General features: G+C 31.6%; 1 protein-coding gene across 4 annotated transcripts; it reads left to right on the plus strand.

Moving 5' to 3' along the window:
- Positions 1-2484: 2484 nt before the first annotated feature.
- Positions 2485-54361, plus strand: LOC124369517 (max-binding protein MNT). 4 transcript variants are annotated; one of them, XR_006923071.1, is made up of 9 exons: positions 2487-3059; positions 14653-14764; positions 24340-24496; positions 25039-25213; positions 31784-31920; positions 33793-33919; positions 36606-36677; positions 38213-38336; positions 49611-49749. XR_006923071.1 is itself a non-coding variant. In XM_046827536.1 (9 exons), the coding sequence occupies exons 1-9, from the start codon at positions 2933-2935 to the stop codon at positions 49710-49712; spliced, it is 1110 nt and encodes a 369-aa protein (XP_046683492.1). In that variant the 5' UTR covers positions 2487-2932; the 3' UTR covers positions 49713-49910. The 4 variants fall into 4 exon arrangements, 3 of the variants coding, with proteins under 3 accessions (XP_046683491.1, XP_046683490.1, XP_046683492.1); XM_046827536.1 differs by having other exon boundaries at positions 38236-38336; positions 49611-49910; XM_046827535.1 differs by lacking the exon at positions 38213-38336 and having other exon boundaries at positions 2485-3059; positions 33796-33919; positions 49611-54361.
- The last annotated feature ends 8884 nt before the right edge of the window (positions 54362-63245 follow it).

The following is a 63245-nucleotide window of genomic DNA, read 5'->3' on the forward strand; positions in this document are numbered from 1 at the left end:
CTACCCGTGTGTAACTAAAACAAAGACTTACCATAATTACTGAACTATGTATAAATTCCTTGGTGTTCTACATCAATCGAATTTAATATTCTTGAATTATAATAAAAGAAACGTTACTAGTTCCTTTTTACCTTGATTACAGTCATCAAAATCTCAGTAATAAATGAAGAAAGTAGCAAGAATTATCAAAAATACTGGGTGTCCCATAAAGAGGTTTAAACGTTTGATTTTATATTACTTGCCCATTTATGCAATGAACATTTACAGACTCTACACAATTCATTAAATAGGGTTTTAACATATTCTGTGAAAAATTTCAGCTCTCTAGCAATTGTTGAAACGCATTTTGAAAATCTATAATTTAAAAACAGTAAAAAACAGGTTTTTGGTTTTGTAAAATTATTTACTGTCATATTCTAGAGAAATAAAGCATTTCAATCAGAAAATAGAACATAGCCTATTTAAAAAAACCTACAATTACAGTCCACAATTATTCGAACTGTAATCCATCCACAGCGACACACTGATAACAGCGCTTAACAAATGAATCGTAAACTCTTACAAAGAAATTCTGCGGTATCTGGAGAAGTTTCTCTTCAATTGATCGTTTTAATTCCTCATCATGATTGAAGCTACGATTATAAACTTGTTCCTTTAAGTAACCCCATAGAAAGAAATAACACACAGATAAATCTGGGGATCGGGGTGGCCAATCTAAAAAATCACTTCCACGACCAATCCAACAGCTATGAAGGTTGTCATTTAGTAATCACTTGACAGGATTTGCGAAATGAGGAGAAGCACCATCTTGTTGGAAAATTGCTTGATCCATTTCTGGAACCGTGAAATGAGGCAAGACTTGTTCATTTAAAACCTGTTCATACCTATTCCCAGTCATCGTACCGCCTGAAGTGTCGTAAGATAGCGCCCCATTACAACTGACAGCTGCCCAAATACAGTAGTAATTCCTTTTGTTTTGTCTAGAGTCTGTTTAAGAATGTGTGGATTATCGGTGCTGTAATAATTAAAATTATGCTTATTACACCACCATTGCGGTAGAATATAAAGTAGACTCGTCTGACAAAAATGTAGTGTACAAATTAGGATATAGCTCATGAAACTCAATGATACGAGAAGAAAATTCAACTCTCCTGTCCGGATCATCTTCAAGAAGATTATAGACTAGGTGACTTTTGTAAAATTTATTTTATTTTTCTTAATTATTAACTGTACTGAAGATTCTGGAACATCAGTTTCAAGTTCAACCTTCCTTAGCGATTTCGGTTTACCTCTAGAGCGGAGCATTGATGCGCATACTAGTACTTCTCTTTCTTCATGTGATCCTCTAGAGTAGGCCTGCTTTTTTACGACACCCAGCTTCTGACAAAAGATTTTTCCACTTGGTTATTTTTAGATTGCTAGGTGGTTCAACTCCTGGGTATGCAACTTGAAATTGCCTAATTGGTTCTGTAGGCCTAATGTTGTCAAAAGCAAATAGCCCACGCACAACACTTCACTTTTTGTTCAACATTAAAGGCATTTTCGAACTTAAATATCAGTAAAACTGTAATGGAGGAGGTTAGATTATGTTTTTATAGCACAAGCAATATGTTTCAATCGAACAATGAGCGTTATAAACAGCTGGTCTTTAAAACTGCAACGCAGTAATCAAATCAGGTAATTCAAGAAATGAATTTTTATAGGAAACAATATGGTAAAATTTTCAATATGTAACCATTTTGTTTCTACAATTGTTAGGAAGCTGTAATTTTCACAGAATATTTTTAAAAGCTACTTTATTAATTGTGCAGAGTTTGAAAATGCTTGGTGCATAAATGGGCAAATAATGTAAAATCAAACGTTTCAACCTTTTCGTGGGACACTCTGTATATAAAGGAGAATACTATATCGCATATAACGGTGTCTGACACGTACGGGAGTCTGACATGTTTTATTGTCATCTTACGCCGGTGAAGAACTAGTGAATTAGTTACTTTTCTAGCCCTTTGAGATGCAAATAAACATAATCTAAGACTAAATTGATTTGTGACATATTTACATTTTTGATCTTATGGCGAAGCTTTGATTTTCGACCTTCTGATCATTTGTATACTTCTTGCTTGGCAATCTCTGTATCAACATTGTTATCAGTAGACTATATTTACGGTGTGAAAAACGATTTATCCTATTGATGGTTAAACTCCTATATTTAGTTTAATTTTTAAACTAAATTAGGGCAGGAGTAGAACCCCTCAAAACCCTCCTTCAACGCATTTGTTTCCAACAATGATCAATTAAGAAAGATAACCAGCTGACTGAAATTGTCAGATATCACGTCATCTGGTGAATAACATGATTCTTGTGATGGGGAGTATGTGCAGTGGAGAGAACGGCTATTCCAAAATGGTTCACGCCCTCTAGGCATCACATGGTGCAGTGCGATTGGCGGAGCCCCTTACTCCGAGCCACGTGACATCGCCAACAACATGCATCGACTGTACTGGGCTGGGGGCTGGGTTGCTGTGCTCCGAGTGCTGATGTGATGTCGACCTAGCCTAGTATGGAGTACACCGCCTGACATGAGTACAATTAGTACTCTACGAACGTGTAACCCGACAATTAGTTAACGTGTTACTATGTTTTAAAAGTTATCCGATTTCAAATTAAAGTGATTTTTAAATATGACGATTGTCTTCCTAGTTCCAAGGCAACTGGTGTAGACGTAAGAAATCGTCATGTCGCGTATAGTTATATGCGATTATATTTGTTTATAAATGTATCGATGACGTGCGAATTATATTTTTAAAAGTTAATAATGCCGTTCAGTTCCTATTAAGAATGGCAAATTTAATTAAAATATGTCAAAGTTAGTGGCTGTGAATGAAACTGTATAATTTTAGTACAGGCAAATCAATTCGTGCACACACGAAGGATGAGTAGTAGTGGCAGTATACTAGCCAATGGAGGAGGTTTGGAAGCGTTATTAAAAGCAGCAAAATTCGTTGAGGAGCAGGAAAAACAAAAATTAAGAAGACAATCTACTGTAATCAGGCCTAATGGTAAGTCTTGCAAATATAACCTAGACTATGCCATCTGAAAAACAGATAGATTACGATATTAAGTTTTTATGGGAAATAAATGACCTTCACATAATTATTTTTCCTTACAATTTATTTTCTATACTTAAATACGTAATAGGACACATGCTTAAAGGACAATCCATAAATTTTAAAGGATCCCTAATGTTAGTCTAGTCAGACAGCCAAGTTTTGTTAGGTTAGACAGGTTTGCTAAATCTGAGTAACAAAGTTCATGATTTATTTAGCACTATTGTGTCACATAATTTATTTTAAGGTTAACTGATTAGATAATCTATAATCATATCTAGGGATTCAAAAGTGAGCTGACCTTGAAACGTTAAACTAGGGTTAGTAAAAGTCTTAATAAAATTAGGGTTAGAAGAGCAATGATGTAATTTACAAGTCAGGTGAGTTTGCTACAAGCGCTTAATCTAACTAGGTTTTCTCACAACCACTTTTTAAAGTATAAGTATTCATCTAACAAAGCATCCTAAAAATCGAATACTTAACAACTTAAACCAGTTCTTAGCTTATCAATGTTATGATGCTGTGAGGTTATATAATATAATCAAGCTTAAGCCAAATTTCTATTGGCTTAAACCTTCAGAAAAATATAGTAACTAGGTGTTATAAAATTGTATTGTCCAAATGAAACAATTTCAATAGGTTTCTTTTTGTCTCATAAGACACAACAATTGAACTTACCAAGAAGGACTGAAGAGAAAAGTGCCTTGTATTAATGTGCCAATAGATACTGTTATCAGCCATCTTAGGATGGATTAATTTATATTGGATGGTGTGGAATAATCCCCTTCTTCTCAGATGAATGAAGGAGTGCTTGGAAACCTTTCCCAGACAATTGTAACGTTTTGAAAAAATAAATAACTTAAATGAGTGCTGAGATTTATTGAAATTTGGCTTGCAATCTCGGATAATTATTCATGATCTTTAACCAATCTTTAAGCTTAGACAAAAGTTTATTCATTTTTGAAGCTTAGAGATAATTGTGAATTCTGCCTAAATTGAATACAATAATTGGCCTAACAGAAATTAGTGAAAGATTATTGATATGTAACACACTGTGTACATTTGATTTATTTATTAATTTCAAAGGCAACCCATTTACAAATTAAGCTTTAAATAAAATATTAATATGAAGTAGTTTAATGTATTTAAAAATGATATATAGCCTAAAATCATTGTTGAGGATATGTTTGACATGAATAGTGAACAAGCTTGTATGTGATTTTTTAAATAAAAATATCAAACCCTGAATTATTTTAGAACTATTACAGAAATCATAAACTTAGTGATATGTTGTTCAATCCGTAAATGCTTAAAATGTGAACAGATTAAACTTCATACATGGTGTTCATAAAACCAGCCAAGAATTTTGGATTTTATTATTCTTGTAAACAGAGAATGGCTTTTTAGTAGGCATGTCCTTAAAACTCTGTTTTTCGTAAATATCTATTTTATATTAGTTGGAAACAGAGATTCATGTTGGTGTTGTCTAGACATTGATTGTATTGGATTCAATGTTTGTGACCATACTTTTCAAAATCAAACCCCTTTAATTATATCAACCTCAAGTCTAGTAATTGCATCATTAATTATATAATAAAAGCTTTAGCTTAACGCTTGAGAGCTAGCTGCCTGAAGCAGTTACTTGCTAAGAAACTTTTGTTGAGAAACTAACTGTACATATTTGTTTATAGAAGTATATGTCTAATTTTTTGTTTTGATTTGTAGTAAATTAAATGCTACCTTAATGGAATTTAACCAAGTACAAAAATAAGTAGTTAACTTATAAGGCTTGTGAATTTGTTATTTTGGAACATCCTACTAGCACTTTTGGCACATAGTTTTAGACAATAAATCCTGGAGGTTAATATAATTGACTTTTAACATTTGTTTCGTCTAGGCTTGTCAAAGTTATCAATTGTCTTTATTTACATAAACTTCAAGTTTTCATGGTGTCAGTAATCAAAATACCTTGATAGTACTTAGGTCTTTATTCGCATCTTTTGGTGTCGGTTTGGGTTTGTGATTAGTAAAACCAAATCATCTTAATCTACACTAACTTTAGTAATGGTCAGTAATTGTAATATTGTAAAACAACTTTAAATTCAGATCTTTGTCTTACTTATTGATAGTGTTTGTTTCATCTGTGCTTATCAAAGCTAAATTTTCTTTATGTAAACTTAAATTTTAATTTCATGATACCAGTACGTACAAAATAAAGAGCTTTGGAATTAGATGTTTAGTGGCTGTCGTAGTGTTGGGTTTGTATCACAATTTGACCTAAAATCTACATAAATTAAAATCTAATATAGGCTTGCTGGGTTTGTTCATCTGGGCTTGTAAACACCAACTCATCTGAATATCTAGTTTAGTAATGATGTCAGCAATTACAAACACTGGCCTAATGTGAATGTTTTTGATTTTTTTCAACTAGTTTAATCAATTTAGAACATTTCTATAGCTACATTATCATTAAGTTTTGTTACAGTGACAGTAATTACGATAAAACTAGGTGATTTTTTTAGTTATCTTGATGTTGGTTTATTTCATCTAGACTGTCATCTTTAACTAGGTATGTAAACTATAAGTTCAGTAATGGTGCAAGAAATTAATAATGTGAAAGGTTTTCAAACTACGTCATAAATCTGATTGTGTTGATGTTGTTTGGTTTGCTTCATATAGTAGTTTATCAAATTGAAATAATCTTTATCTAAATAAACTTGTTAAGTATTGATACAGGAAATTACCCTACATAATAAAAGGCTTTAAAGCAAGATTAATATAGTTTTGTATAGTTTCATCAGTCAAATAATTTTTTTGTAGATAACCCTCAAATAATGTCACCATTAATTTTGTAATACAAATTCTAATATTAGTTATTCATATGATGGGTTTTTAGGTGGAATTAGATCTTCATTCTAATAAATTCTTTTAGCAAATACAATAATTTGATCTGTAACAATTTGTTAGAATTTGTCTGTCCAAAGTGGTCCATCCTAAACAGTCTTAGCATACTAAAAATCAAATTTTTCATATATTACATTATTCAGACAGTTGTGGACAATCAACAACAGAAAGCTGACCATTACTGTTCAATTTATTGTAATCAATCATTGATTTTGTTTCATCTGGACTTTTCAGTCTGAAGCTTCGATGGGTCCACCACCCCATAATTAAACCCATCATGTATAAACCTCAGGCTATAAATTGATGTATCTTGAAAGAGAATTTGAAATTGTGCAAATCATGTACTCCTTTTATTTTATGTAATGGTGTTCTTTTAGAGTGTGTATGATAAATATTATAATTATTATGTATTACTTTTCTCCAGTGTTATGAATGTATATTTTCACAGTTATAGGGAAACCAAACTTAATTGTACTGTCTCCAGACCTGGTACAAATACATCCCCTCTCCCCATTCCCTTCAATAGCAGCATCTCAAGCAGATTGATTACTTCCGTTTTAAGAAATTTTAGTAAAGTCAAGTTTTCAGTAATACCAGTTTTTACAGTATGTGTGAAAAATAGCAATATCCAGATAGTTTTTTAGATATATACCATTAATTTAGCTACTGTACTGTGCAGTACTACTATATTTTGTTTTACTTGATATTTCACACCTTGTAACACACACATTTTCAGAGAATATGTTTGTTTCTATAATCTGATAACCTTCATATAATACAGTACACCTTTACAGTCCCTTTTATATAATGTTTATGGTTCTTCATTTTAAAAGCGAATAGGTTTATAATATATATGTAAGCTAATTTTATTTTAAAATATATCATCCAATATTGTTTATATAGCATATTTAAACATTTAGTGAACAAATACAAATTAAAACAGTACATGGTAAGACACTTGTTATTTACCACTAATTAACCCTAATCTGTGACGATGCATTAAACATAATCTACTAATTACGTTATAACTTTAATAATTCTCGTTTGAATCGCATTACATCTTATGGGCTTTCTAAAGTGAAACTGATGTTGTATTTATGTAAACAATGTTGTGGTATATGTGATGAGTGCATTTTGTCAGTAAAATACATAAACTTAATGGTTACAAATAAAAAATATTTTTTCCACCTCATGAAAACTGTGTTAATTTAACACATATGTTGCAAGCATCACTGACCCAGAAAAATATGACTGTAGTTAAAATGTAATTTTTTGGTTATATTGCAATATTTTTACAAAACCATAAGCCTTTAACTATATTATTTCCTTGTCTTAGAGGAACACGTCAATAACAAACATAACATGGAGGTTTTATATTATTTAAATAATTATAAAGTTCACTTTTCCCAACACACCTCACAGTGTCCCATGCTTAACAACAAATATCTAATTTTCTATCTACTGACTTAAAAAACAACATTATTACTATTATTATACTTTCTGTACATTTAAGTACTTTGTTAAGGTTCATAAAAAAATATAACTGTATTTTAATTTTTAATATGTGTTGTTTAGGAAGGCTTTTAAAATCTCTCCTGTGCCTCACGTTTATCATGGGAAATAAGTAAAAAGGTTAATAGTGCAGTTATACTCGTATAATGTTTGTGATGTATGTTATCATATATTTATTTATCAAATTACAGTGTACATATAATACATCAGGTTAAACATAAATAAATTCGAAGTAATTCTTAAATAAAAATTAAAAACAACGGTATTTATTTACAATAGCGTGACCATGGAAAATGGACTTTTTTCATGGGTTGGGCATTTATAGCCAAGTATTATTATCACAGGTGCATATAAACTGGGGGGAAAGTATATTATTGTATTATATTGATGCCTTTCGGGCATTATTGCGTTAAGGAGCAGGGGCATTACGTGATCTGGGATTCGACTTTTGCAAGCTCGAGTTAATTTTGTTTCTAAAAGAGCAAGCAGTGCGCAGCACTGCGCATCGGGCAGGCATCGTTGACAGGATTAACGTACTAGTCAGCATCATTTCAGTAACTTATCACTTACCTTAATGAACATCCAACACAAAGGTGTGCCATTACCACTACTTAACTAGGGGGTTAAGAATAGACACGGAGGAACAAAATAGTTCAAAATGGCGTCCCTTCTTTATTTGAGAGAGCCGTGGAGTAATACCAAACTGTCAAATATGGATAGTGTTGCCAGAGGTACTGTCAAAAACAGAGTTTTCAGAGGATTTCAAAAAATTCGTAACTCCTTTGATTTTCGTTGCCGACGAATTTTTTCTTCACTATTGTTTTCAGGAAAAAAAATGAACATACCTTTCCATGGTCACGTTATTGTAAATTGATACCAAAACAACCTCTTTTTGTGAGAAATGTTCTGTATATTATCTAGTTTTGCATGGACACTTTTCAAATACCTAAAAAATGTTATTGAAGCAACACAAAACATTACATGTGACTAAGAAAAATAAACTTAGCATGTTATAAACAATTTTGTTATCTTATAATCTAAAACATCTTATGAATCATAGTGCAATATAATATTCATGTTCATGCTTTTTCAAAAATGTCTATTGGACCAGAAAATTCACAACAAATTCTCCTTTGAATCGGACTTCTAGTGTAAAAAATATTTTTAAGATTTGATTGAAGTCTTCCAATAAAGTAGTGAAAGTGTGTGTGTTTTTTTTACTTCTTTACAATTATAAACCTCATTAACGTCTTCATCACTTGAATATATCAAGTTGTAGACTGGTTTCCTTGTTGAAACATTTGTTTTATATTTAAGCTCCATTTCTTCATCAAGAGTATTATTAAAGTATTTTACTTCTCCTTAACTATATGTATGCTCTGTATTCCTGGGATTTTATATTCATCTTTCCAAACTGCATCATCTATGGGAATATCCTTTTCATGAATCAATATTACATCTGTTGATGTCATGAGTCCTGTGAACTGGATAGTATTTTGCACTGTGGGGACATAGACTTCTGGCTCATTAATGTGGTTCTTTCAATAGACTTTACCCTTCCTCCTATGCCATCTACAATGCTCTTGGAGGTAACAAAGAACTTTGATACAAAAGTTTTCGTAAATACAAAGCTCCACTCCTTAATAAGTAGATATAAGGAGTTGATAAAATAATTTTGAAATTACAAAACAAAATCCTTTGGATAATGAAAAAAAATACACTTAATTCCATTATTTATAATAGATATATAAAACTGTGATATTCAACATTATTTATTTTTTCAATGTATTAATGAAAACCTTTAAGCACCATTTGATATGATATATTCAATGTATATACTAAATCTTAGGTAACTAAGTACTGTCTATTAATTGTAAGAAATGTCAAATAAAGTAATCGTAAACTTTTGTACCATGTGTCAGGTCCGGTGCATCACAATGCATTAGACTTTCCTAATATGTTTTAAAATATCAAAATATACGCTTTAAAAACAGTAAAATATGTTTTTCAATAGAAAGCATTTAAAATAATAATATAAAACATTAAAATCAATTAGTAACCACATAAATAATAGAATTCACCTTAGGGATTTTGGAAATTCAACACTTGCATCACAACCATGTTTTGGTAAGAAATGATAAATATTGCACTCAAATTATTATTTTCTTCATATGAATAGAATCTGCAGAGTAAAAAACATTTCAACGCATGAAGAAAAAAATATTACTCAATAATCTGTAATATTAAAAATTGTATAAATTATCAGAATCTCCCGTGTGTCAGGTAGAGAATCACTCTTATATCATTGTTAGATCCCACATATTCAGCTATTATATTTACTTTTATCTCTGATTTGATTAGTTACACATGAGATTTATCATTCATACAATCTAGGTGTGCTGTGGTCGTGGGGATTATTTAAGTTATTGGGGTCTGATACTAGGGCTGTGCCACATAACTGTGAAGTTTACCATGCAATATTTACAGCCTGAGCCTCCCACTCCACAGAGGGCAGTACAAGCACTCATTTTTCCCGTGTCATAATTTATAGCATTAGATGAGTTATCTCTTGTGTAACTAATATAATCAAAGCTTTGATATAAACTTATCCATATTTTTTTCTTTTGCTGGCTGCTAGAGAGTTGAATATTCGTATGCCACTTAAGCCCGGCAGCTGTTACTGTTCAAGACAACCGTTTTGTTGTTTAATTTAAAAAAAGGAAAAAGTTTCAGTGTAGTGTAATAAATAGCTAATAGAGAAACATTTATCTAGTGGAGACTAATATAAACCCACATCTCAAACAAGCAGGTCCAGCCATTTTTTAAGAAAAAGTAAATAGAAAAAATCATTATTGTCTTCTGCTGTAGTTGAAAATGGATCTTGAATTTCCATCAAGTAAAATCCATGAATTCACTTTAGAAGGTATTATTATTATTATTATTAATATCAAAAGATGAAAAGATTAGAGAAAGGACACATGCTAAAGATGACTTGAAGTAGACATTATTTGCATTTTACTGACTCGTCTATAGTCTTGTTATTTGTGAAATTTGTATTAATTTATTTGTATACTTGTGCAAAGTACAGTTTATATTTTATTTTTAAACTCAAAAATTTGAATATTTTTGATTTTGAAATCAAAGAATGTCGGTGTTTACTTGAATATAAAAATATATAGCTATATATTTTTTTAATAAAGGTTTGACTTCTTATCTACCATTAGTTATAAACATATTATAAAAATCTACCATTATTATATTAAATCAAATTTCAATTGTATTTATATTACAGGGCTTATTCTTTGAGTAAATTGGTGTATAATATCTTATTTTTTGCTCCATAACTAATTTTGCAGGATAAATATTTAGAATTGTGCAAAGTGTCAAAATGGTGTGCCAGTCAAGGTTTAAATGTGCGGCAACAAGAGGGTTAAAAATTAATGTCTAATTAAACAAGGTAATAGTATTATTTTGTTTTCCATGTACATTCTGTTTCTTGGTTTATTACTAAATTTAAATTCTTTATACATGGTTGATTTTTATATGAATGTAAACATGTTATGTAACTCCAAATACAAATGCAATAGCTTTTTACTGTTCCCTTTAACCAACAAAGTTTTTATAGCCTTGGTCTTATGTTTTATCAGAGAACTTTGTCATGTTCAGATCAAGTGTAATCCATTAGTTGCCAAGTAGCAATCAATAAAATTGGCCTACATGGCGCTACTGTTAAATCTAACATATACAAGGTGTCCAAATATTAATTACTCTCTCAAATGGTTAGGATCATGTGATTGCTCAGGTCCAAATAAGTAATAAAAGTCATGTAAAGAACATTCTACCTTACTTAGTTTACAATCTGTCTGTGTTTTACCTCTTTTATAAGAATGATAAAATATGGGCTACTTTTAGGTAAATATTTTAATACCAAATTTATTTCTCTGCAAAAGACAGTAATTTTGAGTTCATATTGTAACTTTTTTTACTTAATACAGAATTTACATAACATACTGTTCTAGGCTGACATGCAAGATTCATGTTCCTTGCAAACTGATTACTTTCACTGAGTTGATAACTATCTAGTACCTAATCTAACATTGCCATTGGAAAACCCCACACGGAGTGGATAATAACAAGTTAACCATTTCATAAGGTCTCTATCTTGAGTACAATGTGAAAAAGAAGTAAAAGTTAAAAGATGATAAAATCATCAAGAATGAGCTAATAATTTCATCTGTTAAATGTGATATTCAGCAGGTATAGAAGTGAATAGTGTATTTTAAGTGTGATTTGGCACTCAGTAAAGCCTTTGTTTCTCCGTTATTATTTTTGTAGTGAAATAAACTTTTCCAATGTCAGATCAAGTTGGATGATCTGGCCCGTGATCTATGGTCCGGACAGTACGATCGAAAATACCCCTAGCCAGTATGGGCTTTAGTGGCGTCTTTGGCGCCACACACATTTCAGGTGAAAAAAGAAAAACATCCCTCAAGATACTACCTAAATTCAAGCTCAGATCATTTGAACTCTTGTTAACTTTCAATACTTTTCTTGTACTATTTTCACATTGTCCACATTTAAGTGTGTCAGAGAAAATATTAATCTTTCTTTTTAATTATTGCTCATTGCTAGAGAATTAATTTTGAACAATCAACATGTTATTGCCTTGCATTACTGCTTATCTATTATGTAAATAAGATTTGAACAAATTTAATCCATTTCTCATCACACCATAAAAATGATAACTTTTAAAATTAACCAATGGTTCATTGTATAAAATGCTTTACTTAGGTCAAATTTTAATTTTTACACAGTACTGAAGATTTTTCCAAAGATTTGTACCAACAATATGGGGCAAATGTTGAGGGACAAAAGCTATCACCTTTTTCAAAAACTGGGATATTTTGAGTAATTCAGAACCTTAGGAAAAGTGCCTTTTTCAAGTATCATGTTGAATAAAGTGTTAATGGATAACATCCATTGTCCATTTAGTTACTTTGTTGGAAAACCCATAAAAATGTTCTTTAAGAAAATTTATTTCAAGAAATTTCTTGCGTTTTAAACCCTGATAATAAATGTAATCCTTAGTTTCAGTACAATTTAATTAATAATTTTGGTAATGTAATGCTCAAGGATATTGCTAATAATTAAAAACTATTTTGAACTGCTGCTAGAAGTAACTAAAGAGTAATCATTCTCTCCCAATATTATTGTCAATATATTATTGTGTATATTATTGCACCTCATTTTTACTGACAATATACCTCTATCAACTAATTCACAATATTGATTGTTGGATTGTCACTATACAAAATGTTCATCAACCCAACAATGTTATATAGTGCTATTTTTTTAAATTTTACAATATTTGTATATTGACATTAATGTTTTAAGTATAGCCTTGTATTTTATTTACCATTCAACAAAGAGCAGCTGGAACTCTTGTTATGTTCGGGCCTCAACTGTTTAATGATTTCAGGATACTTGCTACTGATATTTAAGTAAGTCTGATAAATAAAACTTATTGCTGCGTGAAAAAGTTTAAATTTAAAAATAATTTGTACTCACTCTTTTTAAAATTATACAATATTCAACTGTTTAAAATTTTAAAGTTTTTAAGCACAATTACCTAAGTCTAGGCAAATTTGATACATTTGGCTAATGTCTTCATATGCATTGACATAAGTATAGTTAATATTAAAAATGTCTTTTTAACTGTATACCTGAAATTTAAAGAAACATCGCATACAGTATTTGATTAGATACAAAATGTAACATACACAGGATGATTCAGAAGTTCTGTTTGGTATTTTAGGATATTCCTTGAATTTCAAGCAACCCAATAACCTGATTCAATCAACATATGATATGATTGATAAGGTATGACCAGCATTTCATTGAAAGTAGTTAACTGGAAATAATTAATTTTTTTGTTAAATTACGACCAGGTATTCAGAAAATGAATCTTGTTTTGAACAATTGAGCTGTAATTTTTTGATTGCTTTTACTTTGTTGCACTGAGTTACAATACAAGGATAAATTTATTGATCATTTGATACTGTATAACAGAATGTGTTGATATTTAAATTCACTGTAAGATAAGTAATTCACACATATAATCAATAAATAAAAAAAAGTGGTTATCTATTTTTTAAACTGTAACAAGATGGTAATAAAATTGTGTGTTAGAGAACCTTTCGTAATATAAATAACAGTATAAAATAGTATATTAACTTTGATCAACATAAAATAATAACAGTAACAATAGAATGACAAATGAGAAGAAAGAATAATAACTAGAATATTCCAACTATGGAACAAGTGTTTTAGCAGCCAGAAATAGTAAAAGTATGCCTTTTGATTTAATTAAATACTAATTTTGTTTATGAAAATATTCCTGTATAGAAAGGATTATGTACTAAATACCAATAAATTTTTCATAAACACCTGCAGATGTCTATTATTAATATTAAGAAGTTTATTTTATACTGGATCCAAAAATAGATTGAAAAATGTAAAATATGCAGATTTTATATAATTATGAGGCACTGAAAAATTACATGTTTTAACAGATAAATTACTATTGAGGTTTTTTTAAAAGAAAGTCAACTTGTAAACCCTAATTTAAATTATCATCGACATTGACATCCAAAAGAGTTCTGAAACACCTAAACTTAATAAACATATTAATGTAAGTAAAATGTTTTAAAATGAACTTTTATATCTCAAGAGCAAAGTGTAACTGAGTTACTTTTTAAACCATTTCAAAATGATATTGCCACTGCTTACACTAACGATGTGGGTCTGCAGTATAAATGTTAATATTTAACTTAGGTTCTCAAAATTTTAAAATTATTTTATAGGAAGAACAAACCTTTCTTTATTATGCAGTTGATACTTTTGTTTGAATTTAGCTATAAAACATTCCAACTGGATAGTATTACAAATTATTGATTGTTATTAAACAAGAAACTGCATGGATTTACAAACTCAACAGTTTTTATGATTTTAGACAGAAACAAAACCAAAACTAGGTACAATGTGTGTAAAATGATCAGTAAGATGAGGATCTAGCCCTACAGTGTTTTTAGTTAGCCCATAGTTACAACTATTATTGGTTCTGTTACAGAAGATGTGGTGGAAGGGCCGAGATGTGAAGCATTAATAGCTGTTTGTCACAATGGAGTCCACCCCCTCAACACCTCAAGCCGTGTTCCCACTCCTCCTCTACCTAGGCACGGGTGAGCATCCCTATTGTACGCTTGATGTCGGAAATAGTACATGTCACTTCATTACTGCCATGAGCTGAGATGGTCACAATGAAACAATACTTTCATTGTATGACCTCATACCTCATTAGGGTCTTTCGATTAATTGCATGTGCTCTATGTGGTGGAGGGGCAGGGGGCTGAAGGGAAGAGTACACCAATCTTGAAACCTTTACATTTTTGTAACATTATTGTAGCCTATAATGAATTTTGCAATTACTAACAAGCAACTGAAGTACAAAATATTATGTTACAGAACAGAGTATAGTAAGGTCAGTATCAGATATCTTTTGCAATTAATAGGTCGGAATTGTTTGTTATAAAACCGAATTATCCATATACTTGTTTCTATTGGTACCATGTAATTACTATAAATCCAGTGTCTGGTATCTTATATAGTACTTTAAATTGGTATTATTTAATTTTGTACGTTTTGTCAATTTTGCATTAGGAAATGAACACATTTAACTAGGCAGATATTGAAGCTTAAAGGTACTCCGACTTTGAATAAGCGATGACAATGTATCACTAATGAAACAAATATAGTAAATTTCAATTTATATCATTGTACATGTAAGTTATGATGGACGTTTTTAATCTGAAAATCTTTGACTGATAAAGTTTTAATTGTTTTAATTGAAAGATTTTAAAAATTATTACTTCAAACAAATTTTAATTAATATAAATATTAATATTAATATTAAATATTAATATTATATTAATTATTAATTATAATTAATATAATAATAATATAAAATAATAAATAAAATAATATAAATAATAGTATAATTATTTATTATTAATTATTATTTATTATTATTATTATTTATTATATTATTTATTTATATTATTATTATTTTTAATTAATATTTATATTTTAATTTTAATATTAATTATTATTGGCCAAAGTTGTTTTAATAAGGTATTCACATATTTTAAGTTTTATACTGCTCTCTGTTCTGGGTAGTAGTAATTAGTGTATTTTCAGAAGCCGTGTTAACTCTCTTACCCAGCAAAACACTAGCAACAAATGTTTTGAAAGTGTTATCCCGTTGGCAAAACACCTATGTGAGTGATTTGAACAGGGAGTTTTTCCTAATAAACGTAGTTATTTACATTGTGGCATACTTTATTATGAATCAATATACACAGTAACTAATTCAGAATTGTTTATATTATAACTAATTTAATTTTGAAAATCATTATGACTAAATAATAAACTAATAAAATTCATAGTCTGTCAGTCGCTGTGTAAATGATGAAATACTGATTTAAAATTGTTTTGCATTGAACATTATTTTTATTAAGTAACAAAAAAGGCCCTGCGAGTGGACACTTTCCTAACTGCTTATATATGTAATTAGTAAGGTGTTAGTTGTAATATTAATTATGAATTCTTCGTAGGATTTATTAACAATGCTCTAAAACTTCTTGCCTAAGGATTTGAAAGCTACTGAATAAAATCAACTGAGATACAGAATAAATTTGTTGAAAGCTCTTCCTTAAAGGGAAAATTAGTTTTTGTACTAAATAGGTACATATGTTAGGTTACAATAAAAATGGTTAGCACCTGTTAGCACATTCCATAGTTAAAAACACTGGAATATGTGTTACAATATCATATAAAAGCATAGTCAGTGGGTCCACAGCTAATACCAGAAATTACTATGAACAACATTTGAAAACTAAAAATATTAACACAATCCCATACATGGATTACATTTTTTATTTGTGTGCTGCATTCAGTGAGTTGAAGAGAGTTAATAATAGCTTACCAATTTTACAACTTAAACCTTTTCTTATTGGTATGTATTAGATTCTAACTATAAAATTTAAATTTATTCTTGAGTATTGATTGCAAAAGAGAAGTTTTACAGAACAAATGTAACCAAAGCTAACAAGAGTTATTATAGTGGTCATGGGAAAATGAATGCTGGGAACGTGCAGTCTTGCATGAATGAGTTTCTCATAATTGTTGGTCCCATTTCCCATTCATTATAAATTACATGTTGTGTCTCCAAGTCGCGCATGATATGGTTTTTAGAAACGTAATACAACCTTATCTGAAACAGCAGTGTAAATAGTAAACATATGGATGTATGTAATCTTCATACCAGAAGAAGTAGGCTAGACTATATAATTTTGTAATGATTCGCTTCCATTTAAAAAAAGTTTTATTCTTATTCATGGTAAAAAACTAAAGTATAACTAATTAGTGAGTTGAGATTTTCTATTCATAGCCTATTTTAAAATGTTAGTATTTATAACTAATTTGTACAATTCTTGATTGTAGAGAAAAAAAATTTAAGAATAGTAATTTGACTGATACACTATATAAAGAAATAAACTGTTGATAACATCCTGAAGAGTCTGTTATGCATTTTATTTTCACTCATAAAGGAGAGAATATATGTGTTGGAACATTAAATTTTACTTTTTGGTAGAAATATGAAATTTGAGGTTGACACTGATGAGTTCAGAAATAACTCGATGCTGTGAAAATCCTCTGATTTTGTATGTTTTGTCAATTTTGCATTAGGAAAAGAACACGTTTAACTAGGCAGATATTGAATCTTAAAGGTACTCCCACTCTGATGAAGCGATGGCAACGTTTCACCAATAAAACAAATATAGTAAATTTCTATTTATATCATTGTACATGTAATTTATGATGGACGTTTTTAATCTGAAAATCTTTGACTGATAAAGTTGTAACTGTTAGAAAGATTTTAAAAATTATTACTTCAAACAAATTTTAATTTATGCTTTTATTAAATATTATTGACCAAACTTTTTTTAATAGAGTATTTACATATTGTTTTTAGTTTTATACTGCTTTCTGTTCTGGGTAGTAGTAATTAGTGTATTTTCAGAAGCCGTGTTAACTCTCTTACCCAGCAAAACACTAGCAACAAATGTTTTGAAAGTGTTATCCCGTTGGCAAAACACCTATGTGAGTGATTTGAACAGGAGTTTTTCCTAATGAATGTAGTTATTTACATTATGGCATACTTTACCTCTTTGGATCCACTATATATATATATATAATTTCAATAAACATTGAATCACAAAAAGTACTTGCTCCGCCGGGAGTCGAACCCGGATCTCTCACTTGCTGGGTGAATGTGCTACCTTTATACCACAGAGCGCTTACTTTTTCTGATTCAATTATTTTGTATTTGGCCTTATCTGTCACATATGCGTTTAAATAAGCAAACTAACATATGATCGGAAGACCAAATACCTGTCAAACGACTTTTATTAACGTTAAAGTGTATAAATGGCAATAGCCTTATTTAATTTCAATAAACATTGAATCACAAGAAGTACTTGCTCCGCCGGGAGTCGAACCCGGATCTCTCACTTGCCGGGTGAATGTGCTACCATTACACCACAGAGCGCTTACTTTTTCTGATTCAATTATTTTGTATTTGGCCGTATCTGTCACATATGTGTTTAAATAAGCAAACTAACATATGATCGGAAGACCAAATACCTGTCAAACGACTTTTATTTACGTTAAAGTGTATAAATGGCAATAGCCTTATTTAATTTCAATAAACATTGAATCACAAGAAGTACTTGCTCCGCCGGGAGTCGAACCCGGATCTCTCACTTGCCGGGTGAATGTGCTACCATTACACCACAGAGCGCTTACTTTTTCTGATTCAATTATTTTGTATTTGGCCGTATCTGTCACATATGAGTTTAAATAAGCAAACTAACATATGTCTCACCTTTTGAGACAGTAGGTGAGAGATGAGTGTGATGTTGAGGCCACAAGCACATTATTTTTATTTCCCTAACATGCAAGAAGGTCAGTCAAACCCTTTCTCTAAAAGCTCAGAAAAATGTAACATTAAGACCATAAATTTTAGGAAATATAAGAGGCTAACAAATAATATTTTATTTCTATGTTGAGCACTCATAATGAATACTACCAGCAGCATTAATTTTAGTCATGAGAACTAACTTAAATTTCTTCCTATGGCTTTTCAAAAATGGCCGAAAGCACGTCAATGCCAGTTTTCATGGGACTGATTGTAAACAAGTGAAAACTTTATAAAATGTTCTGTATACTAATAAGAATATCAAAGGAAAAATTTATGAATGAGTTGTAACTATGTTTTGAGTTAAAGAGCTGTGAATTTAAATAAACAAGCTACCTTTTTGATACACTGGTGCAATGCTAAATTAGCATCTGTAGGTTTAAAATTATCTTAATTGACAAAGTTAAACGATGTTTACATCACTAAATTAACAATACACTTCATCACTTCTTCTTTTTGATAAGAATGGATCAGTAATAATAGTACCGCAGGTAAAATTCTTGAATTTAACTTAACCATATGTTTAATGTACTACATTAGGTAAAGTATACACACACTAATTTTTTTCTCTATATTTTTGTGTTAAACTTGTAACTACTTACCAGCTGTAATTTTGATTAAAGAGATAAACAAACATGATATTTAGCTACGTTGATATTGATACATTGCACAGTTTATCAGTATGTTGTGTGTTCCTTCCAAACACTGTTGTGAGTTCCAATGGAGTCACTTTACATACTATTTTCTTAGCAGGTACCCAAGCAGTGTAATTGTTTGACAGTTAAAAAGGCAGTTTTAGGTCCAGAAGGATGAAAGAAATTCACCAGAACATCAATGATATCTTCACTTTTGTCTTCAACTTTTTCAAGCCACATACATGCAACAAAAGTCATTATTTGAGAAAGATAACACATTTGTAAATAACTTTGAAGTCTGATGGTCATCAAAGCTCGAGCCTTTGGAAGTAACAAAACACCTTTTTGATTGTTACTTAAGGCAATATGTCTGTGATAGCCTCTGTGTACCTTTCCCTGGTAAATAATTTTCAAATCTCTCAGTCAGTGTTGTTTCCATTCACTCAATTTCAGCTGAGAGAACATATATATATATATATATATATATATGATTCCAGTTTGTTGTCCAGACAGTATTTAGACATGTATATTGTGGAGTCAGGATCTGTATGAGGCCTTTGAAGAGATGTTACTTTTCACTTTGTTGTTCCGCCAATCCCGCCGCAAGAATTCTTTCCATGCAATGAGGCAGAGAAATTCGACTTGAGCACGATAATCGTTTCTATGTTGGGAGGCATTACCTAAATTTTTCTTATTTTTTATTGGTTGTTTGCTCCATCGCTGAAGTACACACCCATTTCAATATTTGGCGTTATATTCTTAATTTCCTTCTTGAGGTGTTGTTGAAATGTGTAAACAGTTGTTGTATTATGATCTAGGTGCTCAGCAATAACACATATAGATTTGCAACACACTTTCCTTGTTTTTTGTAGTATATTACAAACGGATGTAGAGTTGCTTGTTTACTAGTCCAATGAAAATTTTGTAGTTTATCCAGCACTGTGAATGTGAAGTTTTCTATAAAATCGCCGATCACAATAGTGATTATCTTCCAAGTGTCCTAAAATGTTGATCTTAAGCTTTTGATATAAGATTATGATATTTTAAAAGCTTATCAACATATTTTTTCTGAGTTTTAAGAGAAAAGTTGACTTGAATTTCTTGCATGATAGGAAAGTTTAAATTATGTCATTGTGAAGGTGCTGAACACACGAGATTTTAATTATTCCGATTTCTTTAAAAATGACTTCACAATTATATTTTCTGTAAACTTTGTTTTTTTTCTTCATTAAATTTGCCAATCACCATTTTAAAAATGGCTACCAAATAAAATAATATTGCTTGTACATTTTTTCAATTGGAGTTTTCTACATAATATAGAGAATCTATGATAAAAGAGTCATGAAAATAAAAAACACTGAGAAACACTGTAATTATTAGTGGATTGGTCCTAGATCCAGATCTCATCTTACTCATTTACCAAGGTTTTTTAACAGAGAAATTGGTCAATCTCGTTAAATGCAATTTTACTCCTAAATAAGATTTTGTTAATTGATAAATATACAAATCAAAACGTCAAATATACATCAGACTTGTACATTTCCTTACCTAAGTCTCACAAACAGGCTGGTTGAGTGGGGAATTCAAGGTCATGTAATAGAAGATTAGGACCAGCTCAGTGGCTTGATTCTGTCAGTATTTTCATTAGTGAAAACGTGAGTCAGAAATATGTTACATTGTTTTCGATGTATCATATTTCTTACTCATGAATGTTGGTAAACAATGTATTATTATAAAGTTTTTTTAACAAATGAAAAATCTTTTAAAATGTTAACTCTGTGAAAGGGAGTATTAGATGGGTTCAGTTATATTATGACGATAAAGTGTGTAAGATGTAAGTTATTATCAACGTCCAAGGTCATGTTTCATGTAAAAAAAATCCGAGCAGTTTGTGATGTTATCAAGGTGACCATTGTGTCACCGTAGATGAAATCACTTCAGAGCTGAGTGTAGCCATGGGAATGTTTATGACATCATTAAAATGCTTCCTACAAAATGTGTAGCCATCAGAGATGTCACCCTTCTCCAAGACAACACCATACCTTAAACAGCAGTTTCGGCAGTTTTTGATCAACTGGAGTAATTCCATTGGGAAACCCTTGAACACCATTCCTACATTTGTCCCCACATGACTTATTTTTTTATTAGTCCACTCATGGTTTATTCCACAACCATATAAAATCCATATACTGTATAACCCACAATTAGCCTATATAATGTTTGAGAGTTAAACCATTTAAAAATTTAATACGAAAATAGGAAGAAGTTATAGCTGAAAATTAAAAAGTTAAATATGAATCAATGATCATAAGTTTTGGTTGGATTATTACAATAATATATACTGGTTGATTCCCTTTCTCATTTTCTATGTTATCTTTGTTGTTGGCATCAAATTTAAATTTTAGCTGTTAACTATCTTTTGAGGAGGATTCTTGGTTTCATACCTGTTTTATCACTGATCAGTCAAGGGTCTTCCTCATTTCCCTATGTTCTCAAAATATGTTTGCTTTGTCCAGCATTTCAATATTATTTTTGCAGGTGCATTTTTATTTGTTTGCTATTATTCAGGTACTCCTCTTAATAATTAGGCATGGCATTTAAATGTTCACTTTAATAAAGGTTATACACAACTTAAGTTTTGTTACTTTTAGAATTATTTTATGACTATCTTACCTAGCCTACTTACTGCATTACAAACTAAATAAATAAACACATTCCGCAAAAATAAAAAATTAGTAGATAGAGTTGTATTTTACAAAATATAGTTGAAGAAAGAAATGAGTGTCTGTAAATTCTTCAAGGTCACCTATGGCAAGAGGGCTGAACTATACGATCAGTGTAATAAGGAATAAAGCTTGCCAAATTGGAACGTTGACAAAATTAACAAGTACATTTGCCTGATGAAAGACTTTTTTATACTAGTTCAGTACCATTCTTTGGTAAATTCTTTACAGTTGGTTTTTCAGTTTTTTTCAAATCTTTAACAGTTTACAGTTGATTCATATTTTTTGTTCAAAAATAATGTCACTCTTACAAATTATGTATTAGCATTTTTTTGTAAAGTTTATTTGCAAGGTAACTAGTACAATTCAATCAAATGTTTAATCTAGTTTTTTGGCTGTTATAAAAATAAAATCTGCCTATTTATTATAATTAGTAATATTTCGTTTTAAAAAATGGGAGATTATTTACTTATTCAGCCTTATTCTATCTATTCCACTTAACCTAACTCTTTATCCAACAAAACAAACCTGAATATAGGTAAGAATTGTTACAGTACAGTCTTTACATTATCGTGCTGTAGAAATGATCATGTATTATATACAGTTAGTACTTGCTTCTCTATAAGTAAAGACATTTTTCATTTCATTTTATTTTACATGTCTCATGGATTTTCATTTTTAAAGTTAACAATAGAATATAATAAATTAATAGTATGGTATATAAAACATTGCACATTAATTACATACAACACCTTAATACTGAACGGAAAACCTTAATACATGTTATTCAGCAGTATTATATTTTAATTATACTTAATACACAAACATTACTTCCTGTGATGGTACTTCATTGCTCTTCAAACTGAAATCGTTACTTAAAAATATTATTTTTATCAATTTTAATCGTAATCTCAAAATTATATACCTTAAATATGAGAAAAAATAAATATCAATGTTTAATTTGTACACTTTTGCATTTTTTCCTGACAAAGTATTATTAATATTAAATGGATCCTACGTTCCTATTTTATCTTATTACCACCATCATGGAAAAGATTGGTTCATGAAACTTATAGTTTAGACTTGTACTATCGGTGTTCCTTTCATATTAGTTTTTCACAATAGTTAAAAACAGATTTTATAAAATATCATTTAAAAACAGTGCCTTGATGATAATTATAATTCTATGGTCCTGAAAAAACGTAACACATGAAAACATAAATACAAGGATAACTTTAGGACAAGCTAAAAATTTTGACATTACACAATAACACGTATAAAGCAACATACAGCAATACATATAAAAGCTTAGTTGTTAATAAAAGTTTTCAAGAAGTAGTTAAAAAATGGCTACTCGTTTTGATAAATTTAAAAAAGGCAACATATGACGTGTAATAAATAAAAATTACAGGTTTCAAATGAAGATTTGAATAGTGTAATAACACTTATGTTTATGTGGTGTGCAAATAAAACCTATTATTAATAGCAGACTATTGTTAACAATAAATAAAATACATTTCAAAGAATCAACAAGGAAAGTATTGAGTTTAATAATGAAACAGTGCGCTGATTAAATAAACTGTCATCACATCAGAGTTCATGTTTATTAGCGTGAATAAACACTACAAAATGGAATTCAACAGTTAAATTTACATTTGTTTAAACTGGAATTAAACATTTAATGCTATTATTTAAGCAGCTGTTTTCCAGATCATCATAATTCCAGATAAATCATAATTTATTGTGGATTTATAGATCAGACAGCTATAAGCACATTTAAAATACTACCAGAGTGATCATAAATACCATTTCATAATTATAAAGTTAACATATGACAATCAAACAATATTTATTTTGGTTTCAAAACAAAACATTGTGAGAAAATGTTAATGTTCAACAAGTATTTTACAGAACAAAACCTTAAGAATTTAAGGATAAGCATCAATTCATCATTCAATATGCATCACTATTGCAAAGTATTTGCTATAATTAACAATCAAAGCCAGATAAAAAGACAAAATACACATAAAATCTTATGAACTACTCATTTCCAAAAATTATACTATGATTTTATTCAATTTCTACTTCAACAAGAATTTTTAATTTGTATTTTTACAATATTAACACAATACTGCCAACCTTAAGACAAGAAGACATATACAGGGGTAGAAACAACTTTCTGTATACTTTTAACTTAACAATAACAAGATTCAATAACAGTTTATCTGCAATCAGTGTAAAAAAGGCTGAAAATAGCAGAAAATATATTCACTTTTTATAATTACTTTTCTGCCTTGAACTTTTTTATTTGTATTTAATTACTGATAAAATATTATTGTACATGTAATGGGTATGTGCAGGTCCATCATCCGAGAGGTTCACAACAAGCTGGAGAAAAATCGCCGAGCCCATCTCAAGGAGTGTTTTGAAACCCTCAAAAAGCAGTTGCCTTCATCACCAGATGAGAAGAAGACTTCAAATCTCAGTATTCTCCACAACGCTATACGATACATAGCTGTAAGTAGTATTGTTAGTACTAATGTAAAATTTGATTTAATAAGCTTTTAAAATTTAAAAGTAACCATGGCTTGTGGTGTCATTAACCCTTTTGAGGACCAGTTATGGGTGATCTATTACCTGTAGTAATACACAAAATACACATTTTAGGACTGGTCTCATAATACCATCATGCTTATCACTGTAAAACATTGTCACACCTTAAAATTTGCGTAATATTTGTTTGCCCTAGATCTGACACTACGTTTTTGTCTCAATTAGAATGTTCAGTTCATCAAAGTTTTAGCTGAACGTTTAGGCCTCTCCTGCCAGTTGTATATAATACATTTGATATAGTATGCTTAGATCAGTGATTATGTATACTGCCTAATTGATGTCAGATAACCATAACGGAACTACTTTTAAAATTTAATACTATATAATAAGTGACTTTTTGATATACATTTTTGTATTAAGAAATTATTGTTCCAACAAAAAAACTGGATATATTAATTTGTTGTGTTTGACTTTATTCCAACTAATTAACCTGTAGTACATTTCAGGTGTTAAAGCGGAAAGAAAGAGAATATGAACATGAGATGGAAAAGCTTGCACGGGAGAAGATTGCACATCAACAAAAATTGGTGACTCTCAAGAAAGAGCTGAGTGCACAGTGGGAACACATTGACTTCAACACTCTACTCCCTGAGGTGGTGGAACCTGAGCCTAGGAGGATTAGTGAGTACAACTGAAGCAATATTTATCCTGAGTACTGAGCACCTAGCCTTCTCTGTACAAACTTAATTCTGTACTTCACTTTTAGTAAATTTTTACCCTAGAACTGGTCAGAGATCCATAGTTAATTTTTTAGATGTTTAAAACACAACACGACTGCGTTTGCTGGCCTAGGATTTTTCTGAATAATTATTCATATCCTAATACACTTCATGTATATAAAATAAACAAAGTAAATCTTGTCACTCACCAGGTTTTGGTAATATCTTCTACATATGCTCGACAGAAACAGAATAACATGCTTACATTATCTAGTGGCAGCAAAGCAGATAACTATTTATTAATGTTTAATTTACTGTTTTGTCACTAAGTAAACCATCACTTGTCAAACAACGCAGTAGATATCTCGTCAGCAACCTTTTTTTGGTACATATCCAGTGTTGAGATAACTCATGAAGAGCCATTAAAAACAGTTTTACAAAATTTCATTTCTACAATTTTTCTATAGTTGCACTAAAATGCTGTATAAAAAATATGTTTATTTTGTACAGTTAAATATATATATATATATATATATATATATATATATATATATATATACATATATATATATATTGCATATTAGGTATTGTAGAATCATAATTTAAATGTCAATTTAAAGGCAAGATATTTTTATGCTCGGAAAAAATATATAAATTATAATTTAATTATAGTTTTATTAAATTTTTAAGTAATTTATAAAACTGTTTATTATTTTGATTTTTCTATTTTATACAGGGTGTAACAAGAAGGTTGGGCTGGCTATGCATTTTCAGATTTTATGTGTGATTCTAAGCTAAAAATGAAGGATAACTTTTTTCCAATTTCCATTTCGTTTAGCTGCTAGCCGCCATTTTGTATTTTATATTAACAAATTATTATCTCCAAAACTAGTAAAACTAAAGAAACCAAATTTGGCACATAGGTTTAAATGGGTAAGAGGAAAATAAAAAAAATAATTGTGTTATTTTCTTTTATATAAACTAAATGGCATTTGTTGAAAATTTGTAAAGTCAAATAACAAAAACACCAGTATAGTTATAAAAAATGTACTAGACACCAACTATTTGGAGAATTTTTTTGCAATTCCAATGGTACTAATTTCAACAAAATCCACCAAGGCATAAGCGTAACACTTCAAAGTTACGCTTGTACAAGCCACAAGCAGCAAATATTTTGTCCTCTGATAGGCACCAGCTCTAAAACGAAGTGGAAATTGGAATAAAAGTTATTCTTCATTTTTAGCTTAGAATCATACAGAGAATTTGAAAATACATAGCCAGCCCAACCTTTTTGTTACACTCTGTACTGTATATTTAAAAAAAAAAACAAAAAACTCTCATGGGAAACTTTATAATTTTTTAAATTATGTATTATTAACCTATGTTAGAAATTTTAATGAAATCTAATGTAAATTGAATAAAATTTATAAGATTTGTTGAAAAAGTGCCGTAAGTATAAACATAAAAAACATATTTAAATAATGGATTATAGTAGTAAATATATGTTTATGAATAAAATAAGAACTTACATTTGAATGTGGTACATTGTTTTTGATCAGTCTTTGAAATAATAAAAATATTAATACTGCAGTAAAACCCTCGTTAATTAAACTTCTGTTAACCGAAACGGTTCCATGAATGATAATGTGTATATTAATAACCGAGCAATATAATTTATATGTGTGCGTGACTCATTGCTATAGTGACATGCTAGGTAAATAGAGTGTCCTTGAGATGATTCACCCTCCTCTTTCAACAACCACTGTTGCGCAGCACCATAGTGCGTTACTGTTCGCCACTGCTATTAGTCATCTCCCCTGCTCCTGCTACCATTCCTAAAGCATAACTTACAGAAATTGTTTTTACTTAATTCATTTCTCCTATGCAACCATTCTAATAGTATTTTAAATGTAATTGGGTTAATTGAAAATTTGGTTATCTGAAATGGCTACCTCCTCCCCTTTTATTTAGGTTAACAGGGGATTTGCTGTATTCACATGGCTTATTTACAAATAGTATGGAGTTATTTGAAAATGTGCTTTGTCAGGCAAGTGCAATGACAACCCTCATTGCAACTAGCTCACACAAATTTTGATCTTTTTATGAAGACTTAAAATTTTTTGCTTAGAGTGCGTACTGACTGGTTTTTCTAATTTCCTGTAAGGGCAATAATGTCTACTAAATGGTTTGCTAACTTCTTTTTCGCATTTTCCTAGCCACTCTTCTGTAACACGTTCAACTAAGCTAACTATAAATGTATGGCTGGCCATTTTAGGGTTTTATGTTCTTTGTGCAGTTTTCTTAATAAATTACATAGGAATTTCAAATCATCCTTGCAAAAAGATTAAAGGCTAATTTTCTCCAATACTTCATTGAACAACTCTCATCTAAGTAGCTATATAACATCATATCAGAGTTAACTCCACCCATGTACTAACCGTAATGTTTTTGCAGTTCATTGTTTGATATCACTAATAACCCTATAATAAATGGTTGCTTTTCAGATGTTTTTTTGCGATAGGCTAATATAACAACAGATCTAACTTTGAGTATACAGTACATTTTCTGGCCTACATCTTGTTTCTCTTTTTTTCTTTAAGATGTACGAGGGCTGTTTTTTAAGTAAGAGCCGTTCTCCCGTACACGGTAGTAGTTCGCGTTCCTGCCGTAACGAGCGTGCGCCCCGCCTCCCGGCATTCTTAGTGAACAACTTCATGCCAGTTGCAGCTCTGTAGCTAACCTGTATGCATTACTGTGGATCTTTAAAATGTTTAAGATTATCGAATCACCTGCCGCGTGTGAGATTCGGTCAGTGATACGATTTTTGACTGCAAGAAACATGTCGGCTGCTGACATTCACCGTCAGCTTTGTGAGGTGTATGGTGCCAAGGCAATGAGTGAAGGTAAAGTGCGGAAATGGGTCCGAGAATTTAAAGATGGCCGCGAAAATATCCACGATGAAGATCGCTCAGGCCGGCCATCTGTGATCACGGGAGATTTGATTACTGCAGTTGACGCAAAAATTCATGAGGACCGACGGTTCACAATAACCACTCTCTCTATGGAATTTCCTCAAGTGTCCAGGTCAGTACTGTACAAAATTGTGTCAGAAAACCTAAACTTTAAAAAATTGTGCTCAAGATGGGTACCCAAACTCCTCACTGAGGATCACAAAAAAAAGAGATTAAGCAGTTCTTTGACTTTCTTGACCCGCTACGACGAGGAAGGAGACGACATGTTGAGTCGAATTGTCACAGGAGATGAAACATGGGTATCCCATATCACTCCTGAATCAAAGCAACAGTCCATGGAATGGCGGCACACAACATCTCCAGTCAAAGTCAAAGCCAAGCAAACGCTGTCGCGGCGCAAAGTTATGGCAACTGTGTTCTGGGACAGGCGCGGTGTTTTGCTAGTGGACTTTATGCCGCGAGGAATGACGATTAACTCAGAAGCCTACTGAGCAACCCTGGCCAGTCTCCGACGCGCCATTCAGAACAAAAGACGCGGCATGCTGACAAAGGGAATTCTGCTCCTCCACGACAATGCAAGGCCTCACACCGCTGCTCGGACACAGGAAATGATCGACTCTTTTGGCTGGGAAGTTTTGAATCATCTGCCGTACAGCCCCGACCTTGCTCCGAGCGATTTCCACCTTTTTCGTTACTTGAAAAATCATCTTGGCGGGAAGCGCTACAATGACGACGAAGAAGTCAAGACGGCCGTGAACTCCTGGTTGTCAGAGCAGGCGGCAGATTTCTTTGAAGAGGGATTTCAAAACTTAGTTTTAAGATATGATAAGTGCCTTAACAAACAAGGCAACTATGTAGAAAAATAAAGAAAAGTATGCAGATTCTGAAAATAAATGTATTTTGAAAAAAATAATTGTTGTTTATTTACAAAAAAAAAACGGCCCTTATTTAAAAAACAGCCCTCGTATCCTGTTTTATCCGATTCCTCCTGTCAAAAGTGTTTGTTTATTGTTCAAATGTTCTATAAGGGTAAGGCTGGTATATGTTAGTAAATACCTGAAATCCTTGTTCCATATAGTTACAGTAAGATTCTTTTCCGTTCAGATTGACTAAAGGAACTTGACCAATATGATTTGATAGTAAAGGCACTTATTTCCTTTACTTTGATTGGGAGCTATGACATAATTCTACTTCTAGGAGATATGTCTGTTCCTACTTCACCTAGTGTCTGAGTTGCATACCTGCTTGGTTCTAAGACACAAATATTCAGCAGTGCCTGTGTAAAAAATGTTAAATATATTCTATGGGTTTGGCACCAGAGAGTGGACATTGTTTTGGTCCCAAAGTTTCTGCATACTTGAAATTGTGTTCAAAAGTTTAGTCATTATTTTCTTAGATATTTTTCTACTTATATTCAGGCTGATCTCTAACTTCTTCATCACTACTCTCACTTTCACTTGAACTCAAGACTGGTCTCCCTAACCCTCTTGTTATATTAGGTAACCAGCTCTATGACTAACACTAGGCCTACCTCCTACTGAATAAACATTGTTTCTTTGATGTAGACTCACATAATTTTCAGGAGAATAATTTGGGTCTTCATCAGTGTTATTAAATATTTGAAATATATAATTAAATCATTGTCACTATTGTATCATATTGTATCCTATCTTCACCCGTTTTTACCACTCCACCTTCTTCTGACAACTCATTATTTAGTTCTCTGTCTAACTCAGTCATGGCTATCATCATATAGACACAGTTATTTAGTTCTTTATTTTGTGTGTGTAAATTATATCGTTAAAATTTGTAAATAATTGTTGTATCCTATTGCCAGTCATGCATTACTAGCCACTCTGAAAAATATTGCTAATTAATGTTTCCGATTACAGATTGATGTTTAACCCTTTTACTGCCGGCCATTTTTTTATCGTACCAGTCAAAATTGCCAAGGGGGAAAATCGCTGTTGTGCATTCATTTACAAAAAATGCTGTATCTTTTTTATTTTTCATTAGATTTGCATGAATTTTTACTTTATTTACTCGTATTTAAATGCTGTTTTTTAAATAATAAAAAGAAATTTTAATTTGAAACAAACTCATTATTTAATTTTAAAAATTATGTAAATAAAAAATAAATAAAAAAATAAAAATTGTGTTTGGCATCTGATAATTTATTTTTAAAATTATACTAAAATTTTGAGCATGATATCATTATAAACTAGAGCAATTGCTTAGAACATATACCAAATTTGAAGGTGCTACCTTGAAACATAGCTGCACTATGAGGATTTTCCCAAAACTGGTAGGCCTCCTCTAGGCCTACCAGTGGAAGTTGAAGGTAAACTTATCTGTGCCACATCCCCCTCACTATCTAATAACTCCTCATTATCTGATGGTAAGATAGTCAGGATCGTCATCAGTGTCATCCACATCACTTTGATTGTCATCAATAGCCCTAACACTAATATCGGCATATGAATCTGACAAATTCTGAAGGAAATCGTCACTCAGTTCGTCTTGCTCTTGTACACCACCATCGATTAGACTGTTAATTATTGTTCCCTCACTCACAGGAGAGTTAGATGTAACTCTTTTACTCATTTTATCCTTGATCAACAAAAGTAACACTTCAAAAAACTTTCGATAACATTGTAAACAACAACAATGAACGAAGATTTCAGTAATCTAACCCGATCATCTGGTTTTGACAGCTGTCTAGGTAGTTCGTCAATTCTAGTCAAAGACGACGAAAATAGAAATCCAAAGTTCTTCAAATGGCTTCTTTCATTATCCTTTCCTCCTAAACAACCAAAATACCGAATATTTCGGCATTTGAACATAACAGTAGCCAGTAACAATAAAAAAAACAGATGTCCGACATATCGGACGTTGGCGTTTTCGGCAAAAATGCCGACGTCCGATATGTCGGACGTCGGCAGTAAAAGGGTTAAGAATATAACAAAATGATGATGTGATATTTCGATCAAAAATAATACAAAATAGCACATTCACTAACCTATTAATCAATTCTTGGAATAAAAAGTAAAATCTAATTCTTATTAATTCTATTTTAAAAGCTTGAAAAGATGTAAAAATGTGATCATTTAGGAATATGTTTGCAATTTTTTAATACCTAATCATTTCAGTTGATCACAGTGAAATTAATTATACACATAACAACTTAATGAACAAAAATTATGCACACAAAATTGAGAAAACAAACTTGTCATTCATGATGTGTTTGTAACCCAACACATCTTATATGAATGCTTGAAGAGTGCAATATGAGCTTCGACTAAATCTGTTGAATGTCTAATAGATAAACTGACTTGATTTTGATAACTGTAATAGGGATTTGCATAACAATAATTTTCTTTGTTTGAGTTTATTTTTGACAATGGAAGGCTTGTGAAGGTAACAACAGTTTTCAAACATTTGTTATCATTCAGTGATACACAAATTTATTAACACTTTCATAATCAGTTGAATGTAAATATTGTACGTATTTGTGTGTATTTTTGTATTGCATAAATGATAAGTTGTGTTTGGTTGTACAGGTGACTTGATGAATGGACGGGCAGCGGAGACAGGCAGTGATGAGGACTTGGTCCGTACCAGCACACTGTACAGTAGCACTTCAAGTCTTTCCAGCGCCTCACCCCTCCACTCCGACTCTGTTACTCACCTTACTCAAGTGAGTTTTTGAATGAATATGTTGATTTATTTGACATATTTTATTTTCAGTACTATTATTGTCACTTACTGACAGTTCTCTATGAAGACAATTTCTGTTGAGTAATTTTTGTAGAATTAGTTAAATCGTAATATTAATGAAACGCATTAAATGCATAATATTGTTTTTTATTGATACCTTAAATATACAAAATATTTTAAAGAAATTTGGAGGTTATGAGGAGATTTGTTTTGTTGGTTGGTTTCAGGAGTTAAAAACTGTAATACTTAAAAAGCGTACTGCTGTCTTTCCACTAGGATTGGGAAGTGGAAAATTAGTAGGACAATCGAATTGGGTCATGTACTCTAAAAATGTTTTGTAACCTATTTCAGGTGATTTATTCCTAAAGGCTGTGATTCTGTATCAGGAAGAAAGTAATAGTACCAAGATAAAACATATTTTAAGTGGAATGTCTAGATGTTATGAGCATAATCTGGCATTGCAATCAGTGTTGTTGTGACATGAAAAGAGATTTGATATGAATAAAAGACCCATTTGGATCACATATATGCAAGAAACGGTAAAAACTTGTTTGCAATGCAAGGCAACTGATGCCTTCACAGGTGCTAGGTACCACTAATAAAACTAAATGATTTATATAAATGAGGAATCCTGTCATTCAATAAATTCGTGTCAGTGACCTGACTATGTTTTAGTGGTTTGAACAAAAATCTTTTGTTTCCATCTCTCAAAAGTTGTCTGAGAACCTGAAGTGAAAATTATGGTTCTCAATCATTTTTAGTAAAATGTTTCTATTATAAACACACAGTATGTGACAAAACCTAGTTACATTGATAACTAAAAATAAAATGTTACAACATTAAATTTTTACTAAATTTGTTTATATTAGTTGAAAATTGATATATTAGCATTTTATTAATAAAATTTTTGTTACAGGCTCATAATGCATGTTCATAATCCATTTTATAATTGGCTCTATATAAGAGTTAAAAAATTCTTGGAAATATCAATTTCAGCACACCTGTTTCTTCTGTTCACTGTATCAATCACAGTGATTGGCTAAAGATGACATATTGTGGGATATTCTTTATCTTAATAAGCATAAGTTTTGAACTAAATTGATGGAACATGTTTTTCATTTTATTTCCAAATATTGCATTTAGGGGCATAAAATAAATCAAAATATGTACCAGTTTAGGACTTCCTGAATCCAATTAGATCAAATCAATATGATATCCAGAATGTAAATATATGTTTAATCGCTTGAAAACCTGTGTACTCCTAAGTGCATTATGTTTTCTAAGAGCACATGATTTGCACCTGCTATATTTCTTGGATAAAACATTTTCTAACTTTGGTGCATCTTGTCAAGTACCATGTTTGAACCATCCTACTAATTTGTTCTCTACTAAAAATTGGATAGTAAAAAAAGTCGTTGTTAATACTTTTATAGATATTTTATCTTGTTTGTAGTTTACTCCTCTGTGTAGTTGTCTGGCGTTTGGAGAGAAGTACAAACTGTGTTTTTTGTCATTAATCACAGAGTTGCAGTTGATGAAATGTATTTTTGTTCATTAGTAAATATTTTAGCAATTGTTTATACATGAATTGACAAAACACAGGTAGTACGCTAACACACGGTTCATTGATAACAACAAACTAACAAGGTCCGACACAGTTTTATTCCTTAAAATGCTTGCAAATACAATTACTTTGGTTTAGTGAAAACATAAAAAATTGTTTCACAATATGTAACAAAGTGGTTAATTCTGTATAAGAAATTAAAGGGTGATCACATGTTGTTATTTCTTTACAACTAGAAGGTAGGTTGTAACTGACTCACCACTTTAGTGACATCTTCATGGTAATCAGCAGGTGGTGAACAGTCCTGGACCTCCAAGCCTATTGATGAGTCCGATTCCACAGTTGCTGCCATCTACAACCATCCGAATGTTGCCCGCTGATACACACTTTGTACATTCTCACATACCCACCACAGGTATGTACATTGGTAGAGTAGAGTGAATATAGTCCCCCTCCCCAGCACAATATTTACATTATTACAATCTTGAAATAGTATTCTTTAGAAACAATTTGAAGATTACTCAAATCAATTCTTGGAAAATAAGCCTGCATGGGCTATGTCTGTGCGCAGTCTCAAGTTACTACTGCTGAGTTAACGGACTGAATATTACAAATTTGTGACATTAAAAATATAATAAGAGAAGTAAAAATTGCTCCATGATAAAATTGAGCACTCTCATCTTTGCACCATATTTAATTCATATTGACTCATGTTCTGTTTTGGACTTAAAAATTTGTATCGACCAGTTTTATGGTAAGTACAATATTGCATTGCTGTATTTTTGGATTCATTTCTAATGATGATGTATTGAAATACCCAAATAACTAATTAGGAAAGCAACAACACAGGTTTGGAATATTTTATGGCTGAAAATTGTAACGTGTCCCATTGTGTGATATTGTAATATTGAAATCCCTATTTTATTAATGTAGTATATGGAATAGAATTTAGTGAGAGTTATTAGTATGATGATATATCATTTTGGCTTGCTTAACGCTTTAACGGAGACTTTTGCAAGTGTACTGACTGCCCCTGCAGGAGTTATTCAGCTTTCTGCCATTGTCACATCACTCATTTTATCTGGCTGTTGCCATTTACCATTTTGATCAGCTTACTTTTTAAAAAGAAGTAAAAAAGAAGTATTAAAAATAATAGGAACACGAACCTCAACTAAAATTTAGTCTTGACTTGAGTGTTCTCTACCTTCACATGGAAAACATTTGTAGCTGTGTGCATCGAGTTATCAATGGTTTTATTACATTCATGTGGAAATTTAGAACACACACAGGAAATACTTTCTAGCACACGTCTCACATGACAAAACATTTTGCACTAAAAAATAAATACAAGAAGTATCAGTTTTTCAAGCACAAATAGCTTTATAGTAAAAAATTTAGAATTATGCTTTATCTTTCTTTGTTAGGTTGGGTAAATACCTTAAATCCCAATTAGTTACCTGATTGTTAATCGAGAAATGAGACAAAAGGTCAGACTTTGAAAGACCTTCAACTTATTGTAAGATCAAAGTATTTATTTTGACTATAAATAATTATTTTAAGGACGGAGGGACTTGGTTACATATGAGTGTGGTTGTGTTGGCGGTGTTTATGGTTTTCATGTGTTATCTGTGATCAATCAAATGACATTATTAACTTGAAACTTCCTTTCAGTTGAAATTTGACATTGAAGGAAAATCTTACAGGTATGAATCGTGGACTGGGTATCAACCATTATTCAGTGTACAGCTGTACTTGTGGAGTATATTTCATAGTAACTGTTGATCAAGTTTAGTACCTTTGAAAAAATTAGGGAATATACAACAAAAATGGAAATGTTCTGGATCAGTAAGAAAATTGAGGATATGATATTAAAAATTGGTAGTGGTACAGATACCTGAAATTTAATTTTATTTGATTAATATCTCAAAAAATAAAATAAAATCGAAACTGATCTATTCTAAAAAATTGCATAGAATACAAAGAAGAATACTGTACTGTATATGGAGAAACCGTTCTAAATATTAATCCAAAGAAAAAAATATTAACTTCTCCTGTTACAAACAAAGCATCATAACAACTAATGTAAATAATTATAAAAAAATGTTAATTTACAAAGCTTAAAATGGATATTACATATTAGAAATCCAGTACCATTTATTGAATAGTAAGGAATTAATTCAACTGCCATATGCTTAATTAATCGTTTTATAATACTGGTACCTTTCCCACAACAATCACCAGATAAAAAATAGCAAAGATAAAAAACGCATCAGACATATGGAACAATTGCAGACTGACAGAACAATGATATGGAGAGGGCGTAGGTGGCAGAGAATAGGAGTCATTGACTTGAGTATTTCTCTTTTAAATGAATGTAAGATCTTACCCTTTCTAAACCATATTTTAATAAAAACATTTAGAGCACATGTGCAACCGGAAATTATAATCCAGTTTTAGTTATTTTTTATCTCATCTTTAATGTCCGTAATTTGCAACTTTTCCGTGCTATTATGATTTCAAAAAAAGGTTTAGAGTTTTGTCAGCCCTCCTTATTCATTCTACTTAATTCATCTTGCACATATTTTTACTTATACATTTATTTGCTTATCTTTTTACTAATTATCAAATGAGAAAAGGTATTGAAAAAATACTACGAATAACTTAAGGTTATAACTAAAACGATTTTAGCAGGTAAATTAAGTAATTTATTTTGTTAACTTTAGCGTTTTCCCCTTCTATTTGTGTGTATTTTCTGTGTGCTTATACTCACACTAATACTGTATAAACAAAAATGGGAAAATAAAAAATTATTTCTAATTTGAGGGCTACTTTCTAATAGAATGTTTGTTGTATTTGCTATAACACAGAGATAATGGGCAGTGAAAGGAGATATTTTCACGTATACAACTGGAAAGACCAGGTTAATTTCAAGCTTAATTCATGATAGTATTATAAACTATGATACTTAATTTAAACATATTCTTTTCCCTTATTACGTTATTGTAAATACTTGTGCAACATTGGAATTAACTATTTTCAAAACTTGCAACAAGAAATGAAGTTAATTCCTCTAGTATACATATTATGATTGATATTTCTAGGCATTGCAATCCAGAATGGAGTTCTCAACCATAGCACGGTAACTCTCGCCACCAAACATCCAGTCAGCACAGGTATGTGATTACATCAAATTAGCCTACATATAGATCTGAGGATAGAAATTATATAAAAGTTCTATCTCTAATGAGGCCATGATAATTGACTATGTTTCTTCTACTGAAGAAGGTAGGTGCTTTTAGATGTGTATTTCAATGAAATCACCATGGCACATGGCATTTGTTGACCGTTTTATATTAAATTACTTTCTTTAAAGGTCAGATGAATTCGGTATCTACAAATAAAGCGATTTGGTGGTGTGATAAGCCCGGTACTTTGTTGTAAAGTGTAGTAATATTTTTAAAGTATTAAGGAGAAATATCTTGCAATTACTAGCTACAATAACTCTCTCTTCTTTATTATTATTGTTCTGTGAAACATTAGATGCTGGAGTGATGTAATATTCATACCTAGAAAAAATCGAGCTTTGTCAACGTAATGTCAACAATGTAATTCCATACGTTATGTATGTAATTCATTCCATATTCTGCTACAATGTCTGTTTAGGTTAATGATTTAAGTTTATTTTTCGTGTATTTAAAATTATATCCCTAAATTTTGACCAGGGACCAGTGATTTTGAAAACATCTCGTTAATATAGGTATATAGGTTTATTTGATGGTTTTGCCTAGTTTCGTAAATACGTTTACATTATTTGTAGATCAATTAATGTTATAATTGTTTTAATTCCCCCCAAGAATGTTTACAGAAGGCTGGTTTATACCTGTCGTAGAACCTACACGGGGTACAATGAATACAAATGACACATACATCTGGGCAATCCAGTGGATGTTCAGGAGTGGCATATCACCAACTGCAAATGTCGAGATACTGGGGTAGAGGGACAACTTGACCGACAGTTTTATTTTACTGTAAAGAATGATTGTTAGAGTTGGTGAGACACTCTTGGTGTTGAGGCTCGGCAAGTTTAAACATAAGATAGAAACCCCCTCCTGCCCACTGTGACTGTTAGAGGCTGGAGTAGAGAAAGCCTCCCCTCTTCCAAGGTTCTGATGAGTCCTTACCTCAGCTTCTGGTCCTAGTGAACATACAAAACTGTTCCAAGTTTTTTTTTTTGCATATCTTTTAGTTTAACTTGTTATATCTTATATGGTTAATGACCTGACACAGTTGTGCGAGACCTTGATTTAAATCTACGATCTGAATGTAACGTCGTCAAGTACTTCTATGTCAATACAACAGTGACATCCAAAAATTAGCCTATATCTTAGTTATAAGATGTCCGCTTCAATTTTTTTTTTTTTTTTTTGCAAGAACATTTAGAATATTATCTTTGAAGTTCTAAACATTCAAATTGTAGCTGATGGGTAGACAGTAGAATATTTATTATACTCTATTAGGCACCTGTAAAAATTAAAATGCCTACTTGAATTTTGTTTCCTTAACAGATAGTAAATTAACAATTTGGAGAATTTATGGGTTCTCCAGTACGGAGTGATCTTCTTCTTCCTTTTAGAAATCTGTAATATCTGCACTAAAATAAACATCATCAAGTTAAGGAAGGAAAGGTACAACTAGTAGTATGTACTAGAGACTGAGAGGATGGTGTTGCAGAAAGCAGCACACTGATGGCCTCTGGTCTACTGAGTCACTCTCTGGTGGTACCTCAGCCCAGTTCGTTCCTGCTAGCTGCACCGTCACACATCAGTGACAAGGTAACACAAAACATAACCTAGTTGAATGTTCACTGGTTTGAGTTTACCACCTCGATATCGAGAGGGTCGGTATCGTCAGTCTGACAGGTAGGCTGGTATCGAAGCTAGATACCTGGCTTATAATCTACTTTTGTATTCTGGGATGATTCTCTTGTTAACCATGACTTTTTGAATATCTTGGTTTGTATTGTTTGAAATCACGTTTCTAAAGCATTACTATCTTGGAAACTCTGAGTGGATAGTACTGTGGGTACTGTTTCACAAAGTACTATGCACAGTTGCTTGTAGATGTTGAAGTTAAAATTCAGCAGTTTCCAAATTATTCCTTTGAAGAAGAAACTGTAACAGTGAGGTCCACCACATCACCAAGTTTTTCTGTAGATATAACATTTTTCTGAAGTATTCTTGAGATAAGCAATGTATAGGAAACACAATAAGTAATCTACCTTTCATTCATCTTTTCATGCTGTACTCTCAAGGACAGTTTTATCATTTTATCACAGAATTGAAACTAAGCAATAAATTAATATTTTGATGTATGGGTTTGGAATGTTTGTTTTATGTGTTAATAAAATACACAAATAAAAGTAAGGAAGGAAACATGGTTTTGAAATGTAATCATAGGGAGAAAGTTATGTTTAATGAAAGGTATATTGGAAAGGTATTTAAAGCCAACTATCTCAAGAAAGATTTATTTGTTTATTTAGGCATATTTATTATGAAATTGTGGCCCCACCAAGTTAGCTTGCCTTATCACTGCGGACATAGTAGCCAGGAAAAATTTTACTTACAGTTTTATTAATTTAGATATTTAAATTACACTTGTCATTTATAAGTGATTAAAGCCTACTTATTGAGTGGCTGGAGTGCCACATAACCTTTAAAAATTAGAGGTGGTATACTAAATAGAAAGAGAACATTAATAAAAACTAAATCAGAATTTCGTAACATGAACAGCAACTAACTCTCAAACATACAATAAATAAAAATGTAGATTAAAAAACCAATACTAAACAAGGAAAAGATAGTAACAAATAACAATCAATAGTAATATGAATAAATAACAGGGCCCAATTAGTAAAATTGCATTGTGATCATTCTAATGCTTAAGTAAATGTAAATAGGGAGCATGATAAAATATGAAACTGTTATTGTACTTTATGAATAATATTAACATTAGACTTATTATGTGGGGTGGAGAAAACATATTTTGTCAGTACGGTACAATTCAAAGATTTCTGATCACTTCTGTAAAATGTTTATGGCTGATGGAAAGTTACAGAACAAAACATAGAAAATAAACATTAGTAAGAATCTTTCTCCTTGACCAACTTAAAAAGTTATTCATTGACTGGCTGAGGAAGAGTTCCTTCTACTCAGTATATACAGTTAAGAAAGAAGACACTATTTTACATACTGACTATGACACATTGCAACAGAATGATGCATTACACAATCTCCAAGATCATGTAAATAAAGAAAATGCTTCCTGGCGTGTTTTGACGATGCATGATGACGTTGTCAGTCAGTCATGAGGTTCTATCTTGTAGCCAGATATTTTATTTATCTTGGCAAAATAACTCCTGAAGACATTGAAGAAAAAAAACAAGAATCGTACTTGTGTTCCTTTGTTTTTTAGTTTATTTACTTTGACGCATATTGAAAATATTCAACAGGCTGCTGTCGGCTTACTGCAGATATACCAGCAGCGTAAGTAAACAAAGTAGCCAGACTTATTTAATGTGACGTATTTGTTGGTGTTTTCTTTAAAGGAATTGATTGTCCTTACAAAATGTGTGTGAGATTGTAATTTGATATCAGTGTTGTGATTAGTTGTAATACTTACTGCCTGGGATATTGAAATTGTACGTTGTATGGGGAGTAATTCTTTGTTGTCTGAGATGTTAGTGATAGTGTTGTTAACTTTCCTCAGTTACAAACAACACCAAATTCTAAGGAAAGTTATGAAGATGATGTGATAATTTATAATCAACTCTGAAACGAAGCTTAATAAAATATTTAAGACTGTCAATCTTAATGTAAGTGAAAATAAATGTTTACACGGTAGGCATCGCCCACTCAAAATTAGTTTTAAACAAGATGCTGGGTCTAGTAAGGGAAACATGTGCTGAGAATTACTGATTTTGACAAGATTACTATAATATGATATACAGCATAACAGGCCAGCATTAAAACAACTCTGAAAATAAGAAATAAGATGAAATAAAAAAGGAGCCAAAAACGGTATGGATAATTTATGGATAAACGGTATGAAATCTGGATAATTTCAACACCCAATAAACTTTTAGCAAGTATAATTATGCTATAAAAAAGCTTGCAAACATTATATTATAAACATATTTCTACAGACTTATTGTGAGTTTCATGGTGTGTATTTAATTGGAAATATTAAGAAGATCTAACCACAATTAGCTAAAACTTTTATAGTCATGTGTATAAATGATTACTCACTGTAACAATGTTTATTGTGGTATTTGATACCGGTTTCCATATTTTCTAAATCCTCTTCAGTCAACCATCTTCAGTCTTCAGGAACCATTTACGAAGACAATGTTAAGTTCTTTATAATCCAATTTGGAATTAATTTAAAGTATTCAAACACTAAACAATAAAAAAGAAACACTTAAAATTATTACAAAAAAATAAATTATTTACAAAACAAATATTTATAGTTCTGTGACCAAAAATGTACAATGACGCTAATTCATGTCATTATCACTATAACTAATATACTCTCGGATCAAACAGTTTAGATACCCATGTTTGAAAGTATTTATGTATTTAGATATATAAAACAAATTATTTACCAATAATAACTTTTTATGTCGGTTTTTATCCCGGTAACAACGAAAAAGATACCAGGTCTATGTACCTAGATACCAGGCACTTTTCAACAATCTGCAACTTTGAAAATTCATAATTCTGAAACTTGTGATCTGATTAAATCCCAATCTCCATACAGGACAGTTACAAGTGTATTAGTTTTTAGTGTATAATTTTAGAATCATATGAAATAAGTTGTCGTTAAATTTCTATCTTAACTTTTATTTTTTACTGGGAAGATAAAAATATTCAGCATTATTTATTTTTAACACTGATCTAATTGAACAGGTTTTATTAATTTCCCGCGGCTGTTGCCTGCTTGTCTGAATGTGCAAACCACCGGATTGCCAAGGGCGTTGCTCCCTTGTGCCCTCATAAGAGGGCACTGGTTAATTTCTGCTGTCATGTTTCTTCTCTCTACACAAAATCAATCAGTTGATCAATCTTACTTTGATTGTGCCATGAATCATCATAATATGGAAATGCCATAAATTATGTAAAACCTCATATGAAGCAATCAGTATGCTAAATGGTAAGACCTTACTGAACTTTTAATTAAAACCAACATATTAATAAACATTGATTTTCCTTTTTGTTTGAGGGAAGTTTCCTGAACAGAATATTAAATATTAATAAGGAGGTTTATGTTTCATATATCTGTCATATGTCCTTTTTAAATATTTTTGCCATTTACCATGGGAAAGGTATTAAATCCTTAGAGGGATTCCTGAGGTTTTTAAACCTGTACAATAAAATGTGTTTAAATGCTATCTCTGAAGGCCATAATAGGTTTTAGAAAGGTAAGGTTTATGAAGACTTTCAAATGAATATTTATTGTTTTAAGAGATATGTTTGCCTGCCAGAATAATGAAAAATTGCCCAGACACATACCTTTATCGGAATAGCTGTAGATGATATAAAATTGTATGAATTTTCTATTAGAAAAAATGATTAAAATAGTTGATACCCAATTAGCTAATTTTTATAGAAGCAGCAATTGTGGAATTCTGTTGAAAAAGCATTAATTGTAAACCTGATTACTGTTTACTGTGAAATAGGCAATAAAACAAATACAAGTTGCAGGCAGGTAAAGATGCAATCGATTTATGTTTAGTAGTTATAATAGAGCCCAGAAAAAAATTACAAAAGCAAGGAAATAATTTACATTATATTATTGGATCAACCGAATAAACACTTTTTACCAAGTTTTCAATTATATTTAACGTATTTGCGCTATTAGCAAGCTTTGGTCAGGTATTATTCGAAAAAAAATTATATAATTTTAGAAACTATCTCGATATATTATAGATCTGAGCTTTGATTTTATGATACTCAGATTTCTTTAACTGTAGAGCTAATTGCAAGAATTTTGAAAATGTAACAAAAATAACGGCACTTACGTTTCATATGTTGAACTTTGCTGCAATTTGTACATCCAGTTTGGAACCCTCTTAAATTTATGATTTTACTTCTTTTTTTTAACTTTGGTACAAACTGATCAATCAAATTAAATTCCATACACTCTTTAATAGATTTTTAATTTAGTTTTACTGATAATGCCTAAATTATGAATGATAAGTGTATATCAAAACGATACGTCAGTTTCAGTTACATTATTTGACATTTCTACAGAGATTGCTTTACTGTTTTACTCACCTTAAATAATGTTAGGAACTGGCTATCCCAAAGGAATTTAAAATAACTAGATTATCCCTTTTATTTGTGCAGGTAATTATCAAGGAAATACTAAAACAATGCGTTTCATAGTACATACACTATATGGATGAAATGTACTCATTTACATCTGGCCTGTACTCTGATACATTCACAGCCATCGCTGAAGTTTTATCATAATGCACACAAATTACATCTCTCTAAGCCATACCTACTCAGACAACAGAAAGTTCATTGCCTAAATTATACTTTATGCATCAATAAATAAATTTATCTTTAGCTGTAAGGACATCTCTATCTCTCGTCAGGATATTCATTATTTTTTGTATGTAACCAAACACCGTTACTAATAGACATGAAGAGTTCCAGAACTCCATCACTCATCATTGTTCTAAATGATGGTAAAATCGCTGGAAACAAATTACTCATAAGCAGAGGTAAAGGCTTAAAATTGGTTCTCTTTAAATAAATTACTTAGCAATCCAAATAAAATTGCCTGAGGGTGCTATACTATTTAGTTTAAGGAATCTTAAAATAAAAATAGCTAGATAAAAATCCACTTTACAAAATAAATGATTTCTTGGATAAATAGATTGATCTAAAAAAATCGTGATGCAGTGCTCCTTTTTCTTAGATTTGATACTGTATGTAATATACTTATTTAATTAAACATAAATAATATTTTAGAATTTGTATAAATATAATAATTTGTAATGTAATATAATGTACAACATTGTTGCAATAATTATAAATTTATACAATTACCATATTTTTATTAATGATTTATTCAATAGTATAGTGTATTAAGCTATGCAATGTTTTTTGCCCTATTTTCATTAGTTCAGATCAATGAAGTAAAATATTTCTTATTCATTTGTTTGGATATGCATTTGTTTGTGTTGTCATTTCCTTTAATAGAATGTCCACATTTGGATGTGGCTAAGAGATGCACACAATTTTTTTATTCACTAATAGGTCAGTCTCCTTGGTTATCATCCTTAATCTTCCCATGTTATATCGACCAATATTACATAAACTGTTTGCTAATAATATAATGCCTTACATTATCACAGAATCTAAATAATTTTCTAGTTTTATGCCAGAAACCTAATACTATTGTTGTGAAATAACCCAACAAATAAAGAACATTATGAACCAAATAATTACAGCAAAAACAACAAACATAATCTTTTGCCACATTCCACTACAGCCATTAATAAGTTCTAAACCAATTGTATTAAAAATAATTTTCACTAGAGTTTCTCTGACATAAGGTGCATCATGGCGTCGTATGATAATGTATGTTCTTAGTTTGTTTGTCCTGCCTGTTTCAAAGAACAGACAGAATATATGAGGGTAGGCTGAAAAGTAATGCACACATGTTTGTAAAACGCGATTGAAATGAGCTATAGAAGTGTGCCAGTTGATAGATCGACTGTTAATCGTTGGGTGATAAAATTTCGTGGTTGTGAGCCTGAAAAAGCCATAATTGTTGATGGAACACGCAGTGGACGTCCAATCACTGCCACAGATGACAAGCTTCACAGACTCATTGATGATTTGATTCAAAGTAATCGGCGAGTCACCCAACAGCGTATCCCAAACCATGTTGGAATATCTAAGGTTGTGTTGGTTTCCGGAAAATTAGGGTACCGGAACATCTGTGCACAATAGATGCCACGCTGTTTTACAGACTACCATGATGGAGACGACGTTCTTTTGAATATCGTGATGGGGGACGAGTCATGGGTGCACCATTATGATCCAGAAGAGATAAGACAAAGCGCTGAATATTGACATTTGGGTTCTCGTGCAAAGAAAGTCTAAAGGTGACTCTACATAGGTGACTCTAAAACATCTCCGATATTGTTTTTCGTGTTAGAGGCAGCCTTGAGCCAATAATCTTGCAACACGACAACGCTCAGGGGGAACTGGGAATAAGCCGGGAATTTTCATGACAAACCGAGGAAATGTCAAACAATTTTTCTGTCTCCAAGAACTTATAAAATCAAGACTTAATTTAACAGTTTCTTGAATCAATAACTGATTAAACGTCGTATTTTATGCGACGCGGTTCGTGATATTGTGAATGAAGATCGATATACGAGCTCGTATGTTCATGAGCTCCATCTGACCCCTGTTGATCTAAAGTTACTTCCACTACTGTAGTGGAGTTTATCTTGGTTAGTTGTACTCGTGTGCCGTGGCAAGCCTCCTCCCCCCCCCCCCACAATAAAAATATGTAACAATGCATTGGACAATTTAAATCGGCCGATCTATTGTTTTGGACTTTGGTCCTAAACGAGTAGTACTCTTTAAGCTGCAGAGCGGTAGTGACTGCGATACAAAAAGGGATTTTTGTACTTAAGTATTCAGTTGCCGATGTCTCCAGATGAAGTTGTCCAACTCTTATTCTTGAGTGAAAATAGTATTTTGAAAAGACGTGTATTAGATAGATAGCACAGGCCTAAAATGTACATTGTTATAAACAGGCTTAAGAGTTCGGTTCATTGAATAATATAATGTTTGACCGTTTGATAAGAAGCGCAGGCCGGTTTTTTGAGTACACCAGAATGCTCGTGTGGTACTGCCCTGCCGCTCACGTCTGCCATGGCTTGTGTAGAGTGTTCCCCATATGTACAACACAAACATTAAACTTTAAATTGCCATTCGATCCAGCGCTCACAACTTACCACTCATATTGCGGCCGAGGCCTTGGTTGGTCTATGAACGATTGCTCCTCACACACGTTTCGATTACATATCAGATCACATAGATTAAAACAAAGAAAGTGATGTTATGTTTTGGTATCATGGTCACATCCAAATCTCGACTGAAATGTGTTTACAACGGAAAAATATTGCGCAAGTTTTGTGTTCGACTGTAAAAAATCGCTAGTCTAAACGGGCGTATGAGCTCTCGGGCAGTTGTTTGCAAGAACTGGAGAACAGTGTCAACTATTAAAATTTCAATTATAAACATTGCTGAGACATCACTGGGGTATGTTAACAGACTTTGTCTTGACTTCCGGAACAACCAGCGACCAGCGACAGTTCTTGTGAGTAAAATTGCGTATCTTATTCACATTATGCGACAGTAGTTGGTGCAAATTCTCTCGCAACTTAATGTTTTTGCCAGTCTACAGACAGCAGATGGCCAGCCAATCGAATCAACCACATTCATCAGTTTTTGTCGTCAGAGTGGCATTGGTTGGAAGACAGCTGGAAATCCCGTCAGTTCTCCGGTCATCTATTTCCCGGAACAACTTCTCCGCACACGTGACGATTGGTCAGACAATTCGAACTGATCAATACAAATAGTCCAACATCCATGAGGAGCCTTATGTCATGTCCTTGACTATAATCTTAAGAACACAATATGACAAACCACAGCCTTTTGTGCATTTATTTACTTTGTAGTTATGTTGTCATGATGGAGTGATTTTATTCTTGCACTATCTTAAATGTTAACACAAAATATTTAAGAACCAGTAATTGATAACATTAATTTTGCTCGTTATCTGAGTGCAAAAATAGCAGGTACTGTTCTGTACTGGTGTCTACATACTTATTCTACAGATTGTGAACTAAACGCACTTTGGTAACTTCTGTAGCAGATGATAACATTCTGATGCATTCTTCATGTATTGGCCATTATTAGTGGGATATATTCGGAGCCACGATACATTGGCGGGACTCTAACCAGGGCTACCACCAACAATGAGAATCTGGAAAAGCGTGCATTATGCATGAATTTCTGACTCCGCAAAACATATGTGGATTTTTATAATGTCCCTAGATATTTTACTAGGGATGGACTTGATACTGCGGCTCTTTTCACTCGATACCGGTATTAACAGAAGTGCTTAAAACCCTTGAAAAATCACGATTTCACAATGTTACTAATATGTAGAAGCTGAATCTCAAATCCAAATTAAGTGATGATAAAACTATTTTGTTCTTTTCGTATGAAAAAACGTAGATATATGACCAAAGTAACAAACTACTGTTAGTTAACAAATAATATTTGAGTTATAATTGGTATTTTTTATATTTATTTTGGCACATCGTCGAGAGTCTGCAATATCTACTCGTGGACAAAAACAATTAGCAGTACGCAAATTACCGATTGGTGAAACATGTTTTTGTAGTTCTTGTGTATAAAACTGTTTAGAAATATATAGTAACAGAATAATGTGATTTATAAATAATATTTTAATTGAAGTTAATTTTTTCTGTGTCTATATTTGTCTATGCTAGCGTGTCTGCTGGTTCTATGCGCGGACTTTAGCTCCTCGATAGTAAACAGACGATCGCTAATTTGTATTTTATCCGTACGCCGTACTTTTTACTTTGCGTAGTTGTAAATAAATATACATACATATATTTTTAAGTAAATGTGATATATTCTGGAAGCTCAGATGTGTGACCCGCTATACTGGACTGCAATCTACCCCACAGTAGTGCTGTGCTGGTATTTATTTGTTATCTTTGTATTTCTGAATTGGATACATGTAGTTTATAAAAATCACAGAAAGGATTTAGGTATACATGATGTTATGTCGACACATCGAAAGACGAGAGATAAAAACTAAGGGTTTTAAAATAGGTGATAGCGATAAATCGTCACCGAATTTCTCGCATATCGCTAGTGACGAAATGCACAGCAGCTTTGTGGCATTTCTTGCAAATACTGCTAGTGACAATAAACCATCATTGTTGCACTTGGCGTAAGGGGTAAATAGAGTATTACAGTTGTCTATTTGGTTTGGAAATAGACTAGAGAATCAGAAATTTTCGAACGGGAATTTGAATAGAGGTTTTGAGTGGACACCCTGTAGCTCGTCCGCACACTTCTTGTGCAAGTGAAGAGGCAATGAGAAAGCTGAAGTTTGAACCAATTTTACATCCTCCCTATTCCCCTGATCTAGCTAGCCCCCTGCGATTTTTATTTTTTCTCTACTCAAGAGATCTTAAGGGTACTCATTATACTTCAGACGATGCAGTGAAAGCAGCTATTGCGTCCTGGATCCGAGAAAAATCTGAGGAATTTTTCAGTGACGGAATAATAAACTTGTTACGCATTGAGAGAAATGTGTTAGTCTTAATGGTGACTATGTTGAAAAATGAATGAATGATTGTGAAGCTTAAGAATTGTTCTTTACTTTTCACCCGATCTTGGATAATAAGTACAACTCTTTACTTTTTACCGGATCTCTCTACATTCTACAAGATGTGTGCAATACTTTTCAGCGTACCCTCGTATTAATATATATGTCAAAGCAGATACTAACAGGTCTCATTTTGTTTACATGTTCTTTCGCTAGCTCTCTAAATCATTCTTTTTTAACATCATTATAAATAATTTCTGAAATATGACAAGCAACACTATCTTAAAAGAGAATATTCACATAGTTAATGCCTATATTATCGCTTAAAATTATTTTACACTTTTCTGTACACTTAACTATTGGTTGCAAGTCCCCTTCTTATGCGTTTCCTAACCTGTAGATGGCAAGTACAACCAAAAATGTTTGTTACTTACACATGAATAACATTTAACTGATTGTAAATGGCAATGAAAGCTGAACGCTAACCAGGTTTGTAATAGGTAGTCCAAATTAATTCAATTTTAACATAGATGCAGAAAGCTTAACTTTCAATTTTATTTTACCAAGCTTATACTTGTTTTAAAATAATATGTTGTTTTAATCTCCTAAAACAAACAGCTCTAAGTAACATGTTTCAAAATTGTGAAAATATCTTACAAGGTTTTTAGTTGAGTCTCCATATTCTTTGTGGCATTTAAACATACCAGTCATTAGCCATTTGTTTTTTATATATCAAATCAAAGTCATGTCTCTTAAACTTAAAAATATGCTTCTTCAACAATGAATTAAAAACTAATAGTATTGTATAGTATTTGTTATTCATGTTAAACCCAAACACTACTTATAGTCTAACTCTCAGTATTAGTAATGTAATCTGTATCAGCACCTGGACCAGGATAGCTAGTATTGAATAAGGCCCAAAAATCAGCAACTGCATTATCTATGCAGCAATCTCTCAACAAAATGGCGAACACTGGATTATGTGACATAAGCTTGTATGTAAAATATTATTAAAATAACAAATTGTATTTAATTTGTATTCGTATATTTATCGGTTTGGTACAGTATTTGATACTAAACCGACAATATGTGACAGACCTAATCGTCACCAAAAGTTCACATGAAAAACCCAATACTAAATCTAGTAATGGACATGCCTATTACAATACATATAGGAGTCGAGTTTGAACTGACCACTTATTATGGTTCAAGGTACAAGTTGATTTCGAGTTTTTATAATTCTAAAATCAAGAACGTGTGGATACGTTAAACAATTAGCAAATTATGGGAATTGAATGAATAATCTGAAATCTAGATTAAACTTGATATTGGAATACAAACTTATTCATTAGCCCACCATAGTGGTACTAGTAAAAAAAGTACCACATTCATAATTAAACGCGGGATCAGAACCAAAACTGTTTTGTAACTGATCCATTTCTAGCTATTACTGATTGACTTAACTTGCTGATTAAGTTTATACTGTTAACTACTCAACTCACAGGACAAAATGTTTTGTTCTGTTTCACTCCAACTTATTGAGTTAGAGGTTTCTTTAGTTTTTAAACCTTCTTAACAATTATTTAGAAAACAGTAATTGGTTTTTCTGTATTCTTTGGATACTTACTTATGTGATGTTCCTCTAGGTGATGACGGGTCCAGTGTTGAAGAGCATCAGTCAGGTGCCTCAGTTCCTGGTCAAGCCTGCCATGGTGGTAGTCAGTGCGGCCGCAAACACTCCCAATTGATCATAACCGGATTCCAAATATTTATATTGTATTATTTATTAAGCAGAGAGTCTATGTACATAATAACTCCTAGAGTTTTATATGTCATTGCGTCAAATCTAGTTTTGAGGGTATTTTTTAATGTTTTACCCGTTATAATTGTTGTTAATTGTATTGTTGCATGTCGAGGGTCCTGACTTACGAGAGGAACTGTGTCCATTTTGTCTTTTTATTACCCGTCCAAATATTTTATTTTATACTTTTGCTGTTAAACAGTTTTATAATAAGTCTGAAATTTTACCTTAGGTATTTGTATATTTAAATTTATGAATAATTTATTACCGTGTATTACTCGAAGTAATTGATGTACAGTGAGTGTGAATGAGGAAAGGAGAGTGCGTGTGTGCAATAAAGAGTGCGTAATCTGTACATAGTGTAATTTAATGCGTTTGTTTGGTGTTGTGTAGATGGTCTGGACAATCACAAGTGGCGCCTTACACGTGGTTTCATGTTTGCTCAATTTTCATCTGTTTGTTTCAGTAATATTAGCACAGTAAGGGACTGAAATAAGTCATTCACTACAGTACAATTGAATTTAACTAACAGTTTATTATCTTCTAAAAATCGGTTTTAAGAATTACTAGGACTTTGGATTGGAATGCTAAGTGCGCATCATTCTACATTGTTATCGGTTTTTCCAATAATTTTATTATTGAAATTTCAAATAAAAATGTTATTATTAATCATTATAATTTACTAATTTTTGTGATTATTCATGCCTCTTGGTATTACCCAAGAAAGCTTATAATATATTTACAAAATTTCAAGAAATGACGCTGTTGATAAAAATAAGAAAATGTATTTTCCTGGTGAAACCAACACTCTTATTAACTCTAAGATTTAAGAGCTTTGAATTGAAGTAAAATTAAAACAAATTGGAAGGAGACCAACAATATTGTTTTATTTATAAATAGATTATTTTAGCTAGCTGCAGAAATATACACATTGAATGATAATATTTCACAGTTGAAAACGTTCTTTTCAGAGCTAGGGAGAGTTCTTTAACATGTGAGCACACACATTGTCAATGTGTTTTAAAACTAATAACAATGACTACGTACCTTGGTGAAACAGTTCAAAATGTAGTCATACACTGCTACAGTTTCAACTTTTAATAAGTCATATTCTGGTGTCGGTGTCAATAAATATTAAAAGCTAGGATAATTAATCTGGAGTCGTTATAGTTTAAAATTCACGAACACGAGGAATAAATAAATAATGCGAGAAACACAACATTTGATAAGTCTATCACACACGAATATTAAATATGATAAACATCATGGCCGCCAGAAGACAGGACAACTGACACTAGGTAATTCTAGTTCCTGGTGCATCAAAGTTATCAGCTGATCAGTCGGTTGGCGAGACACTGTTGCGATGGAGTAATGTGTTGAACAAAAATGTTTTTAAAAGTAAAATATTTTCACGTCATCAGCAAAAATTCACAGAGACCCAGCAATTTGCTAATGGTGCATGCTGCGGCGTAGCTAAATGAACCTACGACTTTGCAAGATGTTGGGATAAAATTTATGACAAAATTATAAGGATATTACTCAAGAATATCACATTTATTGAGGTAAGATACCAAACAGTACTTAAAAATATAATTATATTAAAAAGATTTATGTTATCGGGGTGAGAGACAATCTAACAAGATGTGAGGAAATTACTGCAATGCGTGCCATTACGGAAATAAATAAGTGGATGTGCTTGCATGTTAAAGAACTAATAAATTCGAAATTCATATACAAAAACTTGGCATTTTGGGAAGTATATAAAAAAAAAACATTGTTTTTTACTAATAGGACCCCATAAACAAGTTTAGGAATATTGTATTAAACAATACAATATTACATTGTAATGGGCTTAATAAGAATACTCTGTTAATTGCAAACAAGGTACTTAAAGAAGTAGAATCTTGAAATACTGAACTCATTTGGATTTTGAAATTAGATCAATACTGATGTCTAATATTAATGTTACAAAAATTATACTAAGAAATTAACCTATAATAGTATTACATGAAGAGTTCAGTTCTGCATTAATTGCCTGTGATTATCGAACTAAAATCATTAACTCTGGGTTATTCTAAAACCATTTTAAAACTTTTGTATCAGCAATAGTGATTATACCCCATAGATATTTCTTTGTTCCTGAAATTCCAAATTGTGTCTTCTGTAACTCTAATCACAATTATTTCCTTTGAAGTCCCTGTTTTATTTGCTTCATCTTGCAACAGTTTTGGTGTACACAGCTGTTAAATCCACAGAAACTAGGTGTCTTAATAATTCTTCTTTTCCGAACCTATGCATGAAATACTTGGGCATTAATGGTCACATAATGAAAACCAAACAAAGCTATAATAAAAAATAAAGAATTTAGAAATTTAATGTAAGTCGATTAAATTTAAGTAATGCAATTCAATATTTGATTTGTTTTAAATCTCATTTTTGCAAAGTGAGCTAATAATTTATATAATAATTCTTCATCTAACATTGTATAGATTGTCGTTCTTTGTTAGGAAAGAGGTATCATGTAGTAGATCATGTATATAATTTATTTAATGTACATGACTCTTTGATAATACCATATTATCCTACATTGAACTCTTTAGATAAGAGTAACATCAATCAGACATTAAAAAGACAATGTTTATGTTTTAAATTAAAATATAGCAAAATTAAGTTTGGATGATTTTTGCTCTTAATAAATTAATTATGTCAATCCACAAATAGATTTAACGTGAGTTTTTACTATTTACTTTCTAGAAATGAATAAAATAATTTTAAGGTAAACAAATAACGATTTTATTGGGTGTTTCTCTTTAAGGTTTATATTAAGAAATGTATTTTAGCAGACCAATCATCATCATCAGAGGTTATAACTCATTTTTAAATCAGTAAATTATGAATCATTTTATAAATATTTCAACTTGAACTTTGTAAGGGTAAATTAAATTTAACATGCTGACTTATTACCTATTATCTAGCTGTATTAATACAAGAGAGTGTATTGATTTTGTGATAGTTATAAAATAAAAATCAATTGCTTAATATAACTAATAGTAAATTAATTAAGCATAGAATTAAGTAACATCAGATGTAATGTCATATTGAGCAATAATACTCCATACTGTCAAGAAAATACTGACATAAAACTGTTTTCAAATAATTAACTTGTAGTACTTGAAAATGTAATAATTTACCATTAAAGTTGTAACTATAATTTGGGTGTATATTTAAATAAGTAAGACTTATGAAACTGCTTAGTGTATATATTCAAGAGAAGATTATTTATTTAAGAGTTTAATTAATTGTATTTACGTGTGTATATACGAGAAATGCAGAAACTACACAAGCTCATTCTTTGTGTGTTCATAAAAACAAGTTTGGAAACACATTGTTAGTGATTAATGGCTAGCTAAAACTTTTGCTCAAATCTTAACTCTTCCTATGAGTCCTAATTAGCATAAAATTAAATATGGATGAAACTTAACAATAAAAATGTCTATCCTTACCATGAACAAAAAATGTATAACCTACACCATATATGTTATCCATTTATTTTGCCTCTTTGATAGTGTCCCCAACTTTACAGTACAACCTTATTTCATGGTGAAATCTTTTTCTGGTCATAATTCACAAAGAAGTCTTTTACGGATTTGTTTGTTTGAACTCTTCTCTATTTTCACATGAAGAATGAGCCCCTGAAAATTCTGCATTTCCCTGTAAAGCACCCTGTATACAGGTTGCTCATAAGAAATCCCTTCAGTGATTTTATAATATTTAGTTAAATAGAAATAAAGAAATTTTTAAGGTATTTTCTGAAATGCTTAGTTTATCATCCACCTGTAATATGTTTTTAAAACCAAAATTTATTGCATCAACAGTATTGGAACTTGTTTTGCGTATCATGTGTGCACTTAATTACACATGTTACAAATTATGTTTACTAAAACAGTAGTCTTTAAGCATCTCATTTTTCATTACTTACTAGTTTAGTTATTAAATTATAAAATATATAATATATAATATATATATATATATTATTCTATTTATTTTACAGTTTTAATTTACAGTTTTTTATATATTGCACATTTTATGTAATTGTAAATTAAAACTGTAAAATAAATTGAATTTTTCTTATTTAAAAGTAACAGAAATTATAAAATTTGAATTACGCCTAAGACTATATTCTCTTAAACATTTTTTGTCGTAATTTTTGTTATAAATCCTAAAACATCTTCTTGAACAAATTGTAAAAAGAATGGGGTGATAAAAACAGAGTAACCCCATTAGCATCAGTGATGACATCTTTAATACTAATCACCAACGTGTGGAGACTTACAACAGTGATGTTTTAAAGTGCTGTGTAAACCACATTATGTCTTTTATTGACTTTAAATTGTAAAAACACACATACGTCATCAGCATTGTATGATGTATGATGTACATACGTTTTAGGGACTTAATTTTGCATGAATAGTCCCAAAATTCTTGAAGGGTTTTTTTTATGAACCTCTTTTATATGAAAAGAATTACTTTAGTTTTGAAAGTAAGCTGTTATATTATTTGTAATAAATCGTATTGTTGTAATCAATCCTTGTTAAAGGTGTTTTAATTCAATAAAAATTCAATTATCTGTTAGACAAAAATCTGAAATTGAATTCCATTATGATATGTTTGATAATTATATGGCTAGTATTGTTTGTTGGTGCAGGGGGGAAAATGAGACTTATAAATACAATAATAACAAATTAGGACATTTTTAAAATTTCAAATCTTATTATGTTGAAACAAACTAACTTTAGACAGTTAAAAGAGGATACATTCTTGAAAAGTAAATGAAAATGATAAACTGAATTTTTAAAATTTGAAAGTGCTGAAAACCAATGAAAATTCTACACAAAAATAAAAAGTGAAATGCTTAGTCTAAAAATGTTTAAAATATTTTGTAGTGTGGAGAAAATAAATGGTGAAACCAGTAATATTTAAAAACATACCTGTTTATAAATGAATGTGTGTATGTGTAGAGTATTAATTATTGTATAACACAAGTGTAATTTTTTGTCCCGGTTAAATTATTGATAATTATAATTATAACTCATATTTTGCACGATTTAATATTAAAATCTTTAAGGGTATCACCAGTCTTTTATTTTTCTGTTTAATATGTAATTTTTTCATGTATCACTTTTACATTTAACTTGTATTTTTAGTTTTTAATAAGTTTTTAAGAAAAATTTTTTATAACTTTTCCAGTTATAATGAAAATCTATAAACATCTCCCATAAACCAAGTCTGTTCATGTCATTGCAGGACTTCTAATACATTTCTTAGTTCCATTACAAAATTCTTCATCTACTTATCTTTACTTTAGAACTGACAGGGGTATTTTTACAACGTAAATGAAAATGATGGGATAAGAATTTAAGAGTCGGAATGGCCAGTCCTTGGTACCCATAATACTCAACTCCCATATACTGTAGTTGATGTAGTGCATCAGGGATATAGTGCTTTTGGGAATGTAGTCATGTTTCTATTTAGCAACCAGTATATAGAACCCAAATACATCAACAAAATCCACAATCAGTGTCAGATGATTGTGTACTATTAGAAACGATAGATCTGGTCTTAATATTATAGCTTGAAACTTGAGTCAAAAGTATAACCTGTTATATAGCTGTGACTGGCTATTTCTGAACTATGTAAATCACTCAACACTGACATTCCACTGTTCCTCTGGTTCTTTCTAAATGGGTTATTGTATCTTACTGGCTATTTTTTGTTAATGACATACCTGTTGAGCATTGTTTCTGTGCCACTATCATCATCAGCAGCAACTTTGAATCACTCGAGTGGCGGCTGTGTCTGACATATAGTTAACAGTATAGTATTATACCTCCAAATGTTGGTCTTTCATTTCTTGTATGAATTCTTGTTGAGAGGCAGTTGATTTGAACTTGAAAAAACTGAAATGATTTAACCCTGTCTGGATTACAAACCTCCTGTTGAACCATGCTAAAGTGCCTTTGCTCACCTCTTATCCAATAGTTACTTTGTTAAATCCAGTTTTCATCCAAAAGGTGTGTTTGAAATTTGATTATTGAGGGTCACACTGAAAGTTTGGAAATACTGGCAGATGGTGGAAACTGAAATAATCTTATCATTCTTATCTGATTTTCTGTGCCATTATCTGACAGCAGGGTAGGTTCATCAGTGTACTTCTGTTGCAATATGATTAAAGTTGATTTGTCTCAAGAGGAGTGCTTCAAACATCTCAAAATTGCCTTTGGTTCGGAAGCCCAATTCTGTGCTTTTAGGTGATATTCAGAATTTCAAAGAGACCTTAATTCACTTTAAGGATGAACGTTCGAGAAGGCACATTCGACTGTCATTAAAGAAAACGTTGGTTATGGTTCAAGAGGAAAGATACTGGTACTCATATTTAATCATTGAACATTCAGGGATTGGATGTGCAGCAGAGTGAATAATCTTGCATGACTTTTTAAAAGTCAGAAAAATTGTTTCTCAATGGTTACCTCACGATTTGGCAGATGAGATGTGAGCATATGAGAATTAGCCAGTAGACACTCCCAATAGTTTAATAATCATGATCATTGAATTATTTCAGAAATGGTCACTGGTGATGAGACATACATACCATTTTATGACATTCCAAATTAAGGAGAGAGTCATGTATAGGTGTTAGACAAGCCATCCCCCACAATTGTCAACGGTCAAAAAGAAAGTGATATATATATATGCTATTTTCTTCATGAGTATGGGATTAGTGAATGCTAATTTGGTAAATTTTGTATCTCTACAACTCTCTTCTTACACTGCTGCAAAATCTGGAGTTTTTGGCCGAAAATGGCAATGGACCACCCCCCTTTTTCAGCCAGTCCTCCTATATGCAACTTCTGGTTATTCTTCAATCTGAAAGAACATTGAACCATGCAGATCGTCACTTTACTCTGGAAGCTTAAGTTGATGATGAGATTCATTAATATTTTGACTCCATTCCAAAAATTGAGTGACTATGTGCTTTCATTGACTGGAAAATCTGACTTTAAAAGTGCATTGATGCTGGAGGGAATTACTTTAAACACACTACACATTTGGTAAGCCTTGCATAAAAACTCTTTATACTTCTCAAAATTTCAGAGTGACCTTAGTGTAACTCACTGAGGTGTACACTACTATTAGGTGGTATTCAGATGGGTTGAAGACTGATGAGGGAACTGGAGCAGGATTTTATGGGTTACAGATGATTTTTTAGTCATCAAAAATTGTTCACAGGAACCTTAATAGAAAATACAGGAAATGGATCATAGACATTTTGGTTAATAATCAAATATCAATCAGATTACTTTTATAAGTTCTGATATGGTGTGGATTAGGTCTTCAAATATATGAACAAAACTATAAGCTCTCCTCGGGGTGTTGGGACACATAATATGTTGTAGGGCACAAAGAAACTGTCTAACTAGCCAGAACAGTGGCCTGCATATATCTAATAAGATAAAATATAAGCTAAGCACTGCATTGTTGAAAGGAAAATGCAAGGAATAGTGTTAACAAGATTTCAACGCAATGTGAACAAGAAAACTAGATGATAATCAAGTCATCTCTTTTCAAAAGACAAAATATTTGTGACAGATGAAAAGTTTCATAAGGAGGATCAGAAACAATATAGCTCTTTCATTCATATAGATGTTGCATATCTCCTCTTTTTGGAAATAATAATATTGAGTTGTCACAAAAACAAGGTAGGAGTATGCCATACCACGTGTTTGTATAACAGGCTTTGCATGCATAAGTTCTTTTGAGCTGGGAAAGGTATTACAACACAAGAGAGTGCTAAAATCAAATCTTGTCAACTAGTAACATTTACTTTCCACTCGTATTATTTTTCATTTTAATCCATGTCTACAAATATCACACGTTAAAATCTCATATGATTGTTCCCAATTTGGTATATATGTATTTATTCTATTTTTTCTCATTGCTACCATGCTTACCATAAGAACAAAGTAAAAATATTTGCTGATGCTCAGCCAAATCCCATGGATTAATGTGCACCATAATGTAACTCTGTGTTTCTCATATAGAAATGAAGCTTCATGAAAAATTTCAAGTCTGTTCGTTTTTGAGAATTGTGTGGACAGACAGACAGAAATTAATTTTGTCACAGCACAGCTACTCTGTAAAAACTGCTACTGAAACGGTTATAATGATGAAAACAGTTTACCTAGATGATGCTATGGGAAAAATTTAAGTGTACAAGTGGTTTGCTCAATTTAAAAATGGCGACATTTCGATTGATGACAGACCTTGTTCTGGACACTGTCATCAACTGCCCGAATCGACGAAAGTATTGAAAAAATTCTACAGCTTGTGCTCATTCGTTGATAGACAACTGATAAACTGCCAGAGATTAGTGCGTTATCTTGGAGCTGGGCAAGATTGATGAAAATCACATTAACGCAACATAACACATTAACGAAAAATACACATTAATGCAAAATATTTAACATTTTCCACAAATTTAATGATGTTGTATACCATATTTTATTAGTTATTGCAGAATAAATATTAATTTCAAAATTTTGTTATAAATCAATTCTACTATAATAATTAATTATAATACTATTTTGATGACCAATAAAAGAATAAATATCTGGTTTCTTTAACATAGAACTAAATCATGTTTGTAAAGGATTTTTATTGCCTATTATCAACACACAAAGTAGCAGGGTATTGTAGCATTATCTGCTTGTTCCTGATTCATATAAAAAGAAACTATGCCCAGGGAAGCACAGATTGAGGAAAAATATCTGGAAAGCATAGTTGAGTTCAAAATCCTATAATTTATATTCTATGAAAACATGTTACTAGATAGATTTATTTGATTATTTCATTTACTAATGGATAGGAGAATCACCAGGCTTGCCTTGAAAACTTTCAAATGATGGAACGCCAGAAGTTTTATTTATAAAGAATCGCATTAAGATATATAAAAGAATACATATTTAGAAGTAATTTCACTGCGATCTTCCTCAACCAGTAGAGAGCATGTCAGTTGTCTCTCAACAAGAGGCAGTTTAAATAGTGAAATACTAGAAGCAGTTGTGTAATATCAATTCATGAGAAACCATGTTGGAACTACGTTTCTTTAATAATGTTATGGTTCATTTTTTAAATATCATCAAAATATTACGAGCATTAACAAGTGATTAAAATTCCACTAATATTGGTATTTATTACGTAATTCATTAATTTAAGATTGCTACACAAATTTTCTGTTATTCCTGGAATTAGTTTAAAACAGTCTTACAAAACTGTACCATATTGCTGCTGTTACTTTTGAGCTTGATTCAGTTTAAAATTTGTTAGTAACCTAATTGTTTATACCTAATTCTCAAAAGACAAATAGCTAGTTACAATTTGACTAATGGAAATGCTATCTACTTTTCATTTTTCAATAGTTTAATAAGATTGAGAAAATATGAACTATGAATTTCACACTAGCTGTAAACTTGTTCACTCGTTTATCAAAGCAGGGAAATTCCCATCTAAAAAGGCTAAAAAAAGTTTTTAGTTTAAGCAGTTGTAACACTGCATCTGTTACTGTATTAAAATTTATAAAACTATCTCTGTATATAAAAAAGAGGATTTTATCTTTGCGTAGTAAAATATGATATTACTTTACTTTATCACAACATCCTCTTCCCCCAACATTGCAAATGGCATGTTTACGTTGTCAGGATGATCCCTCAGTTACCTTATACAACCTTCTTTTCAGAGTTGATTAGGAAGTGATAGATCCAGACACTTGACAATCTCCCTTGCTGATCAGTGATCTTATGCACATGTCTGATGATCACTGATACGATGTTGATGGGTGTAAAGTTTACTGTAAACAGTAAACCTTTTAGTATTAAAAATTGTTTTGCTAAACAAATAATTGTCAGTGAAGCCAGCTGAACCATGAAAAAAGGACAAAAGTAGGTGCTAGAATTGAATTCTATTGTCTTGAGATAACATGAAAAAGTTCAGGGGCAACCGTGAAAAGGATGTTAGTGGACAGAATTTCGTCATAAATCAAATATCAGAGGAGCAGGTTAAACTGCTGAGAGGTGTGATGAATGGCCATGAGATAACGCTCAATGATCTACCATCACAGTTACAGGAGGAATTCCCAGTTTCTAGTCACACATCAAATGCCTATCTCGTAATTCTGCTTGTATTGTCCTATGCAACTTTTGAACTCTTATGTATTCTTAATGCCTCAATTACTTATTTTGAGTGATAAGCCTGAATCGGAACAAAATGCTCTGGATACAGTCTACCTCACCCCTTTCTTCAGACAATTATCTCTACCTAGTTGACACAAGAAGCCAGTGTGACAATCCAGGCAACAAACAACCAATGGTAAAATGAGAATTCTTCTACACAGCACTACTCTTATATGATGTACATGGATATAACGTTTACAGGATAGGGAGCAGTTGCACAGAGGGAGGACTTCTAAAACTACTGGATGGCTTAGGGGATAGGATATCCACAGCTTCCAATGTGTTATCTGCAATAATAGTACATATATTGCTGCCTCAATAAAAGGCTCTTCAAAAGGTTCAAGTATTTACATTGGTTGGACGTTCTATATTATGTCAAGACTATACTCCTGAACATTTTCAATAAGACATTAACAATGAAACAGAACACATTTCAATAAGACATTAACTATGGAACAGAACTCATTTCTAGAAATATTTCTTGCTATTAAACATAACTCTTCAAGAACCCATACCATTTAATCTTCTAATTTCTCATACTTAGATTTTCTTTTCAACAATGAACACCTAGGCCAAGGAAAAGCAACGAGAGCATGAGAGGGTTACATACACTGTAAAAATGAATTTTGGGAGATAAATCACATGAATTATTGAATCATTTTCATACAGTTTAAATGTCATTATGATAATATTTGTTATTACAGTTTCAAATCAGTTACATGTCTGGAACGAATTGCAACAATATTATCAATCAACCATTTTTGTTCCAATCAGTCTGTTATTATTATGTGTGGGATAGTCACCTAAATAGTCCTTCAGTTTTATATTAAATGAGCTACAACTACATTATTTGGGGTTGGGAGGAGGAGGTTGTATAGTTTAGGGATAAAATATGGGAAACTTTTCCCCCCGATTCCCTGTCTGACTGAAAATGTAACATATAGCTACGGTGGATAATCTCTTCTGTACTCTAGGTGTCTCTGATGTCAAAACGATGTAATGAGTTGATTTTTAGCTTTTTCATCACAGTCTCTTTTTGGATCTCTTCAGATGAACATGACTCCAGATTCCAGCTGTCAAAGTCTGTGACAGTGTCAGATTTCCAGATGCTGCACTAAGAGGAAGGTGAACTGTGAACTGGAGTTAAACTCAACATTCACAAGTTACCTCCCAGAACAGCAATCGTTTGCTCAGGTACTGCACTCCATGTCTAACATGACCTTGTGGACCATTCAGCACATAAGTCTCAAATAGGTCTCATAGGACAAGTGCAAATGGCAGTTATTGTGATACAATGTAAATATTATACAAAAGTACATATAGGAAATGAAAAGTGTCCAGATTGAACAGTACGCAACCTAGACAATTTCCCTCAGGTGGACCTCACCTTTTAACTAGAGAGACAGATTTCTGATTCTCAACCTTTGTAACCTGGCGTCTTCCACCAATCTAGGACTTTACTCACTCAGTATAATTTTTTACTGAAACCATAAAAGTGCATCTTTACCAGTAACAACCTTTGATTAATGGAGATGAGAGGCTGCAAATATTGCATCATAATAACTGCACTGAAGCTTACTTTCTTTCTGTCTTTAGATGAATCAAATCACAAAAGAGGTTATCAGGGTTTTACACATACTGCAAATGTGTTTAACAAAGAGATTGTTTTATTAGCTGAATATTATCATCCATGTTTCATCAACTGAGAAGCTTTCAAGTTCTATCAGTGCCATCAAGTGCCAAGGATGGGAGGGGGCACATCACTCATATTCAGCCAAATATTTTAATATATTATATGTTATTAATATGGCAAAATGTTTCTGTCTCCTCCATAGATGGTGGTAAACTGTTAGTATCTCCTCCCAACTAGTTAAAATTAAAATTTGGTAATCATGCTGTCATCAAAATTTGAATTAAAATATTATCTTAAGAAAGAATGCAAGTGAGAAATGAGTATTGGTTTGCTTCAGCTTCTTAGAAAATGGTCTAAGCGAAGTATATTTCCAAAAATGATTGCCAGCACATCATAAAAATGTAAAGTAAATAAGTCTATAAGTAAATAAGACCAGACGAAGTTAGGGCTAAGAAGTCCTCTCTAATACTTAATTTGGGGACCAACGGTTTAAAGGTGACTTCTGAACCACCACCAATAGCCGAGCAGGTGGACTGCTTTCAAGGACAGGATCGCTCAGTGGTCACCCATCCAAGTAGTAGCCACACTCGACGTTGTTTGATTCGGTTATATTGCGATAACCAGTATACCCACTACACTGCACCATTGGCAATAAATTGTACTTTTAAGACAAGAAAAAGGGGGTAAAGATATAAACTGTGAACAACAAACACAGGTATTGACACATTATGCATGTTACACATGTTGAAGTACTGAGTGGATAGCCCAGTGAAGATCTATTTTACTGGAAAGGACAATGGTTGGAGTAAGTGGGGCTTCCTCAGTGCCAAAGGCTTTAGCTAGCATAGACCTGAGGGAGACATCTCTTCTCTGCCCACTTGGACTACTAGACGCTAGAATAGCGCTTTACTTGTCATCTTTCCCTTCTTGGTGACAATAGCATAGGCCCAGAGTATCTTACAATGCCCTTCTTTTTCCATGAGGTCTTGATAGAGGGCAGCTCCAAAATACGTGAGACATTTCAAGTTTAACTGCAAAGACCTACACATCTTTATTCTTTAGCTATTTGACCTACACACAAAAGTTTTGTATTATTATATACTTAACCATTCAAGTCCTTAAAAATTTCTAGATTAAATATGAGATATTGGAAGGACATGTTTGTAATCTCAGATGGAGGAGAAACAAGAGAGCCCTACCATCAGCTCTGATCTAGAAAAAAAACTTGTCTGTACTTATGTGCCCAACTGTTACAATTTTAAAATAAGCAAATCACTATAACAGATTGACAATTAAATTATATTTAGGCCTTGGGATAGATGATCTCATTTTAATCAATACAAATAAGTAATAGACCTGTTGAAGACACAATTTTGATTTCATATTGAAACTGTTAAGTTGAAGCATTAAATTTAAACATATGCGTGTCAAAAACCTGTCAAAAAGATCCGCTGAAGTCTTGAGTGATTGGTGATTTTAAAAAGTAATATAGAGCAGAACCAGTTCTCTGTTAGGTTGAATATTTTACATACTTTTTGTCAAATGAATGGCCAACAGTAGT

The sequence above is a fragment of the Homalodisca vitripennis genome, chromosome X (assembly GCF_021130785.1).
Source record: "Homalodisca vitripennis isolate AUS2020 chromosome X, UT_GWSS_2.1, whole genome shotgun sequence".
In the NCBI taxonomy this organism is placed as follows: domain Eukaryota; kingdom Metazoa; phylum Arthropoda; class Insecta; order Hemiptera; family Cicadellidae; genus Homalodisca; species Homalodisca vitripennis.

Excerpts from the sequence above, each read along its gene's own strand:
- LOC124369517 (XM_046827534.1), top strand. The coding sequence starts at position 2,933 with ATGAGTAGTAGTGGCAGTATACTAGCCAATGGAGGAGGTTTGGAAGCG. Across the intron at positions 24,497-25,038 it reads ACGCTATACGATACATAGCT|GTGTTAAAGCGGAAAGAAAG; the intron begins GTAAGTAGTATT and ends AGTACATTTCAG. Across the intron at positions 36,678-49,610 it reads CAAACATCCAGTCAGCACAG|GTGATGACGGGTCCAGTGTT; the intron begins GTATGTGATTAC and ends ATGTTCCTCTAG.